The sequence below is a fragment of the Phoenix dactylifera genome, unplaced genomic scaffold (assembly GCF_009389715.1).
Source record: "Phoenix dactylifera cultivar Barhee BC4 unplaced genomic scaffold, palm_55x_up_171113_PBpolish2nd_filt_p 000728F, whole genome shotgun sequence".
NCBI lineage: Eukaryota > Viridiplantae > Streptophyta > Magnoliopsida > Arecales > Arecaceae > Phoenix > Phoenix dactylifera.
Window position 1 is genome coordinate 168297 of NW_024068105.1, and position 71225 is coordinate 239521.

Consider the following 71225-nt stretch of genomic DNA (forward strand, 5'->3'; position numbering starts at 1 on the left):
GAGATCAACTCAGCTTAATTGGGTTTGGACCCATTTCAATTTAACTTAATTTGGTTCGGATTTAACCCAATTTATAGTTTAGGCTCGTCCAGACTTAGCCCAATCTGATTGAGCTCGGGTTCAGGTTCAATTGGCTAATCCAATTTCTTATTATTGGGCTTAACGGGTTTTAGACCCGAACCCCGATCCATCTCGTTAGGCTGGACCCGTTAAGGGTCTCTTTTTTTTTTCTCTTCCTTTTCTTTTCTTCTTCTTTTCTTTTTCTTTTCTTTTTCCTTCTTTTCTTTTTCTTTCCTTTTTCTTTTGTTCTTCTCGAAGTTTCCTCTCCTCCTCCTCTCTCTCCTTCCTTCTCTCCCGATCCCTCTTTTCCTTTTCCCTTTCTTCTCCCGTGAAGGGAGGAAAGCGAGCTCAGGAGAGGTCGGGCCATGGCCGGCGGCGCCTGCGGCCGGGCTCGCGGCATCCTTGACCGAAGCTTTTTCTCCCTTCATCTCTTTCATCCCGATCTCCTCCCTTCTTTCTTCTTCTCTTCTTCCTCTCACCTTCCCCCTCTTCTCTTCACTCTTCCTCTACCTCTCTTCACCGACGAAGGGAGGACGGCGAGCGGAAAGGGGCCGGGCCACGACCGGCGGCGTCCGTAGCTAGGCCCGTGATGCCCTCGGCCGCGCCTGCAGCCGATGCCCGCGGTCGAGCCCTGCGGCGTTCCCGGTCGAGCCCGCGGCGCTCTCGGTCGCATCTACAGTCAACGCTCGTGCTGGCGATGCTCGCGGCCGAAGCCGGCGACCATCACACTTGACAACGAACGATGAGTCCCTTCTTCCTCCCTTGCTCTTTCTTCTTTTCTTTCTGTTTTCCTTTTTCTCCTCACTGAGGTCCTCTGCCCCACTGAAGGTAAGGAGGGAAACGGAACTCCGGCCTGACTGCCATCCCCGCCAGAGAGTCGATAATGGCTGCAGCCGAGATCCGTGGAGTCCCTCCTCTATTTTATTTTTAAAACAAGGAAGATGAAGGCAGGGATGGGGAAGTGGATGGATGTTACCTCACTGACCAAAGCAGCAGGTGCCGATGATGAAGCAGGGTGAGGAGAGGCTCTGGCGACCATCGGAGGTCAGCTACTACGGCGGGGATGTCGGTGTAGATGTCCGGCCGACGGGGGTGCCAAGATCTGGCAGCGTTCGGATTTGGGAGGGAGCGTATCGGGAGGAAGGAAGGTGTAGGGGGTTCTAAGCGACGTGTCGAGGGGTTTTTAAGCGATTGTCACTGCATTAACACATGGCAGCAACACCTCCCTTCTAGTGACAGCTGCCCCTCCCCCTAAGGACGAGGTGGCGGCCTCCAAATGGCTGGCTACATTGGGCTGGCCCACTAGCCCAATTGGATACGGGCCGGTAAATGGACCGGTCCTCACACTTAGTACCATCCTTTCAGTATGAATATCATGGATGATTACTTGGAGATCTTGAACTTGGCTTATGACATCCTTGGAGTCGATTATCTTGTAGTCTAGGAATTTGCCCACAATGAACTTTTTTGTTCCAGCATCTTCCATTTTGTACTTCTTGTCCAAGGATTCCCATAGTTCCTTTGCCGACTTGAGAGGACTATACACATTATATAATGTGTTGTAAAATCTATTGAGAATGTAGTTCTTACATAGAAAGTCAGAATGCTTCCATGCTTCTACGGCAGTCATAGTTTGAGCATTCTCTTCACCCTCGGTACGAATAGGAGCCTCTTCATGAAGAACCTTCATAAGATTCAACGTAGTGAGACAGAACAACATTTTTTGTTGCCATCTCTTGAAATCGTTCCCATTGAACTTTTCGGGCTTCTCTCTATGGCTCATATATGAGGCAATAGGAATGGCAGTAGCACTACAGGAAAAAGGACTTTACCCGACACTTTCGTTGAGCTTTGGCGACGCTAATTAGCGTCGGCTAAAATACCCCCGACGCAACGCCAAGCGTTGGCAAAGCGTCGGATATACGAGAGTGGCAAAAGTTTTTGCCGACGCTTTACTCAAGCGTCGGCAAAAACATGGCTTTACCGACGCTTATATAGCGTCAGCAAAAACTTGGCAGAAACATGGCTTTACCGCAAAAATAGCATTTTCCCCGACGCTTTTTGCGTCGGCAATTCCTGATTTACCGACGCTTTAAAGCGTCGTCGGAATTAGCTTTCCCCGACGCTTTTAAGCGTCGGCAATTGCTCAATTGCCGATGCTTTCGAAGCGTCGGCACAGGCGTGCCGGTGGTGCCACGACCTTTTTTACCGATGCTTAAAAGCGTCGGAAATTGTCTTTTTTATTAAAAAAGAATAAAACAATAATCCGTATTATAAAATACAAATTACAAAACATATATTATAACAATATGAACCTGTATTACATTGATACATTGACACAAATACTCAGATCATTCAAAATATGAATATTGATATATCTGATTAAAACTCCATGTTTTTGACTCATGTATCAGAAAAGCTGCCATACAGATTACAATGTACTCTAAAAAAGCAAATTACAATGTACTCTGAAAAAGCAAATTACAATGTACTCTGAAAAAGCAAATTACAATGTACTCTGAAAAAGCAGAAACATATACATATCAAACTCATAAAAGATAATCTAGAATGCATCAGGGACGGGATTCAGCTCCATCATCATCTCTACTAGCGTTTGAAGTATCAGGAATCTACAAAAAAAATAAAAAAAAAACTTTAGAAGTTAAGAATAATGTGATACATTAACTCATATATCATAATTGATAATATGTAAAATATTAAAATATATATAGTTATTTACCTGAGAAGGGAGAAACCGTTGTAACATGGAAGAAATATTCGTAAGCTGAGACTGCAAATTTGCTTGGTTTTGCTTCAACTCATCAATAGTTGCTTGAAGCCGACGAACTTCTGCAGTGTTACTAGATTCTCTGGCATTTCTTGTATATGTGCCCACTGAAGACAACTGAGTGGGGATAACTCCAACGCCGTAACCCCTCACTCGACCATAACGCTCTAGGCCCATCAATTCAGCGAGCACTTCAGCTTCAATATTATGGGTCGCGTCGGATGATGATGACCCCCCGACGCGCTCCGAAATAAGATTTGTTGCCCTATCCTATATCTCTCCAAAAAAAATTCAAATTAATGTATGCCAATAATAAAACCAAAAAAAATACAGCACAAGCCAAAGATGAATACATACAACTATATCTCTTGACTCCTCCCGGACAAAGCTGCCATCTCGGTGGGTGTGAGTCATCCTATAAAACTCCACCCTACCAGGCTCCCTCCCATTATCATCCATCTACAACAAAAAGTATATTTCAAGAGTATACATGCTATATGTAGAATAATTTAAATAAATTTAAATTATTTCAAGAAAGCTTACGAATTCAGCTCTACGCCTCGCATAACTCATGGAGCCTGAAGTGTGAGGAACAGTCTGTGATGCTCGAGCAGCTCTACCAATATTGGAATATGTCTTCCCCGAAAAACAATAAACAATGTAATGCATAAAATGTATAAATTTCTAATCTATAATAATAGTAAATACAATCTAAGGTATTGAAAAAATATACACAACCTGAGCTCTCTCGGAAAACCAGTAGTGGACAAGCTCCCTCCACTGATGAGAGATTACATCTGGAGGACAAACACGGGCCACCTCCTCTTCAGTCATGCCCTCGTGCTTCCAATCCGCCTTTAGCTTCGCCTTATATTCTTTCCATTTGCGGTTGACGGACTTCAGCACCCAATCATGGCTATTTGCAGGAAGGACAAATTTTGTCTACATCAAAGTCAAAAATGTTATATCAATGTTAAATCAAAAAATAATTGAAGATAGTAAGCAAATTCAATTCTTTACCTCAACAACTCTAAGAAGCTCAACCTTATACGAAGGAAGCATTTCGTTCCATTTCGTATAGTTGAGTGGACACAATTGTCCCTTCCGCGCAACCGATCCTAAAAAAGTTGATAAAATGCTTGCAGCATTCTTGATGGGCTGCCCCAGTTCGTTGCAATGGACGACAATCTTCTCATCCTCAGGTAGGCTCCATACGTCCCGTGCTCGAGTGGGCCCTCGTGTTCTCCTCACTCTCCCCAGTCCATCTATAAAATAACAAGTCCATTAAAGGTAAATGATTTAAAATAGTTAGAACTGGAATGAACATCTAGCCATTAAAAGCAAATGATTTAAAGCAAAATAGTTAGAACTGGAATGAACTCATAAGTCAAGGAGCAATTGATCAGAGCGAATGAAACATCCTTGACTTATAATTATAGCATTCAAAAAATCAACAAGCCAGAATAAAAATATGAACATATTCCTTTGAGCTTAAACTTACTTTTCTTGAAAATATAATCTCAGCTGTCTCACCTAGAACAGCAAACAGACCTCTACTATTGTGTTACTGATTGGTCATGGCAAAGAGGTCACCCAACCATCAGTGAACAAAATGGCTGGTTGCTGAGTGAGAAGAGTGAATGGACCACCTTTACAACTTCCCTTGAGGGGACCCACCAAAGGAAAGCACGAGATCATCAGAAACAGATGTCCCAATTGCAAAAACAGAAGCTATGTAAGCACCAATATCACTGAACCAAAAGTTTTGACTGCTGCTTCACCTGTTCATTTCTATCAAAATCTACCCCATTTCTATCAAAATCATCGTTACGTTATGCAGGAGCATGCTGCTATCTTCCAAGAGAACTTTCTTTCTCCGTAAGTTAATACTCATGCAAGAGAAACAAGAACATACCGGAACTGCCCAAAATGGCACAGTGTTGCTTTTTAGAGGGTATCTCAGATCTGTCAACATGTCCTCTCCCACAAAGCGGTGGAAAGGCTCTATGACATTCAATATGATATCTATGACCATAAGTAGCAGCAGTACAATCCAGTCATGCATATGGAATCTTGCTACTTTAGCTCCATGAGATCTTACAGTATGACCTCCTAACTGAATATCTGGCATTGCGTCCTTGGGAAAGAAAGATGCAGAAAGTTCAGAAATATAGCCAATCTATACTATCACAAATTTTGTTGCCATTCTTTCCCAGCAAAAAGAACCACACAGAAACAATCATGAGATTTTATAATAACAAGTGAAAAGTTCACTTTCAGCAAACATACATAATATATGATAAAATCAAAAATTTTGCCAAGGGTTCATCTGTCTATAAGATGCCATAAGAGTTCTGGGATGTTTAGTAGAAATTGACACTAGAAGAAGAGATTAACGAATTTAGTACTGTAGAGGTGTACAGACTTAGGCTTCAATTTTCTGATCTAGTTAGCAATTTATGATATTTCCTCTTCCTGGGCTCCATAATCTTCTCTATTTCATTGTCTTTTGCAATTAAGAATCATAATCAGTAGTGACCTCTTTTAAATTGTCCGCTTAGGCTTTCTAGCGTACACGAGGGAAGATTAAAATGCTTAGATCTCTAGGGAATAGAAAATAAACTGAAAGATTGGAAATAATAAGGAGCACAAATACAGGAGAAAGATTAGGGGATTATCCTAGATGGTTAGGTTGGTTTTGGAATCTGGAGAGATGACTACAAAAGAATATAGATAACAGGATTTCTACAACAGGATTTCTGTCTGTGTTACTAGATCCAATACTAGCAGTGTGTTCTATAACTAAGGGTTGGTTAGATGAAGACGACAATTTAGACTCTCCATGAAATATCCATTCTGTATAACCCTTCAGAAAACCATTCCATACCAAATGTTCTTCAACAATTTGTGGAGCGATAGCATAACAATTTACACATTTTTGACATGGACAAAAAATATTCCCATTCATTTCAGATTTCTCAGAAGCAAATTTAACGAAATTCTGAACTCCATTCAAATATTCGGCACTGGATCTCGACTTATTTATCCAACTTTTGTCCATTCTATTAAAATACTGATTGAACTGCAAGTAATATAAAAAAATAATAAACGAAATTAGGGTATGAATCACCAATACGAAATCATGGTACAAAAAGATCTTGGCAAATTGTATTAATACAAAATATAAGATTCCGAGAAGCATATGTTGTTCAGTAATTTGATGCAGATCGGTCGAACCCCAAGCTAGATCATGAAAGAATCCAGAGGTCAAGCAGCAGTAGTAGATTCACTCATAAGGGATACAAAGGCAGGAGGTATAAGGTTCCACACACAGAATTATCTCATCATCAGCTAACATGTGGCACATGAAGAGTACCAGTTCACAGAAGGTATGATTTTGTTTATACTGATGTTTACGTTGCGGCAGAGTTTATCTTCAAATGAACTGCCTTTGCAGGATACGAAACATCAGTAATCATATTATCTTACAAAAGTAATGTGTTTTAGGAATTCTATTTGCATGGTAGTGAGATTGTATGCACTTTAAGAGATTTGATCAGCGACCTAGAGCATTCCTTATTTGAAGTTATGGAAACTGTGTTTCATGCTATCTTCTAGGGACTCTTTTTAGGATTTAAGCCATGTTTCTGTATTGTTATAACTAACAACAAAGATAACTTAATTGTAAGATATCATCCCATATATGTTCAGTGATTGGAGACTTCAGTTATTTATGAAGTATAATTGGGTGCATCATGCTATCAATGTGGACCCAAATCAGACTCAAATCACTAACTTGAAGTCTGCTGCTGCCCCTCCATTATTCCCTCTTCCTCCACCTCCTCCTACTCTTCCTTTCATGTGTCCTCCTCCTCCTCCTCCTCCTCCTCCTCCTCCTCTCTATCTATCTATCTCTCTCTCTCGTTCCCTTAGTTTCCCTCTCTTTTGTTTGTGCTGTTTGGATGGCTACTCTGGCTCTGAGGAAAGGTTAGGGTGGTTTAAAATGGAGGAGTATGCCAGCTTTGCTTTCCTCCTTTGGTTCTTATTATAGTCTTTTTCACCACCTTTTCCCTCTCCGTCTCTCCTCCTTTTGCTTTGGGCTGTCGATCACGGGGGAGGGCTCCTTTGTGGGCCCTAGCTTTTTTGCATCTTGAAGTAAAGGTGGATCAGAGTTCAACTTAAGAGTAGCGGAAGAACTAGAAAGAGAGCTATGCTGAAGAATTGATTTATTTATAACCTCCACTCTCGAGGAATTCTAATATATGTTCTTGAGTTCACTTGGTAAGTAGAAGACTGCAAAGAAATCTTACGGTTTGGGGAATAGTTTTCTGGGGGTCTATGATGATAGGGAATCTCACCTTTCCTCTCTCTTTTGGAAGTACATATCTAAACAAATAGAGTGCGGCTAGGGTAACCTTGAAGTTAAAGTATGGTAGCCTTATAAACTTAAATCCTAATTTTAGATTTTTGCTAAATTCCATCTTCGTACAAAATACCTGCAATTTGAAAATTGAACTGACTAACCAAGAGAAAAAAGGAAGGGAATAGAAAAATGAGATTCTATAACAAATATATGCTTTTGCTGGAAAAAAAAGAGCACCAAACAGAAAAGAAATTCGGAAAAAAAAAATATATGAGGCAATTCAAATGCCAGAAGTCTCCAATCACTGAACATTGAGTCTCAAGTTAGTGAACATTGAAGTCTTCACTAACTTGAAGATATCAGACTCAAATCACTGAACATTGAAGTCTCAAATCACTGAACATTGATAACCTAAGTCTATTCTCCCACATATTTTAATTTTATGTCAGGACCCAAATCAGACTGTCAATGAAATAATTAGATAAAATAGACCACCTGATGCTAAGGAATGAAATAGACTCCATTATTATGACAGAATCATCGGAAATACCATACAAATAGCAATGAATTTCTGCTAGTAACATGAAAACTGGAATTATTTACCCGAAAATTTATTTACGGAGAGTATGAGGATCACTTACCTCAGACGACGGCGATGTCGACGGCGGCGGAGTAGCTACGGCTCGCTCGGGATGGAGGTGAGATGTCGGCGCTAGGGCATCGACCGGCAGAGGATGAGGAGACGGGGCCAGGCGAGAGTTAAAGACAAGAAGAAAACAAAGAGGAGGAGGAGGAGGAGGAGGAGGAGAAGGAAGAGAAGGAGGAGTAGGAGGCTTACCTCAGACGACGGCAAGTTCGACGGCGGCGGAGTAGCGGAGTCTTCGATCGCCGATCGGGGCTAGGGATGGAGGTGAGATTAGGGCTCAGAAGGAGAGGGGGCCGATCGAGCTAGGGATTACCTCAGAAGGAGAGCTCGACGGCAGCGGGGAAGTTGGCGCGCTCGCAGATAGGAAATGAGGAGAGGGGCTAGGGCTCGCAGACAGGAAATGAGGAGAGGGGGCCGATCGAGCGAGGTGTGGGGTTTTAAGTTTTCTAACGACGCTTATAAGCGTCGTTGTTTCTTGAACTTATAACGACGCTTTAGAGCGTCGTTGCAGATAGCAAATCAGGAGAGGGGGCCGATCGAGCGAGGTGTTGAGGTTTCTAACGACGCTTATAAGCGTCGTTGTTTCTTAAACTTATAACGACGCTTTAGAGCGTCGTTGTTTGTTTCGCTTTTCCAACGCTAACCCAAAGCGTCGGGAAAGGTTGGCTGTGAGCCAACCTTTACCGACGCTTTCCCCTAGCGTCGGAAAAAGTTAGTCGGCAAAACCAACATTTGTTGTAGTGTAGGCACCACATAGCTACAACTTGAAGCCATCTCAAATTACTAAATAAATCAACAATCTCTAATTGGAATGAGTAATATCAAAATTTAGTTTGTCAAGTAAATGCAAACCAACAACGAACAAATTTTGCTAACAGAATTATAAAGTGTATATATAAAACTATTTGGAAAAAAATAAATAAACACAAAATCACAATATATACAATATAAAAAATAGAAAACTGTCTTAAGATTGCTAGTTTGTGTATTATGAATTTGTAAAATAAAGTGGCATTTGTTTTTCGGCTGCATCGATTTCATGTGGGATGTGGCATTGCTGATAGTTGGACAGCCTATTCACAATTAAGTGGCATTTGATTTCATGTGACCTAGCTAACCGAACTACATGGAACAATCTAATTAAATGAGGCAACCAATCTAGATTCAGACAGCTCTCTCTACCCTGATTTCAGACAGCTCTTCAAATGCCTCGGCCTGTGGCGATCTAATCCGTGGACTGCCCGGCTCCATAGAGGACATTCCTTCATCTGGTGAGGCAAAGTTTATGTCGGAATGGTTGGAGATGCTTATGGGACTCTGTGAACCATCAAAACAAGGCAAGATTACAGCGCCCTGAGCATCCCCGTTTTGGTGGAGTTCCCCATTGTTTGGAATGACTTCATCTTTCTTCTTGAAAGTAGGGGAAGTGAGATCCTTGCTGTCGAAGTACTTGGCCAACGCTACTATTTTTCTCCAGAGGGAACTCTCAGATGTAGTGGTTCCTTTCCAGTTCTTGTAGAGGAACATGGCAAAGAAGACCAACAATGCAAGCAGCGAGACGGCTCCAGTGATGAGAAACAGGCCTCCAAAGCTCTGGAAGTCGAGACTCGCGGGGCTGACGCTACCGCTCTGGCTTGGGGAAGCTGACTGATCCCCAAACCACTTCTTTTCGATCCCTGTCATTATATCCCCTTCCGTCACACTCAAGACGGCCCTTGAGACATCAGGCACCAGAGGAGAATGTTTCGGAAAAACCTGCGAAACATAAAATTCAGATTTTTCATCTCAATTTCCAATGTTGGTGTTGGGGGAAAAACTCCAAGTCATACCGCCACGGAGGCGCTCGGCTAGAGAGCGCCGACCGAAAAGGCGCTCGGCCAAAGAGCGCCGACCAGAAAGCTGCTCGGCCAAAGGATGCCGACCAGGAAGGCGCTCGACTAGAAGGCGCCGACCAGAGTGCGCCCAACCAAAATAAGCTGCTCGGTTAGAAAGTGCCGACCAAAGACAGCGCCGAGGCGCTCTGCTAGAAGGTGCTCGCCTAAAGGGCGCCGACCAGGAGTACTCAAAGCAGCCCCGCCACAGGGCGCCCCATTGGGCGATCAGCTCGGCTCGGCACCCTCGCCGAGCCGATGCCTTGGCCAAATGATCAACCTCCGCCTAAAGTCCAAAGGACTTGACAACTCCTACGGCTTGCGACCTGCCACTATCTTCAAGCCATCAAGGCATAAGATCTCCTCAGGCGTTCGGCACGACCTGCCATTAATGCATGAGACTCCCTCAAGTCTCCGATGCACTCAGGCATTTAATGAACACGGCCCAAGACGATCTCCGGATCACTGAACCATCAGAACGTATGGCTCTCCCTGACCGCCGGTTCATTCGGTAATAAATGCACTTACCATCTACGGACCCCAGGCCCGCCGCAGCCGGCGGTTCAACCACTCCAACAGGTCCGATCGACCGTGACAACTCCCTGATTCCGGTCTGATCCGGTCCCGTTCTCCATTACGCCATTAATGGGCCACATGGTGCCCAATTATTACAAAACAGGACAAACCTCCTGTCACCTCCCAGGTAACAAAAATCCTCCTATAAAAGGAAACCTGGAGGGAAAAGGGGGAGAGGACCAAAAACAAGAGAAAAAACCCGGAGCTGGAGAGAACCCTCCTAGACCGGAGGAAAAAGGAAGAAAACAGCACAGACACAATTAAAAACAAGATTCTCTGTCTTCTCCACATACTCTCTCCCCTGCTCTCTCCACATACTTGCCCCCTCTGACTTAGGCATCGGAGGGCCGGCGCCGGGGAGCCCGGCCACCGGCTTTTTTGCAGGACAGGACAGGACTGGACGCACCACCCCTCTTCGGACGCTCCCACGCCCCCCGGCGGAGGACGCAGCCAGCCGGCGCACCACCGTCCGCCCCCTGCAGCAGCGGAGCTCCTCCTTCCCCGGCTTCACGGTGGCCCCCGGGTCCAATTTCCAGCAACAGTTGGCGCTAGAGGAAGGGCCCGAGTTCGCTACCATGAAGCTAAGAAGCAAAGGGGCTTCCAACGCCTCTCGACGTCCTCCACCAAGCCCAGAATGTTCCGTTCGGAACTCACCACCCCCGGTTGAGCCAGCACCTCAAGTTCAACCGGAACAATTTGATGCCCTGGTGCAGCAAGTGCAGGCGTTGGCTACCGCCGTCCAAAGTTTGCAACCCAGGGGCATCCCAGCAGCACCGCCTCCCCCGGCTCCAGTTCAACCGGAGCCCCCTACAAGCGGGCTTCCTCTTCGAGGTCAGGACTTTCAAGTCCAGGCCTCCCTCTGGAGAGAGCACCCAGTCAGAAATCACGGAGGCTGGCCACAGCCTTCAGAAGCTGAGTCGGTTCCAGGGCAACCTGCACCCGGAGGAACCGCTGTAGCGATCCTCCAGAATGATGAACTCGACAAGAAGGTCGAAAAGCTGGAGCGCCAAATCCAGGCACTCCACGGGAGAAAATCGGGACGTAACGGCGACTTCGAGTTCAATACGAAGTCGCCCTTCTCCCAGGAGATTGAAGATGAACCGGTTCCCCTCCGGTTCAAGATGCCCCAGGTGGAGCTTTACAATGGCAAGGCAGATCCCTTTGACCACCTGGAGAGTTACCGGATCTTAATGGCCCTACAAGGAGCCTCGGAAGCCATGATGTGCAAGGCTTTCCCGGCGACACTCCGAGGACCAGCCCGGCTTTGGTTTACCGGGCTGAAGCCGAGTACTGTCTCTTCCTTTGAGCAGCTCGGCAGACAATTTGCTGGCAACTTTGCCGCCAGCCAGCCCCAGCGGCGGACATCTGACTCCCTCCTTGATATCAAACAAAAGGAGGGAGAATCCTTCAAGGAATACTTGGACCGGTTCACCGCCGCAACATGGGAAGTCCGGGAGCTTGACCAGTCGGCCAAAGAGCGCCGACCAGAAAGCTGCTCGGCCAAAGGATGCCGACCAGGAAGGCGCTCGACTAGAAGGCGCCGACCAGAGTGCGCCCAACCAAAATAAGCTGCTCGGTTAGAAAGTGCCGACCAAAGACAGCGCCGAGGCGCTCTGCTAGAAGGTGCTCGCTTAAAGGGCGCCGACCAGGAGTACTCAAAGCAGCCCCGCCACAGGGCGCCCCATTGGGCGATCAGCTCGGCTCGGCACCCTCGCCGAGCCGATGCCTTGGCCAAATGATCAACCTCCGCCTAAAGTCCAAAGGACTTGACAACTCCTACGGCTTGCGACCTGCCACTATCTTCAAGCCATCAAGGCATAAGATCTCCTCAGGCGTTCGGCACGACCTGCCATTAATGCATGAGACTCCCTCAAGTCTCCGATGCACTCAGGCATTTAATGAACACGGCCCAAGACGATCTCCGGATCACTGAACCATCAGAACGTATGGCTCTCCCTGACCGCCGGTTCATTCGGTAATAAATGCACTTACCATCTACGGACCCCAGGCCCGCCGCAGCCGGCGGTTCAACCACTCCAACAGGTCCGATCGACCGTGACAACTCCCTGATTCCGGTCTGATCCGGTCCCGTTCTCCATTACGCCATTAATGGGCCACATGGTGCCCAATTATTACAAAACAGGACAAACCTCCTGTCACCTCCCAGGTAACAAAAATCCTCCTATAAAAGGAAACCTGGAGGGAAAAGGGGGAGAGGACCAAAAACAAGAGAAAAAACCCGGAGCTGGAGAGAACCCTCCTAGACCGGAGGAAAAAGGAAGAAAACAGCACAGACACAATTAAAAACAAGATTCTCTGTCTTCTCCACATACTCTCTCCCCTGCTCTCTCCACATACTTGCCCCCTCTGACTTAGGCATCGGAGGGCCGGCGCCGGGGAGCCCGGCCACCGGCTTTTTTGCAGGACAGGACAGGACTGGACGCACCACCCCTCTTCGGACGCTCCCACGCCCCCCGGCGGAGGACGCAGCCAGCCGGCGCACCACCGTCCGCCCCCTGCAGCAGCGGAGCTCCTCCTTCCCCGGCTTCACGGTGGCCCCCGGGTCCAATTTCCAGCAACAGTTGGCGCTAGAGGAAGGGCCCGAGTTCGCTACCATGAAGCTAAGAAGCAAAGGGGCTTCCAACGCCTCTCGACGTCCTCCACCAAGCCCAGAATGTTCCGTTCGGAACTCACCACCCCCGGTTGAGCCAGCACCTCAAGTTCAACCGGAACAATTTGATGCCCTGGTGCAGCAAGTGCAGGCGTTGGCTACCGCCGTCCAAAGTTTGCAACCCAGGGGCATCCCAGCAGCACCGCCTCCCCCGGCTCCAGTTCAACCGGAGCCCCCTACAAGCGGGCTTCCTCTTCGAGGTCAGGACTTTCAAGTCCAGGCCTCCCTCTGGAGAGAGCACCCAGTCAGAAATCACGGAGGCTGGCCACAGCCTTCAGAAGCTGAGTCGGTTCCAGGGCAACCTGCACCCGGAGGAACCGCTGTAGCGATCCTCCAGAATGATGAACTCGACAAGAAGGTCGAAAAGCTGGAGCGCCAAATCCAGGCACTCCACGGGAGAAAATCGGGACGTAACGGCGACTTCGAGTTCAATACGAAGTCGCCCTTCTCCCAGGAGATTGAAGATGAACCGGTTCCCCTCCGGTTCAAGATGCCCCAGGTGGAGCTTTACAACGGCAAGGCAGATCCCTTTGACCACCTGGAGAGTTACCGGATCTTAATGGCCCTACAAGGAGCCTCGGAAGCCATGATGTGCAAGGCTTTCCCGGCGACACTCCGAGGACCAGCCCGGCTTTGGTTTACCGGGCTGAAGCCGAGTACTGTCTCTTCCTTTGAGCAGCTCGGCAGACAATTTGCTGGCAACTTTGCCGCCAGCCAGCCCCAGCGGCGGACATCTGACTCCCTCCTTGATATCAAACAAAAGGAGGGAGAATCCTTCAAGGAATACTTGGACCGGTTCACCGCCGCAACATGGGAAGTCCGGGAGCTTGACCAGTCAATCGCCATGTCGGCGCTGAAGACTGGAGCCCGGTCCTACAGATTCCTCTTCTCGATTGAGAAGAATTTTCCAGCGGACCTTACAGAAATGTTCGCTCGAGCCCGGAAGTATGCCAAGGCTGAGGAAGCCGTGGCCGTCAGGCGGGGCGGGACCGAGCAGAACCCCAAGAAGAGGCGCCGTGAGGAACGCAGCCGACCCAGAAGCCCGTCTCCACGACGAGCTAAGAATCCGCCCCGCCCGAAAAGTCCACCCCGGTTGAGAGGACCGCCGCAGCAGAGGTCACTCCGCCCGAGGTTCCCACTGCAGGCCCGTGCACCTAAAGGGAGGTATGAAGAGTATACTCCCCTCAATGCTCCTCGGGCTGAAATCCTCATGGAGATTGAGATTTGGGATTGCATCCAGCTCCCCCCTCCAAAGCCAGACACCAGAATCCGGCGTGATCTCCGGAAGTATTCCGTTTTCACCGGGATCACGGCCATGATACCGAGGATTGTTATCAGCTCCGAAATGAGATCGAAGCACTCATTCGCCGAGGGGTGCTCGATCGGTTTGTACAAGGCCGGCGTGAAGGAAAGAAGCCAGCCGAAGGAGCAGCACAGCCTGAAGGTTATAATGCCAACAGGCCCATCGCCGGCGTCATCAACACTATCCGAGGAGGGACCTCGGCTGGGGAAGCCTCAGGGGAAGGAGCCTCCTCGAAGCGCCCGCGCACCTCTGAAGCCATCTCCTTCTCAGATGACGATCTAGAGGGAGTCGAAACTCCCCATGATGATGCCATGGTCATCTCCATGATCATAAATAAATTTGATGTAAAACGCATCCTGGTTGATAATGGAAGCTCGGCGAATGTTTTGTATTTTGATGCTTATTGTAAAATGGGGATGACAAAAGAACAGCTACGGAGGATGAATGCTCCGCTAGTTGGATTCACTGGGGATTCAGTCCCAGTAGAGGGCGAGATCGACCTTCTGGTCACAGCCGGGCTCGCCCCTCGTGAAAGTACCGTGGGTATGAGCTTCCTTGTGATACGCCTGCCCTCGGTTTACAACGCCATCCTTGGAAGGCCAGGACTCAACGCCCTCCGAGCAGCGGTCTTAACTCACCACCTGCTGATGCGATTCCCCACCAGCCAGGGAGTCGGTGAAGTCCGAGGGGACCAAATGGTGGCAAGGCGATGCTACCTAGCGACCCACGAGGCAAGACGACCAGCCGAGGTGCCCGCCCCAACGACTGACCAGCCCTCAACTGAAGTTATGGAGGCACGGGTCAACTCCCAGAAAGAGCGGGTAGAGCCTGGTGAGTTGTTAATTCAAGTTCCCTTACGAGAGAACTTTCCCGAGCTAACCGTGCAGATCGGCTCTGGCCTTGGCGAAAACGAGAGGAGTCGCCTCGTAGACTTCCTACGGGACAATATGGATGTCTTCGCCTGGTCGCCTGTAGATATGCTGGGGATAGACCCGGAGGTCATGGTCCACCGGCTTCAGGTGAAGCCGACCTGCAAGCCCGTGCGGCAAAAGAAGCGAGGCGCCGCCCCTGAACGACAACGAGCAGCAGCCGAGGAGGTCGGCAAGCTCCTTGAAGCCGGTTTCATCCGGGAGATATCCTACCCGGAATGGCTCGCCAATGTGGTCCTCGTCAAAAAAGCTAGCGGAAAGTGGCGTATGTGCGTGGACTACACCGACCTGAATAAAGCCTGCCCGAAGGACAGCTTTCCACTTCCCAGCATTGACCAGCTCGTGGACTCCACCTCGGGTCACGAGCTGCTGGCATTCATGGACGCCTTTTCCGGATATAACCAGATCCGCATGGCGCCAGAAGACGAGGAAAAAACAGCCTTCATCACCGACGGGGGAACCTACTGCTACAAAGTGATGCCATTCGGTCTAAAAAAATGCCGGGGCGACTTATCAAAGGCTGGTCAGCCGGATCTTCAAAGACCAAATAGGCCGAAACATGGAGGTCTACGTGGATGATATGCTGGTGAAAAGCAAGGCGGCGCAAGACCACATAGCCGACCTCAATGAAGCATTCTCCACACTCCGAAAGTACCAGATGAAGCTCAATCCAGCTAAATGTGCATTCGGGGTCACCTCCGGCAAATTCCTCGGCTTCATCATTACACAACGAGGAATCGAGGCCAATCCAGAGAAGATCCGAGCCCTCCAAAGGATGACGCCTCCCAGGACGGTCAAGGAGGTACAGCGGCTCACGGGCCGAGTGGCAGCCCTCGGGAGGTTTATCTCCCGCTCAGCCGAGCGCTGCCTTCCATTCTTTGCAGCCCTCAAGAAGCCGAAGAACTTTTTGTGGTCGGACGAGTGCCAGCAATCTTTTGAAGAGCTCAAGCACTTGCTGGCTTCCCCTCCCCTACTCACGAAGCCTCAACAGGGTGAGCTCCTCTACTTGTATTTAGCTGTCTCCCCTGTAGCAGTAAGCTCGGTCCTGGTCCGAGAGGAGGGGAAACTTCAGAAACCGGTGTACTACACCAGCCGGGTCTTAAGGGATGCTGAGACCCGATACTCCAAGCTTGAGAAGACCGCCTACGCTTTGGTCATCTCAGCTCGGAGGCTCCGACCCTACTTCCAAGCTCACACAGTGGCTGTGCTGACTGACCAGCCGATCAAGCAGATCCTGCAGAGATCAGATCGTGCGGGTCGGATCACTAAATGGGCCATTGAGCTTGGGAAATTCGACATTGAGTACCGGCCCAGACCGGCGATCAAAGCACAAGCACTCGCAGACTTTATAGCCGAGTGCACCATACCAGATGAGGTCGAGCCTGAACCTGAGCCACCGTTGGAACAGACCCCAAGTTTGACATGGACTCTACATGTCGATGGCTCTTCAAACTCGGGGGGTAGTGGAGCAGGATTTATTCTCACCAGCCCGGAGGGGGTGGTCGCCGAGCAGGCCCTGCGCCTCGAGTTTTCTGCTTCCAATAATATGGCGGAGTATGAAGCGCTCGTCGCCGGGCTTAAGCTAGCCAAAGAGCTAGGAGTGAAGGACTTGAAGGCCTTCAGTGATTCTCAGCTCGTCGTCAACCAAATTGTGGGTGACTTCGAAGCTAGAGACCCAACCATGCAGAAGTATCTCCAGAAGGTACGGGATCTCGCCTCGACCTTGGACTCTTTCCACATTCAACATATTGCCAGGTCGGAAAATCTCAGGGCCGACCAGCTATCAAAGCTGGCGTCCTCTCGCATGAGCGAGCTTCCCAAAGAGGCAGTCCTGGAATATCTCCAAAAGCCCAGCACAGACGAGTCCGAGCAGACCCTCTGCACCGAGCTCGAGCCAAGCTGGATGGATGAACTCATCAGTTATCTGCAAGACGAAACCCTCCCTGCTGATGTACGAGAGGCTCGCCGAATCAAGCGCCTCGCCACCCAATATATACTATACGAGGGAAAGCTCTATCGGAAATCCTTCACCTCTCCCCTTCTCAGATGCCTTCGCCCAACGGAAGCTAATTATGCCCTGCGCGAAGTCCACGAAGGAATTTGTGGAAACCATCTGGGAGGACGAGCCTTGGCCCATAAAATTCTGCGCCAAGGATATTATTGGCCGACACTCCAGAAGGATGCTATGGATTTCGTCCAAAGATGCGACCGGTGCCAAAGGAACGCCAATGTTCAGCGCCGGCCCTCGGCTCCTTTGACTTCTATCAGCTCCCCTTGGCCTTTTGCCCAGTGGGGAATTGACATCCTCGGGCCATTTCCTCTGGCCACCGGGCAAAGGAAGTTCCTGGTCGTCTCCATCGACTACTTCACTAAGTGGGTGGAAGCTGAGCCCCTCGCCCGGATCACCGAGCAGAAGATGCGGGATTTCGTTTGGAAATCCATCATTTGCAGATTTGGGCTCCCCCGCATCCTTATCTCTGACAACGGTCGCCAGTTCGACAACATCCATTTCAGAGAGTTCTGCTCCGAGCTTGGCATTGACCACCGCTTCACCTCGGTCGCGCATCCTCAGACGAACGGAGAAACCGAGGTAACAAATCGTACTATTTTGCAGGGTCTCAAAAACAGGCTCGACAAATCCAAAGGACAATGGGTCGAAGACCTATACAATGTCCTGTGGACTTACCGGACTACGTTCCGCGTCCCCACCGGCGAGACTCCCTTCAACCTGACATATGGGACGGAGGCCGTCATTCCACTAGAGATTGGGCTCCCCTCTCCAAGAGTCGAGCACCACGATGCTAGCTCCAACTCTTCGCAGCTCAGAGGCAACCTCGACCTGATCGAGGAAACAAGGGAGGTCGCCCGAGTGCGTTTGGCGAGGTACCAACAAAAGACAGCTCAGTACTACAACGCCAGGGTCAAAGTCAAATCTTTCAGACCAGGGGACCTTGTCCTAAGAAGAGCTGAAACCTCTCGACCAACTGAGCGAGGGAAGCTGGCCCCGAATTGGGAGGGACCATACCGAGTCACGCGCATTCGCCGACCCGGAACTTATCAATTGGAGTCTCTAAATGGGACTCCCATTCCGCGGAGCTGGAGCTCTGAAAATCTCCGCGTGTACCACCAGTAGAACCCTAAGGGGTCCCTCATTATTCAACCATTAAATTCCATTCTATGAATTTCACTCCATGAATTTCATTTCACGATAAACTGATGGTTTGCGGACTTATTCCGAGCTCACCAATTTTCTTGATTATCCCATGGTATCAGGTTTATTTTTCTTCCCTAACCACGGTTGGGATGCCCTGATACCTCGGGATGGAGTACCTGCGTGGACTCCCTGAAGATGTCCATGAGTTTATGGTGCGCTCTCCATCAGCGAGCTTGGCTCGTTCTCCTACCCTGGCCACGGTCAGGATGCCCCGAGGCGTCGGGACGCCCCGGTTACCGGGAAGCTCGAGGCGTCGAGACATGAGTAGCGGTCCTCTCTGACCGGACGAGCTCGGCTCGTGCTCCATCGACTATTGAGTAGCGGTCCTCTCTGACCGGATGAGCTCGGCTCGTGCTCCATCGACTATTGAGTAGCGGTCCTCTCTGACCGGACGAGCTCGGCTCGTGCTCCATCGATTGAGTAGCGGTCCTCTCTGACCGGACGAGCTCGGCTCGTGCTCCATCGACTGAGTAGCGGTCCTCTCTGACCGGACGAGCTCGGCTCGTGCTCCATCGACTATTGAGTAGCGGTCCTCTCTGACCGGACGAGCTCGGCTCGTGCTCCATCGATTGAGTAGCGGTCCTCTCTGACCGGACGAGCTCGGCTCGTGCTCCATCGACTGAGTAGCGGTCCTCTCTGACCGGACGAGCTCGGCTCGTGCTCCATCGATTGAGTAGCGGTCCTCTCTGACCGGACGAGCTCGGCTCGTGCTCCATCGATTGTTGAGCTCGGCTCGTGCTCCTACCCCGACCTCGGCCGGGATGCCTCGAGACGTCGAGACGCCCCGGTTCATCGGGATGCCCCGATATGTTGGGATGTTGTCTTTATTGGCCAAACGAGCACGGCTCATTCTTTACCAGCTTCAACCAATGAGCTCGGCTCGTCCCTTCATCGATGGATTTCTCTGCCGACGTCCTCGAAGAACGGAGTCCGAGCAGAGAAGCGTCTTCAGTCGCCTCGGCGCAAGGACGCATACGGTACAAGGTACCCATTTATTTAATGTTTTTACATTACGCATTATTGGATTTCTCTGCCGACGTCCTCGAAGAACGGAGTCCGAGCAGAGAAGCGTCTTCAGTCGCCTCGGCGCAAGGACGCATACGGTACAAGGTACCCATTTATTTAATGTTTTTACATTACGTATTATTGGATTTCTCTGCCGACGTCCTCGAAGAACGGAGTCCGAGCAGAGAAGCGTCTTCAGTCGCCTCGGCGCAAGGACGCATACGGTACAAGGTACCCATTTATTTAATGTTTTTACATTACGTATTATTGGATTTCTCTGCCGACGTCCTCGAAGAACGGAGTCCGAGCAGAGAAGCGTCTTCAGTCGCCTCGGCGCAAGGACGCATACGGTACAAGGTACCCATTTATTTAATGTTTTTACATTACGTATTATTGGATTTCTCTGCCGACGTCCTCGAAGAACGGAGTCCGAGCAGAGAAGCGTCTTCAGTCGCCTCGGCGCAAGGACGCATACGGTACAAGGTCCGGTGAATTCCCGTCACGGGCTGACGGGTATGCAGTCCATTTGTAAGAAAAGAATCCGGTTCGCCCCGGCAACCCGAGGCTCGGATTCGAAATTCGTCGCATTAAGAAGTCCTAAGTCCTAACGACCGCCCTAGGGCTTAGTCGAATTCTGGACTAGGCTCGGAAAAACGTTCCGAGCCCAAACCCTCGGTATAAGCACAAGCGTTGCTACACCATTAGTCGAAGAACCGAGCAATGGAGCTCGGCAAGCCAAACTCTAACTCAAAACCCTGTGGCGGGAAAAGCTCAGGCCCTAGAGCCCATATCCTCGGAACCTAAAACAGATCCGAGCAGAGAAACTTGTTTAAACTACAATAGACGAATTTCCACACAAATGAATATTCATTTCAAAAAGCCCGGAGGCCTAGTACAAGAGCTCGGACCCGGCCTTAACAAAGTATAGAGGCCGCTCCGGCTTACAAAAAAGAAAAAGAAGATAGGAAAAAGGGGAAAACTACACCAAGGGCTCAGGCCCGGCGACTTCAGGAATAGTTGGCTCTTCTGCGGCCGAGGCCCCCACGGTGGCTTTGGGAGCTGCCTCGGTGACCTCGAGAGCGATCTCGCCTTCTTCAGCTTGACCCTCCTGGTCGGTCCCGCCAGAAGTTGGAACCTCTACCTCCGCCTCCGCTTCTGGGTTTTCGACCCCAGCGCCTGGTTGAAGCAGGCTAAGGTCGAAATCTGGGAGAAGTCGCCGCAACTGATTGCGGAAGTCCTTAAAGCCCTGGATGAGACCATTGACGCCTTCCTCTTCCATCAAGTCGCGAAACTCTTCCGATTCGCGGAAGAGCTTGACGGCGTCCTGGGCCTGCTCCCGGGACTCCTTCTCTCGAGCCTCGTGGTAGGCGGCCTTCCGCTCCAAAATCTTTATTTCTCTCTCGCGATCCGCGAGCAGAGATTGCACGTCAAGTAGACGGATCTCGAGATCTCGGACCTTTATTCGAGCCTCCCCCACCTCCTGCTCGCGTATAGCGTGCGACGATTCGGCCTCCATCCGGCGGGCCTCCGCGGCGCGCACTTCAGACATAGTCAAAGAGTGCGCGCCCTTCTCCTCTTCAAGTTCGGCGACCAGAGTCCGAACCTCGTCTTCGGCCGCCCCTAGCTTCGCTTGAAGCACTTTCTGCTCGGCCTCAGACGCGAGGAACTTTGTTTCGGCCTCCTCGCGCCCCCTTTGATGCCTTCGGGCCCGGTCCCGATAGTCCTGGATGATGTGAATCATCGTCTCGGTCTCGTGGAGGCGCTGCAAGAGGGACATGTGAGACAGTTTTAAGCCGAAACACAAATTTGCACAGAGATAAAAGTTGACTTACTCGGATGGAAGAGCAAATAGCGGAGTCCATGAACTCGCCGTAGTTCATGGACCGAATTTTGGCCTGGTCGGCCGGGAGCAGCGCGACCCGAAGAACTTCGCGCGCCACTTGTGCATTATCGAGGGCCGAGTCGCCCTCGAAAACAGCCCATCCAGGAGCGTAAGGCACCCGCTCCTGAGGACCCGAAGAACCCGCCAGACCAGCCTCAGCTGGCCTGGGTGCGGCCAACCCCGTTGCTTCTTGGCTATTCCCCGGCTCAGAGCTGGGGAATTGGGGTCGAGTAGACGGCTGACCGGACCGCTGCGTGGTAGAGGTGGGGCGTGCGAGTGCCAGATCTGTTGAGGTCCTCCCTCCCTGGTCAGAATTTGGAGCTTCCCGCCGACCAGGGACTTGCGAAATCGGCACCGGACATGGAAGTGCCGTCGTGGCTCCACCAGAGCCCACGCCCTCTCCCCGACCAGCCTCAGGGCGCACGGGGCGAGAGGCGTGCGCCTCAACTGTTGTGGTCGTCGAGGTCTTCGTCGAGGTCTTAGCCGAGGTCTTTGCTTTCTTCCTCGGCTCGGTCGGTTCTCCTGAGAGTTCGGCCGCCCTCTTCTGGAAGCGGGCGAAAAGGACTTCGCTCTTGGTCACCATTTTTGCGATGTCTGCAAAGATAAGCAAAATTAGAACATTAGAACAATAAGGAAATAAGAAGTTGCTATAACTATCCTTACCCTGAGGACGTGCCGAGCTCAAGCCCACGTTCACCAGGGCGTCCTCGCTAATGAGGCCGTTCAGCCAAATCCCGTCCCCAAGGCTGCGGATGATATCGAAGATCTCCTGCTCACGCGGAGAAAGCTGGGGGAGCCTGTTGATGGATTTAAGTTGGGCCGGCCTCCACCTGGGGTCAAACCCCCAGGACCGTTCAGAACCCAGGAAGAAGAATTTCTCCTTCCAACCATGAATGGATGAGGGGGCACCATGAAAAAGTGGCCGACCCACCCGGAGGGCGATGTAGAGCCACTCCCCGTCTTCCGGGTTCGACTTGAAAATAAAAAGTCGCCGGAAGACGTTGATAGAGGTAGGAATCCCCTGTAGTAAACACAGTGACAGGAAACCCATCACTGCCCTCCAAGCGTTTGGAGTGAGTTGCGCCGGAACCAACTGGCATACCGCCAGCAACTCATTCACAAAGCCGTGAAGGGGAAATCGGAGGCCGGCCCAGAGTGACTCCGAGTGCACTCCGATCCAGCCTACCGGAGGATCGGTTACCCGATCCCTTCGCCTGGCGGGTTCCAAACGGAACCCGTGAAGAGGGAAAAACCACTCTTCGGTCATCTCGACCTCCAGGACACTCATGGTGGATACTACTTCGCTAGGCGACGAACCCATCACAAGAGAGGGAAATCAAAAAGAAGGGGGACCTGGGAAAGATGCCGGAGAAAAGGGACTTCGGTCTGAGGAAGACTGGAAGAATAGGAAGCTGGAAGCAGAAAGCAATAGAAAGAGGACAGGGGGCCGGGGGAGAGTTTATATAGACCTCCCCAACGGCCCGGATCAGCGAAGAAAACGCTGCGTCCCGGTTAGATGATAACACGTGTCGGTCTAAAAGACAGAACGACGCATTTAATTAGGGCTAGCGCTTCGAACATCGAAGCGCCCCATCGGATCGTGCGGAAAGGCGTCCGCAATCGAAGATCGTGCGGCCCCATCATGAGCCCACGACGCGAGGACGCTTCGCAAAAAGTGCCCCAATAATGAGACTCTTCGGGAAAAGAGAGACGCCGCCTATTAAAGGCACCTCAAAGCGCTCGATAATTCAAAACGCGCAACAAATTAAAATTTTCGGAATCCGTAGTGCCCCAACTAAAGCTACTTCCCACGCTCCAGCTGGTAGCCAACTGGAACTCGGAAGTCGGGGGGTAGTGTTGGGGGAAAAACCCCAAGTCATACCGCCACGGAGGCGCTCGGCTAGAGAGCGCCGACCGGAAAGGCGCTCGGCCAAAGAGCGCCGACCAGAAAGCTGCTCGGCCAAAGGATGCCGACCAGGAAGGCGCTCGACTAGAAGGCGCCGACCAGAGTGCGCCCAACCAAAATAAGCTGCTCGGTTAGAAAGTGCCGACCAAAGACAGCGCCGAGGCGCTCTGCTAGAAGGTGCTCGCCTAAAGGGCGCCGACCAGGAGTACTCAAAGCAGCCCCGCCACAGGGCGCCCCATTGGGCAATCAGCTCGGCTCGGCACCCTCGCCGAGCCGATGCCTTGGCCAAATGATCAACCTCCGCCTAAAGTCCAAAGGACTTGACAACTCCTACGGCTTGCGACCTGCCACTATCTCCAAGCCATCAAGGCATAAGATCTCCTCAGGCGTTCGGCACGACCTGCCATTAATGCATGAGACTCCCTCAAGTCTCCGATGCACTCAGGCATTTAATGAACACGGCCCAAGACGATCTCCGGATCACTGAACCATCAGAACGTATGGCTCTCCCTGACCGCCGGTTCATTCGGTAATAAATGCACTTACCATCTACGGACCCCAGGCCCGCCGTAGCCGGCGGTTCAACCACTCCAACAGGTCCGATCGACCGTGACAACTCCCTGATTCCGGTCTGATCCGGTCCCGTTCTCCATTACGCCATTAATGGGCCACATGGTGCCCAATTATTACAAAACAGGACAAACCTCCTGTCACCTCCCAGGTAACAAAAATCCTCCTATAAAAGGAAACCTGGAGGGAAAAGGGGGAGAGGACCAAAAACAAGAGAAAAAACCCGGAGCTGGAGAGAACCCTCCTAGACCGGGGGAAAAAGGAAGAAAACAGCACAGACACAATTAAAAACAAGATTCTCTGTCTTCTCCACATACTCTCTCCCCTGCTCTCTCCACATACTTGCCCCCTCTGACTTAGGCATCGGAGGGCCGGCGCCGGGGAGCCCGGCCACTGGCTTTTTTGCAGGACAGGACAGGACTGGACGCACCACTCCTCTTCGGACGCTCCCACGCCCCCCCGGCGGAGGACGCAGCCAGCCGGCGCACCACCGTCCGCCCCCTGCAGCAGCGGAGCTCCTCCTTCTCCGGCTTCACGGTGGCCCCCGGGTCCAATTTCCAGCAACAGTTGGAATCATGAAACATGTTTTTTCCTCTCAGGGTTGTAACATGTTTGTCATACTTTAGCTCAGAGAGCTACAGCTAATATCAGACCCTTTGCTCACATTTCTGTGAAGTATTTTGCGGAACAAGAATTATGAACGGTTTTAGAGGAGAAAGTATGGCAAATGATACAAGAAGGTGCGATGCATGGTAAGCCCTGCTCTGTGAGGAGCATGTCTCATCATGAAGATATGTGATGGTTATGTGATTATCTGATAGCAATGCGAATCCATGGAAAATGGTAGGAGAAATGGAACTTACGAAGCCAAACCCCTCAGCCTTGTAGGTTGGTCCAACCATAGTGTAGTCTGCGCCATGTTTTGATAGGAAAAGCTTCAGGCAGGGAATCTCATCAAAGATAGCTGCAACCCCTCCATGAGCACTCCCATTTCTCAAAGCCTGAGCATACTGGTCAACTGTACTGTAGTTCCTGAGCTTGTTCTCGCCGAAGTTCATTCCCTTCAGCATCTCCGACACGAACGATCCGTCTTGGTACCCAATATATTCTCCATTCTTTAGCAGCTCGTTCACGTCAGTTACCGTTGGCTGGAGCTGTTGCACGGTCAGCATCGAAGTCAGGCTCGCCGTGTAGCTCGATGTCAATATGAGCACCACAAACACCAAAATGATCACCGCGAACCTCGATAGATTGCTCTCCAGCTTCTCCTCTGGAAAATTTGTCCAAATCCAATGGAAGTTAGCCGAAGATCGATGTACGTACTAATAAGCTCCTACGATAGATAGAAGCATGAGAATCGATCACCGAACTGTGGGCGAAGACGAGGGTGGAGAAGGCGAAGTAGAAGATGAGTCCAAGCTGCTGGGTCGGCGTTCCCCGGAACTGCTTGTTGATCCGGTGCTCGATCACCCACACAACAAACCCGGTGAAGAAGAAGAAGGACAGGCTTCCGAGCCAGAGATCGGTGGTCAATGGCTTCAAGAAGATCCAAATGTTCTTGCTCTTGTCCTCCTTCACCGGCACGATCATCGACACCCCGGACTCGGTGTACGGCAGAGTGAAATCCACGTACAATGACCGGTTGAATAGGATCGTCACGTCCCCCACCACGGCATCAAATTTCTGCATCCCATTTATAGGATCAATGAAGAAACCCGAATATCAAATTAACGGTGTTACTTGAGATTTAAAGTGTTCTTCTGCTGACCTTATCGTAGACCTGGTACACGAAATTGTCGTAAGACTCGTAGTCGTAGGGTACGTACTCGTAGGGAACAGCATACGGCAGCGCTTGCATGACGGCCTCGAAGACGTCGATGCAGTATCCGGTGACGGTCACTTCGTTGGTGGACGGATTCCGAGACACGTTCACGAACTCGTTGAACCCCTGCTTCACGGGCACGCCAATTCGGAGCTTCTTTTCGTTTGTCGGAATCTGCCACCCTTTGGGCACCGTCGTCGAGTCCCCCGGCCAAATGACGGGCTTTAAACCCGTCCGATCCTTCGAACTTGCCGGTGACCGGGATATCCCGGACACCGGATTCCAGAATCCGATCTCCCTCCCCACTTTCCCGTTCACATTCACAATTTCGAACGCGGACGACTGCAATTGCCCGTTGCTTAGCCGGAATTCGCCGGATAGGCCGTGGAATCGGGTCTTGGAGATGGCCTCTAAAATTTTCGGCCCGGTCTGGGACTCGCCGAGCTTGCCCAAGTCGGAATAATACCCAATTTCAGATGGCCTCTGCTGGAATACGGGACTCGGGGCGCCCACTTTCTCCACCGCCATCGCCAGCGCCCAAGCGGCGTCGTAGGCCCACAACTGGAACACGGTCGGGTCCGTCGGTTCGGCGGTGGGATTCTCTCGACGGAATCTCGCCTTAAATCTGGCCGTGAAATTGATGATATCCTTCGATCTGGGAATGTACGGCCGCACCCCGATCACGCCCTGCATCGAATCGATGACCGTCGGGTCGAGCAGATCCAGGAGATTGGTGATCCCGTCGGTGGTGATCCAGGCGTAGTCGTCGGTCATCATGCCGAGTTTCTTGGCCCGTTGGAACAGTCGGGAGCCGAGGCCCGGCGTCATGTGGACCACGAAGACGCGGGTCTGCATGGTCATGAGCTTGTAGAGCTCTTTGTCGAGCTGGTCGTCGGAGGCGGAGGGGGAGATGACGCTGCGGTAGGGGACGCGGGCCTCGACGTCTTGGAGGGCGTCGGTGAGGGAGGGGATGATGCCGGCGCCGTAGTCGGAGTCCTTGTAGATGGGGACCGACTCCCGCCATCCGAAGTGTTGTACGATGGCGGCGATGGCGCCCGCCTGGGAGGAGTCATTGAAGGTGGCGCGCACGAAATAAGGGGTCCGGGCGGAGGAGAGGGAAGGGCTGGTGGCGGAGAAGGAGAGGATGGGGATCTGCGTCTTGTTGCCGAGGTCGGCGACGAATTCTGCCTGCGATGAGGTCTGGGGGCCGATGATCGCTTGGACTTGGACGTTCTTCAGCAGGTCCACCGCTGCAGCGATGAAAAGGACAATGAGTTAATTTTCTCTTTTCCTATCTTCTTGTTCGTTTCTTTTCTTGGGTTAGACCAAGTTGCAGCGTTTGTGGCGTGTGGGCTAGGTTTGATCTCAGACTAAGACTGGACCATGAATACTACTTATTAGTCTCACCAGTTCTGTTCTAATACTCTAGATTCCGAGACGACGTTTTTGTTTCTAGAGCTCCGACTTTTCATGTTGATTTCTTCGTACCTAGCACTTGCTTCTCCTTCCTGTACTTTGACAAGTCAAAGCTACAAAATACCTATAGAGATCCATTTTCGTAATTGAATCCATCAAGATATTGATAGAAATTTAAGCATTCGGTTAATATCCGTATCTATATCTATATTCGTTAAAAAAAAATAGATATAAATATTGATTGATAACTTTTCGGTATATATCCGAATATTTGATTCTATTTATAATCTTATTTAATTTTATATATCACTCATATAATTTTTTAAAAAAATTTATAACCACATTAACACGTTGTTAACTTGATTTATTATCTACTTAATAATATTTTTGATTTTATGATTATAAACTTAATCATCCGACTTATATCTATATTTATATTGATACTTCTAAAATTCAATTTCTATTTATATTTGTTTAAAACAAATATGAATATGAATTCTTGCTTCGACTAGTATTTGTATCCATATTCATATTTGCCAAACAATATGCTGGTATGCAATCCGTATTTAATTTGGTTTCAGGCCTAACCTAGATGCGTGCCCATGTCAGTAGGCATTTAAATAAGTCCAACCAGTTGGACTGGCCTGAAAGTATTGACTTCGCTCCATGCCAACCTTTCTTTGTCATATTTTAGAGGCTCAATATTTTGGGAAGAACGTGAGGAAGAAATGTGGAACATCCTAGCCAATGGAAGAAATCGTAGCGGCAGAATTTAGAAATTATCTTCTCAAAATATATAAAGAGAGGATACCTGCAGAGGCCGCCCCAACGTCATCTTGGTTTGAGTCTCTGGTATGCAGAATTATCCTGGTTCTGTAGTTACGATGGGCAGCATAGAAATCATCGATCGCCATGGAGATGCTGGTCCGGGACCTCTTCCCCTCTATACTCCCAAGATCAAGAATTACACCAACATCAACCGATATCGTCAGATTCTGAGCCAAAACCACCCCGGCTCGGTCGCTCACAAAGATAGAGAAGATAACCAAAAAGGAAGATGCAGCGAGAAGAAGGTGGGCCTCTCCATCTAGACCTGAAGCCTCTCCAATCTAACTCATGAATAATCCTTCCTCGTTGTAGCAGGTTTAAAGGACCAGAGACTAGGAGAAGAAAGAAACGAAGGCATAGCTTGAGATGGAATCACACGGGCCTTGGAATCTTATAGCATGATAACGTTCAGAGACTGGATGGGAGCTGGCGGTTTGTCTCTCTGGAAATTATGTAAGACTACGCCAGAAACTAATGTTTTAATAAAGGGATTTCCCACCCTCCCAAAGGACTCTACTATTAAAAAACTTCTTGTTGACTAGTTTCACAAGAACCAGTCCAATAACTTCAGCAAGTTATTGAAGGGGATTTCCTAGCTCCTTCGTCGCCTGGCATTCCAAAATTTTTCTTTGAACTTCTACGGAAGACATTCACTCTCCTTTGTATTCATTACTTTCTTATGATTTGGCAGGATATACTCACTTTAGAACTATATAAATTATCATTTTTATCCCAAAAAAAAACAAATTTGAAGCAACACTACACCCAGCTTTATTTGTTTATTTGTAAATAATTGACTTTCACTCCAGAGGGCCTACGTGGATGGTTGTTGCCTCCACTTCTTCTAGTGTGGAGACTTCACCATCCGATAACTGAAGCTGTGTTAAGTGGAAGCTCTATTGGTACAAGATACATACTTTTCTTTTTTTTTAGTTGACTGATTTTCTTATTTAAAGGACAGATTGCTATTATTGTTAAAAATTTAGTTTATTATGTTATAAACCTTCGATTCTTATTTTCTTTAAGTACTGAAATTTATTTTTATATTTTTTTATTTATTCGATTTGTATGAAAAAAAAGGTAGCTTATCCATTCTGACTTATCCCAACCTGCATCGTCTAACTTCACCCACCATGTTCCACTCTGAGGTACGTATGGATATATGATTACCAACTACGTAGCGAGTATGATATTAGTTTACTCAACCCATAGCTGCCTCATTGTCATCTCTAACAACCATCTAATGAAGCCTTGATTCAAGAAAGAGATAAAGTTGAAAGCCAATATACACACATAAATCATAGACATAATTGTGGGGGAAAAGAAAGGAATACGGTGATTGATAAAGAAAATTCCATGCTGCACTAAGTTCCAGGCTTACATATATAGATAGCATACAACAATTTTGAATTTTTCAAATTCAAAGTGAACTAGAACGTTGGGGAATTGTAAAAGCTGAATTTATCAATGATAGTGATGCCATCTTATCTATTCATTAAGAACTCGGCCTAAAGTAACCAGCCCTCAATTATGCGAAGTATACCTAGCTCAGTGCGCACATTCTCATAAGCACTTAGTTATGACAGGATGGCCAACTATCCAGCTATTTTCTTCGCCCGAGCCGAAAAGCGACTCGACCTCGGAAGTTGGGGGGCAAATGATGGGGGGCAAAATGGATTGTCCTGCTCGCAACATGGAACCACCCAATTTCAGCAAATAGACATCAGCACCGCGCAGGCCAGACCTCAGTCTCGTTGAGCACCAGTCCGACCTCGAGCGGGCATCCTGCAGGATCGACCAAGAGCCGAAGAGGTCCCGTCGACCGTAGGTATCTATAATGATGCCTTTCAAGCCGGGCTCGGGGTGCCCTGCAGGATTGACCAAGAGCCGAAGAGGCTCCGTCGACCGCAGGTATCCACAATGACACCCCAGCTCGAGCTCGGGGCCCCTTACCGAGCTGACTTCAGAGCCGAGGAGGTTGTGCTGACCTCAAAGTCTGCCGAGCCAACCTCACCAAATGTATGTCACGGCCCCCCAAATCGGCCCGACCTCAGTGCTCATTAAGCTGACTTCACAAAGTAAAGGCTATGGCATCCAAGCGAGCCCGATCTCGCCTTCGGCTGCATACATGTGCACGCCTATGCGCGCCCCTATGCCTGCATATGTGGCCGTATATTACAACCTCACCACGTCATGTTTTGCTTGCTGACCACTCTACAACATGATGACCAAGGGCCATTCTTACTGCCAAGGGCTATACCCTGTTAATGCATGCAACGCCATACCGTGCATAGGAACAGCTCGAAACCTGTGCCCCAAGCAAGCCGTGGACATATGCCACCTGAGCACCTCTGCGGGGACTATAAATAGCCCCATCAAGTAATGCCTAAGGACTTTTGGCTGGACCACCTAAGATCTACTCTAACTTAATCATCGGAGGGCTCTCATCGGAATCCTACCAGTGAGACTTTGTGCAGATCCGCGGGTGCGTAGGAAGCGGCGTCCCGACTCCATCCCGACCGGTAGCTCCTGCGACTCCTCCGGTGTGGTCACCCTCGGGCCGAATTTGAACCACAACAGAGATGATACTCCAAGGATCCAGGCATCGTTTGCATCACGTTTCCGTTTTTTTTTTTTTTTGCTAAGCGTTTGCATCACGATTCTTTGGTTATGACGTTTTGTTGCAATGCAGGGATGTATAGGTTTTTGGCCAATACGACATAAGATGTCACTAATTAATGAATTGATTATTACGAGCTAGTTGCTAGGAAAGTGCAAGGAGAAATACTGCGATCATTACAGGGCTCTAGAGGTTAAAGAAGTAACGAAGTATCTTGAAGTCGTTTTCAGCAGAGTCATGGAAAATTATCATCTGTCATCAGCCTGCAGCTTCTTATAACAAGCAAACGTAAGAGGGCCGTTTTCTGTCATACATCTTGTTCATTTAAGCTTAGATAGAAAAATCAGCACATCACTTTTAATCAACTCTCTCGGAAAGCCCCCATCTCAGTAGATTAGTCTGCTCCTTTTGGGCTTTTATCGGCCATCGCAATCTGCAAGTAAGGCTGCAAATGAGTCGGGTTGACCCGAGACCCGACCCGGCCTGACCCGCGTAGACCTAACCCGACTCCAAATTTTAGGACCCGTGGGTCCGGGTCGGGTCTTAAAATTGGACCCGAATCATTTTATGGGTTGGGTCTGGGTTTACCGAACGGATCCGATCCGACCTGAATGGACCCGAAGAGAGAAAGAGAGAGGGGAAAAAAGCAAAAGAGAGTTTGTTTTTTTTTTCTTTTTTTTGTGTGGGTCGTGGCACTATTGATCCGTCAGGATCCTCTCTCGGTCTATTACACTGTTGATACCTCTGGGTCGTGTCTCGGTAGCTGGCTTTCCTTTTTTTTTTTCCTTCGGTTTTTTGGTTTCTATTTTTTTTAACTTTTACAGGGAGGAAGTGAGGGAACACCGAACTGAATATGGGTCATGTGCCAGTTTTCTGCAATGGAATTGGATTTTGGAAGAAGGTCTGGGATTTTTTTTGTCCTCGTGAGAGGGGGAGCTGCAAGACACCAAGTTCCGTCCAATCAGCCACATGGACAAAAAATAGTGTGATATGAAATTTGGCTTGTAGACCGACTTAGTTAGTAAGTCGGGGTCATCTGTTCTGACTGGAGATCAATTGCAAGTCTTTCAAGTCATGGGTCACCCAGCACCTCATAATTATGATATGACCAAATTAGATTTTCCCAAATTCTTTTCCAAAAATAAAAAAAATTGGACCCGATTCGGATCCGAACCCGATCCGACTCGGACCCGGCCCGACCCGGACCCAACTCGGACCCGACCCGACCCGGCCCGATCTTCAACCAGGTCGGGTTTGGGTCCAAAATTAGGACCCGAATAAAAAACCGGATCGAATCGGGGTCACCCAAGACCCGACTCGACCCGACCCATTTCCACCCCTATCTGCAAGCAAGCCGTTGCCATTCCTCAGCACATGGTTGATCCTAACTTCCTGAAATCCATATAGCTGGTCCAGGACATATCACTGGACAAACTATATGCATTGAACCTGTTACTATATCAGGAATCAGCCGGCAGGTGCAGTGCTGGATATTGATAACTGCCGCACCTCAAACCCATCCTGGGTCGGCCACACGGCCGCATGAACCCTAGAGCAATGCTTTAGAGATCATGCAAAGTCTAGGATGAACAAATATCCAATAACTTAATAGTTAATAGCCAAATAATCCAACTAGATAAATCTATCATAATCAAACTAGTTCAATTATAGAATCTTCAAATGGTCAGTCCAGGTGGTGACAAGGGCTTTCTTCTTCTTGTATTTGTTGCTCTTTTTCAGCAAGGGACAGTCAGCTTTGAAATAGCCCGGCTTCTTGCATTCATAACATCTGATTCCCTCTCCTTTCCTTTTCTTACCTTTATCCTTGTTAAAGGAATTCGATGGAACTCTTTTCCTATGGAGAGGCTTCTTCCTGTTGATGAATCTTCTAAATTTCCTCACAAGAAAGGCTTCTTCATCATCTTCCTGATAAGTGCTAAATAATACATAAATTAATATCTTATTCACAGCACTTATCATTATTTTAATTCATATATTTTATGAATTTAACTAAAAAAATGTGTTACCTTCATTATTGCATTTTAATAAATTATTAAAGGTAATTCGAGTTTTACTTATTTATTTACTGATTGAGTCTAATTTATACAGGTCGAGTCAAACTCATTTGGGATGATCCCTGAACCCAAATCGCATGCACCCTGCGATTCAAATCCTCTCAGATTTTCGATTCAGCCGTTCATCCCAACTCTATTGTTTCTTTCACATCTAACTAAGCTCGACTTTTCATGTTCTAACATTTTGTCCCAAAACTTTCCACGTTGCACTGTTTAAACCCGTATCACATTCATTAGATTTTATCCCGATTGAAACCAGCCATTCCAGTCATTCCATCGTCCACGAATTAATTCCCCTGCTTTACATCTCGTGCATGATCTTCCCTTCCACATTTTTCTTATCCTCTCCTATCTCCCACGTGTTCCAACCGTATCATCCTATCCTCCCATATCCCACGTTCGGCCGACTGCATTAGATCTCCCGTTCAAAGACCATAGCCATAACGCTTTCCAGATTAATCCCAGCAAACTTCCCACGCTTGTCCTCGCAAGTCTTCCACGAACCAAACCAAGCCATCCGAGTCCCAACTTCCTCCCATCCTCTCGGCTTCATGGATTGTATTCCATCTCTCAGCCGAGATCTCCACGTCCGCAGCCTCCTTCCCCTGTTCCACGTCAGAGCTGTGTCTCCTCCACGTCCTTCCCGAGCTTCACGGATCGGAGGATGAGTTCCCCTTCTTCCGGACCAAATCCCAGCCATCTTTCGGACTGATTCCATGATTCAAACTTCCATAGCCTTTATCCCGTATCCATCGTTCACAGCCTCCTCTGCTTCCTTCCCATCCGCATACGTTGCTTCACATCACAGCCGTATCCCTCTTCTCAGTCAAATAACTTCTTCCAAATCTCCAGCAGAACTCATCTTCTCCGAAAATCAAGCATCCTGTGAGCCATATCCTCCCATTCGGATTTATTCCATCGACCACGGAAGAATCCTTTGCTCCGCGTCACCAGATCGTATCATCCTTCCTCCCGAACCAATCCAGCATTTCTCCGGATGGATCCCAGCCTCCAAGATCCTCTCAAACGCCCGCATCTTGCATCACTCCCCTGTTCCGAGATCCATCTTTATCCAAGCAACCTCACACAACCAATCTCAAGCCGTCAGCCGAATCCAACCTTTCATTATCCACGGAACAGAGCAGCTCCATCTCAGCGGGATAAGCTCCAATCCAGTTGCAGATGCATCCATTCCGGGATATGACCGAGTTCAATCCTCCACATGCGTCCAAGCTTCTCCTCTGCTTCCGGATCACTTCCTCCCAACGACATCTCAGCAGTCCGGGATGATTCTTCCAACATTCACAACGTCTGCAGCTTCTCAAGCTTCTCCGTATCAAAATCCAAACCACCGCAGCCCAGCGAATCCCTGCATTCAGCCAACGGCAAAGGTCCATCCTTATCCGTGAGTTCCTCCTAGAGCCTCCGAGATCCAGCTCCAACTTCTCTCGCATCCGGATCTCCCGCGGCCAACAAATCTCAGCTCCATCCAGCCGCTTCCATCCTTATCCCACATTCAAGCTTATCCTCCGCACAAAACAGGGGGGCTGGGAGGCTATAAAAGGAGGAGAGCTTTCTTTAGGCATTCATTCCTTCTTCCCCCACCGGTTATGTCACGCCCCGGATCCGGATCCGTGACACGGCCGTGCTATTGCCGACTACTGCCCCCAATAGCACGCAGCCTCGTACATGGTCAACAGGTAGTCAAAAGTAGTCAAACTTGCATATATCAAAAGAAGGTATTACAACACACTGGTTCATATAAAGTACAGAGCTTCTACATAGTTTATATACACAAAAGTTTATTCACATCATCCCAAAAATACGGAAGCCCTGTTGCAAAAGAAAAATGCTTCTAGCAGCTGTCACTGGTGGTGATCTGAAAAAAAAACGTAAATGAACAGGCATGAGCTACACGGCTCAGTAAGTAATCCTGCATAATCTTGTCGAATCAACTAAAAATGCTAACCATGCTTATCAGGGTTTGAGAAGCTGACATGTATGCTATCTAATGAATCATCATAATAAAATATCCATGCTGAGTGAATAAAACAGTATCCTACAATATCAAGAAATCATGTAACATGCACACGTAGGAAAAATCGTGCCACCGGCATGCCGTGGTCATACTCTCAGATACTACTGCGAAGTCATTCTCGGCCACTGGCGGGGCCGGCTCAGTTATTAGGCGGCCACTGGCGGGGCTGGCTCAGTCATTCTCGGCCACTGGCAAGGCCGGCTCAGTTGCATTCGATCAGTAGCTCTTAAGAGTTCGTGAACAATATTTCTTATAGGTGGTACCTCATGGATGCTACGGCGAATTCGTTATCGGTCACTGGCGGGGCCTGCTCAGTTATTAGTCGGCCACTGGCGGGGCTGGCTCAGTCATTATCGGCCACTGGCAAGGCCGGCTCAGTTGCATTCGGCCCGTAGCATCAAGAACCCTTAGGTACCCCTTGCAAGATGTGCAAACAACTAGAGGCAATTCATCATCATGCTTTATGCTCATGCTAATGAAAATTAAGACTTGCAATTCTATTCACCTTACATGCATCATGAAATCTACATAAGCATAATTTATGCATAATCACCAATTATATGGCTAACACATGCCACTCATACACATGATTCATAATCTATATCTTAGGATATAATGTAATCTACTTATTTCGTAGGCACAATGGAAATCATAAAGCACATATAATCATAACTTGTATAACTAAAGCATGCCATATACATTCACCATTCACAGCTTATAATTTAGGGTACATGACCTACAATACAAGTATAACGGGTTAAATGTCATGCATGATCCATAAAAGATTAGGACAGGTTACTTACATACATGATTCACAACAAGATTAAAACAAGTTACAGTGATTCGCTTTCTTCCAAGTTTTTCATGTCCTGGTGACGGATCCTGAGCCACTGATAGTCAACTTTAAAGACCACGCAATAGCACGTATCTGGTAGGATAGTGATTACGGGTATCGATCCACAGGGATTGGGGTATAGTTGTTTTCTTAAAAATAAAAATATTTAAAAGAAAGAGTTTGTGAAGATAATTAAACTAAGGAATTTAAAAAAAAATGCAATTAAAGGGATATCAGTTTAGAAGAACCTAGGGCATGGAATTCACCACTAACATCGGAACAAGGGTTATTTATATTTTATTTCGTTCTTGGATTAACATGCAAATTGGCTACAAGCCTAATAAGCATTTAAATAAAAATTCACAAAAGTAATTTGGGCATAATCCATCTTCAGTTGGCATGAAATGTCTACCCTAATCTAAGGTGGCAGCACATCGCATCTTCCCTAAGCATGAATTATCTTATATTTACCTAGTGATCATGAAGAACAGTTGTACGAACATCATACTTAAAATCACAGAAATTAAATATGATTCAAAAGAAGATATCCATTAAAAACATTAAGTTCATACAACCCCAAGAATATAAAATCAAATATAAAACCCTAATTCCTTTGTTAGGGCTGCATCCAGCCCTGGAGAAGAAATCAACCCTGCATATAGTTGTGGACGATAGCAACAGTGCGAAGAGCTTCCATCTTCTTCCTCCCTCCCTTTCCTGATTCCTTCCTCCCTTCCTCCTCTGCTTATTTTTTTATTTCTCTGGTATTCCCTCCTGAGAAGAGAATGCCTCTAGCCTTCATCATCGACTCCCTTTTATAGCCTTCACAGCCGCTGTTATCTCATCACGTCGTGGGAAGATAAAGATGACAGGAAGTAGGATAAGGCTCACGAGTGGTTAATCGTTGGGAGATAATCCGTGATGAAGCTGTTATTCTGATCCGTGATGAAGAAGATATGAGCTGCAACTGCTGCGGAGAAGATCTCGGATGCGGAAGGAGCTGGAACGGTGAAGCTTTGTTTTGAAGAAGAGGATCAGGATGATCCTCTGTTCCGTTTCCGAAACAGGGGATGATAATGTTCGGATAATGTTCACGGCTGGGAGATGAAGCTCAATCGCAAAGGATTCGGGAAGATGAGGAGAACATGATGAAGTTCAAAGCTGTTAATCCAAGGGATGAAGTTGTTTGGGATACAATCATCTCGGGAGGTAGATTTGAAGTGATCCAGTTAGATGAAGAACTGATCGGTTTGGGATGCAGGAGCTTCGGAAGACATGGGAAGCTGATTTACTTGGGATTCCTTTTGACGTGGATGAAGGGAAGGGATCACGAAAGTATGGGATCATGGGAGGATAAGATTAAGATGCCGTTGGGAAAGATATGAGTTAGTTCACGGAAGGAAATGGTTGGGATTCATTCGGGAAGATGCAAATGGGATACTCGTAACAGGGGAACTGCTGGCAGTGGTTGGAATCGAATTCATGGATGGATGCTGCTGGTTTGGATTTAGTTTAACAGAGCCCTGTTCGTTGGAAGCGGGAGATCACCCATGGTTGGCTGGTTTTGCTGAGATTTGGAGCTCTCCATGGAGGGTAGACAGATCCGTGGGTGGTTGGATCGATGAAGACTCGGACTCTGTTCCGAAGCAGGGGTTGCGGAAGGAATGAAGATCTTGGATGACCGAAGCATGGAGGAAGTCGACGAGATAAGCTTAGATGCTGGATGCGAAGATCATGGGATATGGCCTGATCTGTTCAATGCGAAGGAGAAGCTTGGACGATGGCTGGAAACGGTTGGTTTGGATGCTGGGACTTGGCTGGGAGGAGCTGGATCTTATCGTGGGTCACGGGAGGATGAAGCTGAGGAAGCTGGGGAGCAGGGGATCTTTGGATAAGGCTTGGGATTTGTTGATAAATACTGAACGGTAATGAAGGGGATATGAGAAGTTAAGTTGTTTTGTCAACGGAGAGGAGCTGGGGGTTGTGTTTAGAGATGGAATAAGGATGGGTTGAGGCTTTGAGATCCGTGCAATTAGATAATATACTTTGAGATATAAGAAACAAATAATTGAAGAGATTTTATTAAAATCAGATCATGTGGAAAAAGAGTTGGGTGACTGAATCAGAGGGTCTTGATTTGTGGGGTGCATATGATTTGGATTCAGGGATCATCCCAAATAAGTTTGACTTGACCTGCATTCATTAGGCTTAATCATTAAATAATTAAATCAACTCGAATTACCTCTGATAATTATTAAAATGCAATGATGATGGTAACACATATTTTATGGTTAAATTTACGAAATATGTGAATTAAAATAATGATAAATGCTATGAATAAAAGGTTAATTTATGCATTATTTAGCACTTATCAGCCACCTAAAATCACATCATAATAGGCATATTATTTCCTTTTTACTTGTTTGGATCCTACCCGAACTATAGCCCAAGTCTAATGCATCCGTATTGGAGCTTTAATTGGGTCCATATGGGTTAATTGGCCTGCTAATTGGTCAATAAGCTTAATCCCCAACTTAATTGGGTTTAATTCCGGGTTTAGGGTCACCGTGGTTTATTTGGGCCTGAGTCAGGATTAATCCGGGGTTAATTTGGCCCCAAATTAGTCACATTGGGCTTGAAGTAGACCTATTTCCACTAGTTTGGTCTGTTAGGACCAATTTCAGCCGAATTGGGTTTGGGCCTCATCCAATTTGGGCTTAATTTTGATTAAATTCATAGTCTGGGCTCGTCCAGACTTAGCCCAATTTACTTGGGCTCGGGTTCAGGTTTAATTGTATTCAGATTTCCCTCCATCCCTCACCCGGGTTCACCCAAATAGACTGGGTCTGGTTTTATTGGGTTCGCCTAACCCATTTAATTATATATTTAAGCTTAACGGGTTGCGGGTTCGGATCCGACCCGCAAACCCGATACCATGTTTTCTTTCTCCCCCTTCCAGAGGCTTCCGCCTCTTCACCTTCCCGACTCACCTCTCTCTCTTCCGGCTCTCTTTCTCCCTCTTCTCTCCTTCGTTCTCACCGGAAGCCACGCCTCCGATCGGTCCTCCGGCCAGATCTGTGGCCTTCTCCCTCTCGGTCACTCCCTCTCCTTCTCTCTCTCTTTCTCTTTCCTTCTTCTTTGTTTTCGCCGAGACCCTAGCCTCCGGCCGAGCCCTCAGCTTTCCCCGGCTCCGGTCTTTCTTCCCTTCTTTCCCTCTCTCCTTCTCCTTCGCTTTTGCAGGCGGCCGGGGAGGTGAGGCTCCCCCCGATCCACCGATCGAGGCGGGGGTTTCCCCCCAGTGCACCGGCGGAAGGGAAGGCCAGCCCTTCCTCCCTCCGAAGTGATGCCGGAGAGGGGAAGGGCTCGGAGATGGGTCGGGATCCGGCTATAACCGAGAGCCTCCACCCGCTCCGTCCACGGCAAGGCATGGCCGGAGGGGATGAAGCCTCAAGGTCCGGTGAGTTCATCATTTTTTTTTCTTTCTTTCTTTCTTTCTTTCTTTCTTCTTTTTCTTTTCTTCGGTCCTTCCCTCCGGCACCACCACCTCTTGCCGGAGAGGGGGCGGTGGTCCGGCCGGGGCTGGCGGCCTTGTGGCCACGCCGGTTGCCGGCTCGGCCTGACCGGCGGCCCGGAGCTGCCCCCCGAGCCCTAGGGTAGCCGCAGCCGAGGCTGGGTGCCCTGCAGGCGGCTCGGCCCGAGTGGTCATCGGGCCTGGTCTTGGGCCGCGGCCATTCTCAGGCCGGTCCAGGGTCTATGGGTCCGGCCCGTGACCCTTCTCCCTTCTGCCGGTCTCCTCCTCTCTGTTTCATGGTTGAAACAGAGGGGAGAATCCTCCACAGAGGGTTTCTCCATGCTTTAGAATTTTATTAACAGGGGTCCATACCTGGTTTTAGTCGGTTTCGGTCGGGCAGTACCTCCCCCCTTGTAGTCCCTCTTTCCTCTTGGAGCTTCAGGGCTCCTTCGCCTTCGGCTCCCGGGTTTCGGCTCTCTCTCTCGTTCAGTGTTCTAGGGGGTCTGTGACTTGGGATTCCCCGGCAGAGGCTTAAATAATTTGTTTAAGGGATGAGACCCCCCCTCTGAGAGGTCCCATCCTCTCCTTTCCTCCTTGCTCCGGGACTGTCAGCCGCCCCCGTGTCTCAGGCGCGCCGGAATCGGCTGCCAGCAGGGGGTGAGGTCACCGTCCCAGGGTTTGCATGGCTGGGGATTTCCTTCTGTGAAGTCCCATCCCTCCTACCCTCTGGCTCCGGGACTAACAGCTACCCCCTGCTCTGCCATGGTGTCTGGCTTACCACTTGGGGCGTGAGGTGATGTTCTGCCATGGTGCCTGGCTTACCACTTGGGGCGTGAGGTGACCCTAGCTACCTCTCCCCTGTCGGTCTTATCCTTTCGTTTCTTAGCAGGAGGTGGCAACCTCTTCCTGGTTGCCATTATAATAATACTGCCCACAGTAAAAATTTGGGCCCAAACCCCTGACTGGGCCTATTTCTTATTGGGCCTAGTAGGTTGTGGGCCCGGACATTACATCCTACCCCCCTTAAAATAAATTTCATCCGCGAAATTATACATACCTCTACCTTCGAAGAGCTGGGGGTAACTTTGGCGCATCTCCTCTTCAAGTTCCCAGGTGGCTTCCCGTTCAGTGTGGTTGGTCCACTGAATTTTGACATAAGGGATGGTACGCCTCCGAAGAATTTGCTCCTTCTTATCGACGATGCGCAGAGGAGCTTCCTCATAGGTCAGGTCTTCATTTATCTGCAAGGGTTCATACTGTAATACATGGTTGGGATCTGGGATGTACCTGCGTAGGAGGGAGACGTGAAAGACGTCGTGTACTCCTGATAACTCTGGAGGTAGGGCCAGCTTGTAGGCGACCTTGCCCACTTTAGCGAGAACTTCGAATGGGCCGATGTAGCGGGGACTTAGTTTACCGTGCCGCCCAAATCGGGTAACACCCCTTGACGGAGAAATTTTTAGGAAGACAAAGTTTCCCTCCAAAAATTCCAATTCCCTCCTGCCTTTGTCAGCCCATGTTTCTGTCTGTCCTGAGCGGCTTGTAGTCTTCGCGTTATTAGCAGTACCTTATCTCTAGCACTCTGGACCAATTCAGGACCGAGTAGTTTTCGCTCTCCGACCTCATCCCAATGCAGCGGAGATCGGCACTTCCTTCCATATAGAGCTTCATATGGTGCCATTTGGATGATGGAATGGTAACTGTTGTTGTAGGCAAACTCTACCAGAGGTATGTGGTCGTCTCAGCCTCCACCTAGGTCCATGGTACAAGCTCTCAACATGTCTTCCAGGGTCTGTATTGTTCGTTCTGACTGACCGTCGGTCTGGGGGTGGTATGTGGTACTGAGCCTCAATTCGGTACCCATGGCCTTCTGAAAGCTTTTCCAGAATCTGGATACAAATCGGGGGTCGCGATCAGAGACGATGCTCACTGGCACTCCATGTAGGCGCACAATTTCATTAATGTACATTTGGGCCAGCCTGTCCAATGAGGTTCCAACCCTAAAGGGTAGGAAGTGAGCTGACTTTGTGAGGCGGTCGACAATCACCCACACTGCATCATTCCTTTTTACTGTTCTTGGAAGCCCTGTAACAAAGTCCATAGTGATATGCTCCCATTTCCATTCTGGAATCCCTAATGGCTCTAGTAACCCTGCCGGCCTCTGGTGTTCTGCTTTTATCAGCTGACAGGTCATGCATCGGGCAACATACTCAGCTATTTCTCTTTTCATACCCTTCCACCAGTAATGCTCTCGGAGGTCCCTGTACATCTTGGTACTGCCCGGGTGAACGGAGAAGCGGGATTGGTGGGCTTCTCCTAGGATTTCTTTCTTTAATTCCACATCAGCTGGGACATATAATCGATGGCCGAACCTCAGGGTACCATCTGAGTGAATCTGGAGTTCGGGTCGTAACCCTTTTTCTACTTCATCCTTGAGTTGGCCTGTGCGTGCGTCAGACTGCTGAGCGATCTTTATTCTGTCGATCAGTGTCGGTTGTATCCTTAGAGTGGCCAGTAAACTTTTCGTAGCTTGTACAATTACTTCTACCTGCAGGTTATCAAGGTCCTTCTGAACCTGTGGCTGGGTGGTGAGTAGTGCAGATGAACTTACTGCTGACTTTCTGCTTAGAGCGTCAGCCACCACATTAGCTTTGCCTGGATGATACTTGATATCCAAATCATAGTCTTTCAGGAGTTCCAACCATCTTCTTTGCCGCATATTCAATTCTTTCTGAGTGAATATGTACTTTAAACTCTTATGGTCAGTGTACACTTCACAATGCTCTCCATAAAGATAGTGCCTCCAGATTTTCAGGGCAAAGACCACTGCAGCTAACTCTAGGTCGTGGGTTGGATAATTCTGCTCATAGGGCTTTAGCTGTCTCGAGGCATAGGCTACTACCTTGCCATTTTGCATTAATACACAGCCTAGCCCGGTTTTGGAAGCATCACTATAAATAGTAAATTCTCCATTTGTGGATGGCAGAGTTAAAATTGGAGCAGATACTAACCTCTGTTTTAACTCCTGGAAGCTCTTCTCACAACTGCTGTCCCAGATAAACTTGGCCCATTTTTTGGTTAATCGGGTCAAGGGAGTGGCTATTTTGGAAAATCCTTCCACAAACCGTCGGTAATACCCGGCCAGTCCCAAAAAGCTTCTAATTTCTTTGACATTGGTGGGATGAGGCCAATCTACCACTGCTTCTATTTTCTTAGGGTCTACTGACACCCCATCCCCGGAGATCACGTGACCGAGGAATGCCACGCTGCTCAACCAGAACTCGCATTTGCTCAGCTTGGCATATAACTTTTTCTTCTGAAGGGTCTGTGGTACCATTCTTAAATGAACTTCGTGCTCTTCCCTGCTCCTTGAGTAAATCAGTATATCATCAATAAAGACTATCACAAACTGATCTAAATTCTGCTTGAAGACTCTGTTCATTAAGTCCATAAAAGCAGCTGGGGCATTGGACAGTCCGAATGGCATAACCAGAAATTCATAATGCCCATACCTGGTTCGGAATGCAGTCTTTGGCACGTCATCAGGCTTGATTTTTAACTGATGGTAACCGGACCGCAAATCTATCTTGGAGAAGACTTGGGCACCTTGCAGCTGGTCAAACAGGTCGTCGATCCGGGGCAGAGGATATTTGTTCTTTATAGTTATCTTGTTCAATTCCCGGTAATCGATGCACAGCCGCATGCTCCCATCCTTCTTTTTTACAAACAGTACTGGAGCTCCCCATGGAGACACACTGGGTTGAATAAACTTTTTATCCAAAAGTTCTTGTAATTGTGTCTTTAATTCTCTGAGCTCAGCAGGGGCCATTCGATAAGGAGCCTTGGAGATAGGTCCTGCTCCAGGGGTGAGGTCTATAGTAAATTCGACCTCTCGATCAGGGGTAGTCCCGGTAACTCTTTAGGAAAAACATCTGGATATTCTTTGACTACCGGAATATCTTCTTGTTTGATTTCCTTTTGGGTATCCGTGACATATGTCAGGTAAGCCGTGCACCCCTTTCTGAGTGCTCTAATGGCTCGCAAGGAAGAAATGAAATGCAGTGTCGGCTTACATTGAGGGGGCGTATTGTTATTCTGAAAGAAGAATTCTGGTTCCCCTGGCATCCAGAATACCACTTTCTTATGGTAACAATCAAGTGGGCATGATACTGGGACATCCAGTCCATCCCCAAAATGATGTCAAAATCATGCATGTCCAGCTGTAGAAGATTTGCTTCTAATTCTTTTCCTCCCAACTGAATTATGCAGTTCTTGTATTTAGTGTCAACTATCACTGTCTCTTGAAGGGGTGTGGCAACATGCAATGGTTCTATTTTCTCAGATGTGCAGTGTAACTGTTTGGAAAAACTAACTGATATGAAGGAATGTGTGGAACCAGAATCAAATAGAATAGAGGCATCAATCAAATTAACTGGCAGTGTACCTGTCACCACTTGGTCGCTCGCACTGGCGTCCTGGCGGGTCAGTGCGAATACTCGGGGGGTGTTCCTTGGCTTCTGGCCCTCGGTTGCAGGAGGTCTGGGTGCCCTCGTTGGGCAGTCACGTGCCATATGTCCGAGCTGCCCGCATGTAAAACAGGCCCCAATTTTCTTCAGACAGGGCCCACTATGATGCTTGCCGCAGCTAGGGCAACCTCGGTTCTGTCTCTTCTTAATCATAGACCCCTTGATGCCCTTGGGCCTACTGCTCTGTCCTCCTGCTGGCCTGGCCTTCATCAGATCACTTCTTTCTAAGTCAGGCCTCATCAAGTCGGCCTCAACCTTCAAGGCCCGGTCCAGCACGTCTCTGTAGCAGGTGAATAGGTGAGAAGATATCCGAGATCTGATCCTGTACCTCAGCCCCCGCTCAAACCGGCTTGCCTTACTCCTTTCATTTTCCATGAACTGGGGGCAGAACCGGCCCAGTTCGTTGAATTTGCTGGCATACTGTAGGACAGACATATGCTCGGACTGCGTCAGTGTCAAAAATTCATCTTGTTTCATCTGGCTCACCGAGTCCGGGAAATACTCTGCATAGAACAGCCTCGTGAAGTCCCTCCAAGTTATCCTGCTAGTGGGGTATGCGGGCTCCATGGTCGTCCACCAAAACTCGGCGCTCCCCTTCAGCTGGGGAATGGCTAATCGGACCTTCGTTTCTTTGGGGAACTGGAGTGCTTGGAACATCTTCTCCATATCCCGAATCCATGTCTCGGCCGCTATCGGGTCCGGTCCGCCATCAAATACTGGTGGGTTCAATCGTCGGAACCTCTCATAATAAGAGCTGGTTGGTTGTATGGTAGCTAGCTGTATCTGCTGCTACTGCTGGAGGAGCTGCGCCATCAGCTGGTACACTCCAGCTAGATCCGCGCTACCTGCCCCAGAGCGTGGTGTATCTGGGGACTCGGAGCAGTAGCTAGGATCCGGGGACGGTGGCCTCCTATCATCCTCCATATCTTATAGTGTTTACTGCAACCAAAATTCAAAGTAAGAACAATATACCCTAATAAGTCTCAACACCCTTAACTACCCGTTAACCCCAATTTTATTGTTATGTTCTTGTTAGTCCTAAAGCTCTGATACCACGAAATGTCACGCCCCGGATCCGGATTCGTGACACGGCCGTGCTATTGCCGACTACTGCCCACAATAGCACGCAGCCTCGTACATGGTCAACAGGTAGTCAAAAGTAGTCAAACTTGCATATATCAAAAGAAGGTATTACAACACACTGGTTCATATAAAGTACAGAGCTTCTACATAGTTTATATACACAAAAGTTTATTCACATCATCCCAAAAATACGGAAGCCCTGTTGCAAAAGAAAAATGCTTCTAGCAGCTGTCACTGGTGGTGATCTGAAAAAAAAAACATAAATGAACAGGCATGAGCTACACGGCTCAGTAAGTAATCCTGCATAATCTTGTCGAATCAACTAAAAATGCTAACCATGCTTATCAGGGTTTGAGAAGCTGACATGTATGCTATCTAATGAATCATCATAATAAAATATCCATGCTGAGTGAATAAAACAGTATCCTACAATATCAAGAAATCACGTAACATGCACACGTAGGAAAAATCGTGCCACCGGCATGCCGTGGTCATACTCTCAGATACTACTGCGAAGTCATTCTCGGCCACTGGCGGGGCCGGCTCAGTTATTAGGCGGCCACTGGCGGGGCTGGCTCAGTCATTCTCGGCCACTGGCAAGGCCGGCTCAGTTGCATTCGATCAGTAGCTCTTAAGAGTTCGTGGACAATATTTCTTATAGGTGGTACCTCATGGATGCTACAGCGAATTCGTTATCGGTCACTGGCGGGGCCTGCTCAGTTATTAGTCGGCCACTGGCGGGGCTGGCTCAGTCATTATCGGCCACTGGCAAGGCCGGCTCAGTTGCATTCGGCCCGTAGCATCAAGAACCCTTAGGTACCCCTTGCAAGATGTGCAAACAACTAGAGGCAATTCATCATCATGCTTTATGCTCATGCTAATGAAAATTAAGACATGCAATTCTATTCACCTTACATGCATCATGAAATCTACATAAGCATAATTTATGCATAATCACCAATTATATGGCTAACACATGCCACTCATACACATGATTCATAATCCATATCTTAGGATATAATGTAATCTACTTATTTCGTAGGCACAATGGAAATCATAAAGCACATATAATCATAACTTATATAACTAAAGCATGCCATATACATTCACCATTCACAGCTTATAATTTAGGGTACATGACCTACAATACAAGTATAACGGGTTAAATGTCATGCATGATCCATAAAAGATTAGGACAGGTTACTTACATACATGATTCACAACAAGATTAAAACAAGTTACTTACAGTGATTCGCTTTCTCCCAAGTTTCTCACGTCCTGGTGACGGATCCTGAGCCACCTAAAATCACATCATAATAGGCATATTATTTCCTTTTTACTTGTTTGGATCCTACCCGAACTATAGCCCAAGTCTAATGCATCCGTATTGGAGCTTTAATTGGGTCCATATGGGTTAATTGGCCTGCTAATTGGTCAATAAGCTTAATCCCCAACTTAATTGGGTTTAATTCCGGGTTTAGGGTCACCGTGGTTTATTTGGGCCTGAGTCAGGATTAATCCGGGGTTAATTTGGCCCCAAATTAGTCACATTGGGCTTGAAGTAGACCTATTTCCACTAGTTTGGTCTGTTAGGACCAATTTCAGCCGAATTGGGTTTGGGCCTCATCCAATTTGGGCTTAATTTTGGTTAAATTCATAGTCTGGGCTCGTCCAGACTTAGCCCAATTTACTTGGGCTCGGGTTCAGGTTTAATTGTATTCAGATTTCCCTCCATCCCTCACCCGGGTTCACCCAAATAGACTGGGTCTGGTTTTATTGGGTTCGCCTAACCCATTTAATTATATATTTAAGCTTAACGGGTTGCGGGTTCGGATCCGACCTGCAAACCCGTTACCATGTTTTCTTTCTCCCCCTTCTAGAGGCTTCCGCCTCTTCACCTTCCCGACTCACCTCTCTCTCTTCCGGCTCTCTTTCTCCCTCTTCTCTCCTTCGTTCTCACCGGAAGCCACGCCTCCGATCGGTCCTCCGGCCAGATCTGTGGCCTTCTCCCTCTCGGTCACTCCCTCTCCTTCTCTCTCTCTTTCTCTTTCCTTCTTCTTTGTTTTCGCCGAGACCCTAGCCTCCGGCTGAGCCCTTGGCTTTCCCCGGCTTCGGTCTTTCTTCCCTTCTTTCCCTCTCTCCTTCTCCTTCGCTTTTGCAGGCGGCCGGGGAGGTGAGGCTCCCCTCGATCCACCGATCGAGGCGGGGGTTTCCCCCCGGTGCACCGGCGGAAGGGAAGGCCAGCCCTTCCTCCCTCCGAAGTGATGCCGGAGAGGGGAAGGGCTCGGAGATGGGTCGGGATCTGGCTATAACCGAGAGCCTCCACCCGCTCCGTCCACGGCAAGGCATGGCCGGAGGGGATGAAGACTCAAGGTCCGGTGAGTTCATCATTTTCTTTTCCTTTCTTTCTTTCTTTCTTCTTTTTCTTTTCTTCGGTCCTTCCCTCCGGCACCACCACCTCTTGTCGGAGAGGGGGCGGTGGTCCGGCCGGGGCTGGCGGCCTTGTGGCCACGCCGGTTGCCGGCTCGGCCTGACCGGCGGCCCGGGGCTGCCCCCCGAGCCCTAGGGTAGCCGCAGCCGAGGCTGCGGTGCCCTGCAGGTGGCTCGGCCCGAGTGGTCATCGGGCCTGGTCTTGGGCCGCGGCCATTCTCAGGCCGGTCCAGGGTCTATGGGTCCGGCCCGTGACCCTTCTCCCTTCTGCCGGTCTCGTCCTCTCTGTTTCATGGTTGAAACAGAGGGGAGAATCCTCCACAGAGGGTTTCTCCATGCTTTAGAATTTTATTAACAGGGGTCCATACCTGGTTTTAGTCGGTTTCGGTCGGGCAGTACCTCCCCCCTTGTAGTCCCTCTTTCCTCTTGGAGCTTCAGGGCTCCTTCGCCTTCGGCTTCCGGGTTTCGGCTCTCTCTCTCGTTCAGTGTTCTAGGGGGTCTGTGACTTGGGGTTCCCCGGCAGAGGCTTAAATAATTTGTTTAAGGGATGAGACCCCCCCTCTGAGAGGTCCCATCCTCTCCTTTCCTCCTTGCTCCGGGACTGTCAGCCGCCCCCCTGTCTCAGGCGCGCCGGAATCGGCTGCCAGCAGGGGGTGAGGTCACCGTCCCAGGGTTTGCATGGCTGGAGATTTCCTTCTGTGAAGTCCCATCCCTCCTACCCTCTGGCTCCGGGACTAACAGCTGCCCCCTGCTCTGCCATGGTGTCTGGCTTACCACTTGGGGCGTGAGGTGATGTTCTGCCATGGTGCCTGGCTTACCACTTGGGGCGTGAGGTGACCCTAGCTACCTCTCCCCTGTCGGTCTTATCCTTTCGTTTCTTAGCAAGAGGTGGCAACCTCTTCCTGGTCGCCATTATAATAATACTGCCCACAGTAAAAATTTGGGCCCAAACCCCTGACTGGGCCTATTTCTTATTGGGCCTAGTAGGTTGTGGGCCCGGACATTACAGGTTAGGCATTCAGTCCTTCTTCCCCCACCGGGGGCTGCTCCCATCTTCTCTCAGGCGGAATCCCACAGAAATAAAAGAAGGGAGAGAAACATTTTGGACATTTTGGGAATGATTTTCCAAAGGAAGGAATCGATCTCAGGGGAATCACAAGAGGAAGAGAAGAAAGAGATGGGAGCCCGCTGCTGTGCTGCTACTATCGTCCACCACTGCATGGAAGCCTAAGCTCTTCACTAGGGCTGGATGCAACCCTGACAAAGGGACACGGGTTTTATATTTTATTTTATATTCCTGGAGTTGTATGAACTTATTATTTTTAATAAATATCTTCTTTTATTTCATGTTTAATTTCTGTGATTTTAAATGTGAAGTTTATACAACTGTTCTTTATGATCACTAAGTAAATATAAGATAGTCCATACTTAAGGAAGATGCTGTGTGCTACCACCTTAGATTAGGATAGACATTTCATGCCAACTGAAGATGGATTATTCCCAAATTGCTTTTGTGAATTTCTATTTAAATGCTTATTAGGCTTGTAGCCAATTTGCATGTTAATCCAAGAATAAATTAAAATACAATTAATCCTTGTTCCGATGTTAGTGGTGAATTCCTTGCCCTAGGTTTTCCTCAAACTGATAATATTTTAATTGCATTTTTAATTAAATTCCTTAGTTAAATTTTCTTCACAAACTCTTCTTTTTAAATATTTTTATTTTTTAAGAAAACAACTGTACCCCAATCCCTGTGGATCGATATCCGTAATCACTATCCTACCAGATACGTGCTATTACGTGGTCTTTAAAGTTGACTATCACTTCCTCATTGTCTTCTTCTTCATCACTGCTGCTACTGCAAGAGGGATCCTTGTTAGAAGAAGTAGACTTAAGGGCAATTACCCTTTTTCTTGTGGGAGGACTCTTCTTCACTGTGTTGCTTTATTGTGAGCTCATGTGTCATCAAAGATCCAAGAAGCTTCTCGAGTGGTAGCTTGTTCAAGTCTTTAGCTTCTTGGATCGCCGTTACCTTGGCTTCCCATGACCTTGGTAAAGATCGAAGAATTTTTCTGACAAGGTCACTGTTAGTACATAAACTTTCCTGGATTGTTAGCCTAGATGCACAATTATAATTGATAAATTAAATATTTCTAATATTCAAAAATAGTAAATAAGAAGAATAAACTAGCAAATAATTAACTTGACAATATAATAATAAAATGAAGAAAGAGAGAGAAGATGGCCTGTGGATTGAAGCACGCTGATGCGTTGTCCTAGAAAAGTTTATGCCCCCCACGCACGGGTCTGCTGGCACAGATCTCCTAGAGATACGACAACCTAATACAGAACCACATCTTGCCCGTCAGTGCGCCTCCAGGGAAGAAAGAAGAACATGTTCATGCTTGCAGATACCTCAAAAGAAACTTAGAAAAATTATGAGGGGAAAAAAAATTTTCTTTATTTCTTTTTTTCCCAATGATCCCTAGAGTCCTTTTTATCTAGACTCTTGGAATAGGGAGAAGAGAAAATTTTGATTGTATTTGAAATGATCCCTAAAGCCCTTTATATAGACTCAGGCGTGTCAAAAGAAGCAAACTCTTCTCCCGTGGATTGATGACGTGTCTTCTTGTGCTCCTTTGATCATGCGGCTTATTGCATCTTGGCCGTCCATGCTTCTTTCCTTCTTCGAGGGGCCTTTTCATGTTTGCTCTTGCGCTGGATGCATGACACTTGTCATGGTTTGCTTTCTTTGTGAATTTTTCCATATTTGCTCCTGCGCTGGATGCATGATACTTGTTATAGTTTGCTTTCTTTGAAAATTTTTCCATGTTTGCTCCCTTGCTTGTGCGCGGATGCTTGCTACTTGGCCGTTTACTAATTTGGTTTTCAAAATTTTAAAATATTTAATTTAATTCAACATAAACAAGGATTTTAAGAACCTAAAAAATTTAAATTTTGAGGTTTCAAATATCTATTTTGAGTTATGGAGAGAGGTGTTAGAATAAGTGGCTCATATTAAGTGGTATTCTTATTTGAGTGGTATACTGGTATTCTAACGGAGCGGAGCGAAGCGACCAGATATATTTATCTTTGGGATAATTATGTAATGTTTTATTTTACCAGAGATGCTGATAGGGATTAGAACTCTAGGGTTAGGATTTTTAATAAATATCTTGTAATCCTTGCTATTTAGAGATAGTTGAAAGTTACGGCCGTTTCGCTCCCGTGGACGTAGGCACATTGCCGAACCATGTAAATTCCTGTGTTCAATTCCTCTTCCTCTTCCTCTCACAATTTTGTATGTTGTTTTGTTCGCCGTTTGGATCCTGTATTTTCCGCAACAATTGGTATCAGAGCAGCTAGGTTACAAATTGATTTTCCATACGGTGGGTTTTGGATAGCTCTCTTCCCAAGGTGAGAAACACCTTTTCTTCCGTGGGTTCTGTCTTGAAGGCAGCAAAGAAGAAGTCCTTTCATGGGAGGCTTCACGTGGGGGAAGGGGCTCTTGGTGCTTTCTCTTCCGAAGTGCTTCACGTGGAGGGAATTTTGTTTTGGGGTTTGTGTGTTCTCTTCCCAAAACGAGAAGAAGAACAGAGGAAGGAGCGTGAGGGAAGGAACGACGGCCGTAGGTGCTGTTTCTCTTCTCACAGAGTTTTTTGGGCGTTGTCTTCCTCCAAACCAAAATCCCCATCGCCGGCGGCTTCCAAGCTAAGAAGAGGAGAGGAGATCCCCCCGGCCGGCCGGATGCGAGAGAGGAGGAGAGGCTGCGCGTTCTGCCGCGACGCCTCCCGTGCTCCCCTGATTTTCTCACCGGCTTCCACATGGAAGGAAGGGAAAAACTCCCTGTTGCAGTCCACAAGCGAGGAAGAAGAAGCCCCTGTGCGCCTGTGTCTACCCACATCCTCCTGTTGCTCCGCCGTCTGCGCCGTCGTGCACCCGTGCTTGTGACCGCACCGCCTCTACCGCGTCTCCAACGCCGCGCGTGACAGATCCGAAAGAGGAGTCTCTCCCGTGCGCGCGTTCTGACCTAAGAAGAGGGACGTTTCTGATATTTTTTATTTTTCATCGGATCCTATTTTTCTCTATTTTATTTTGCAAAAGGATAAGATTGCAGGGATGTCTTCTGCGAAGTTCGATGTAATAAAGTTCGATGGAACTGGAAATTTCGGGCTATGGCAGAGGAGGATGAAGGATCTGTTAGTATCACAGGGTATGGTGAAGGCCCTGTATGGAAAGAAACCAGATGACATGGGTAATGCAGAGTGGAAGAAATTGGAGGCTAAGGCTGTTTCAAATATACGACTTTGTCTGGCTGATGATGTGATGTATCATGTCATGGACGAGGAATCTCCGACGGTAATCTGGTCGAAATTGGAGAGTCGGTATATGTCCAAGTCGTTAACGAACAAGCTCTATCTTAAGAAGAAACTGTATGGTCTTAAGATGGCGGAGGGTGCTGATTTAAGCCAACATATCAATGTATTCAATCAGATTATCAGTGATCTGCAGCGAGTTGATGTGAAGTTCGAAGACGAAGACAAAGCGTTGATGTTATTGCATTCTTTACCTGCTTCTCCTACGTATGAAAATTTGGCTACAACTCTGACATGGAGAAAGCAGACCCTAGAATTAGAGGACGTCATTGGAGCCTTATTAGGTTTTCATCAGAGAAAAAAAGCCAGTGCTGACAGTTCTCAAGGAGAAGGCTTAGTGGTGAAGGATAACCAGGAGCTTGGAAGAAGCAACACAAGGAATGGATCACATCGCAGTAAATTCCGGTCTAAATCCAATAAAAAGAAGAACATAACGTGCTACAAATGTGGAAACCAGGGTCACATAAAGCGGAATTGTCCTGAGAAAAAGAAGGATAAAGATGATGACAGATCTGAAGGGTCCAAGTCTGCAAATATAGTGAAAGAAGACACAGAGAGCAGTGATGGTGATATACTTTCAGTCTCGTCCAGTTCAGATCATCTTGCGAATTCTTGGATTCTGGATTCAGTATATTCCTATCACATGACGCCCAATAAAGATTGGTTTGACACCTATAGGTTAGTTAATTCTGATTCTATTTTGATGGGTAATGATGCATCTTGCAAAGTCATTGGAATAGGGAATATCAGAATTACTATGTTTGATGGTGTGGTTAGAACGTTGTGTGATGTTAGACATGTTCCAGATTTGAGAAAGAATCTGATTTCATTAGGTACCTTAGACTCTAACGGATTTTGTTACAAGTCTCAAGATCGAGTAATGAAGGTTAGTAGAGGTGCTATGACAGTGATGAAGGGACAGAAAGTAGCAGGGAACATCTACAGGTTGATAGGAACTACTATTGTAGGTGGAGTTGCTGCCGTAGAGTCTGATTCTGATAATACAGTCTTGTGGCACATGCATTTGGGTCATATGAGTGAACGTGGTATGCTGGAACTGCATAAAAGAAATCTCTTGAAGGGTGTTAAAACTTGCAAATTGGATTTCTGCAAGTATTGTGTTCTTGGAAAACAGAATAGGGTTCAATTCAGGACTACCACGCACAAGACAGAGGGTATTCTTGACTATGTTCATACGGATGTTTGGGGACCAGTCAGAGTAGCATCACGGGGCGGCATACATATTTCGTAACTTTCATTGATGATTTTTCGAGAAAGGTCTGGGTGTACTTCATGCAGCACAAGTCAGAAACGTTTGCCAAGTTTAAGTTGTAGAAAGCTGAAGTAGAGAATCAGACAGGGAGAAAGGTCAAATGCCTCAGGTCAGACAATGGGACTAAGTACACAGATTCAAAGTTCATTGAGTTTTGTGAGCAACATGGGATTAAGAGACACTTCACAGTACATAAGACACCTCAGCAGAACGGTGTGGCAGAAAGGACGAACAGGACTATAGCTGAAAGAGCACGGTGTCTTAGGTTAAATGCAGGGTTTGCAAAAAACTTCTAAGCAGAGGTGGTGAATATGGCATGCTTCTTGATTAACAGGTCACCGAGGGCATCACTAGATGGTAAGGTTGCAGAGGATGTATGGACAGGTAATGAGGTAGACTACTCAGGTTTGAGAGTGTTTGGATGTCCAGCCTACATGCATATTCCTAGTGAGGAGACGTCAAAGCTAGACCCGAAGTCTAGACAGTGTATCTTTCTGGGGTATCAGAAAGGGGTGAAAGGGTACAAGTTTTGGGACCCGAAGGTAAACAAGGTGGTAATCAGTAGAGATATAGTTTTTGATGAGAAAGCCATATTGAAAAGTACTCAAGAAGAAGAGAAGCAGATGCCAGAAAGTTGCAGCAGCAATAAGCAGTTGGTGCAGGTGGAGCTAGAGAGTTCTGTCAAGGAGAATAATGTTCAGGGTACAGAGACTTCCACCTCAGCCGATCAAGAGCAGCATAATATAACCACAGAGAGACCCAAGCGTACTATCAAACCACCAACTAGGTATGGTTTCGAAGATTTGGTTTTCTATGCATTAATCACTAGCAGTGGAGATCCTACTACTTTTCAGGAGGCAGTTCACAGCCAGGAGAAGAGTAGATGGATGGGTGCTATGATGGAGGAGATGGAATCTTTGATTAAAAATCAGACATGGGAGTTGGTGGAGCTTCCGGAGGGGAAGAGAGCGATAGGATGCAAGTGGGTGTTCAAGAAAAAGGAAACAGTATCAAAAAAAGAAGGAGAAAAGTTCAAAGCACGTCCGGTAGCAAAGGGATACTCACAGAGAGCTGAGATTGACTATGATGAGATTTTTTCCCCAGTGGTCAGACACACTTCCATCAGGGTAGTGTTGGCATTGGTAGCACATTAAGATATGGAGTTAGAGCAGATGGATGTAAAGACAGCTTTTCTTCATGGTGAGTTGGAGGAGCAGATTTACATGCAGCAGCCAGAAGGGTTTTCAGAACATGGACATGAGCTCTTAGTCTGTAAATTAAGGAAGTCACTTTATGGGCTAAAGCAGTCTCCGAAGCAGTGGTACAAGCATTTTGACTCCTACATGATTCGGATTGGCTACAGGAGATGTGAGTATGACTGTTGTATTTATGTGAGGAGCCTTGATGATGGTTCTTTTATTTTTCTGTTACTATATATGGATGATATGCTGATTGCTGCAAAGAATATGAATGAAGTCAATAAGTTGAAGACTTTGTTGAGTAGAGAGTTTGACATGAAAGATTTGGGCGCGGCCAAGAAAATTCTTGGGATGGAGATTCGCAGAGACAAAGATTCCAGAAAATTATGGTTATCTCAGGGTAGTTATATACTGAAGGTGTTGGAGAGGTTCAGCATGGGTAATGCGAAGCCAGTGAACACACCTTTAGCGATTCATTTCAGATTGTCTACCTCACAGTGCCTAAAGACAGAGAAAGAATTGAAGACATGTCAAAGGTTCTATATGCTAGTGCAGTGGGATGTCTGATGTATGCTATGGTTTGTACTAGGCTGGATTTGGCGCATGCAGTTAGCGCAGTGAGCAAGTTTATGGCTAATCTAGGGAGACAGTATTGGGATGCAGTCAAGTGGATTTTCAGATACTTGAGGAGTACTACAGACCATGGTATCATGTTTGTCAGACAGCAAGATGATCCTTCAGTCGTGGGGTATGTTGATGCAGATTATGCAGGGGACCTGGATGACAGAAAGTCGACTACAGGCTATGTATTCACTCTTGCAAGAGGGCCTATCAGTTGGAGGTCCATGGTTCAGTCTCTAGTTGCACTATCTACGACTGAGTCCGAGTATATGGCAGTGGCTGAGACTGCCAAGGAAGCATTGTGGTTGACGGGTTTAGTCAAGGAGCTGGGTGTTCAGCAAGGTGGAGTTCAGTTGCATTGTGACAGTCAGAGTGCAATCTATTTGCCAAAGAACCAAGTGTATCATGCGAGAACCAAGCACATAGATGTGAGGTATCACAAGATTAGGAAGTTGGTTTCTTCCGGTGATATATTGTTTTAGAAAGTTCACACTTCTGAAAATGCAGTAGACATGTTGACAAAATCCGTTACTGCAGACAAGTTCAAGCATTGCTTGGACTTGGTTAACATCTCTAGGTGCTAGAGAGGATGTGTTCCAACTTATCAGCGTCAGGTGGTGTCCCAGGTTATCTTTTCTTCTAAGGGGTGAATATTCGCCAAGGTGGAGATTGTTAGAATAAGTGGCTCATATTAAGTGGTATTCTTATTTGAGTGGTATACTGGTATTCCAACGGAGCGGAGCGAAGCGACCAGATATATTTATCTTTGGGATAATTATGTAATGTTTATTTTACCAGAGATGCTGATAGGGATTGGAACTCTAGGGTTAGGATTTTTAATAAATATCTTGTAATCCTTGCTATTTGGAGATAGTTGAAAGTTACGGCCGTTTCGCTCCCGTGGACGTAGGCACATTGCCGAACCATGTAAATTGCTGTGTTCAATTCCTCTTCCTCTTCCTCTCACAATTTTGTATGTTGTTTTGTTCGCCGTTTGGATCCTGTATTTTTTGCAACAATTGGTATCAGAGCAGCTAGGTTACAAATTGATTTTCCATACGGTGGGTTTTGGATGGCTCTCTTCCCAAGGTGAGAAACACCTTTTCTTCCGTGGGTTCTGTCTTGAAGGCAGCGAAGAAGAAGTTCTTTCGTGGGAGGCTTCACGTGGGGGAAGGGGCTCTTGGTGCTTTCTCTTCCGAAGTGCTTCACGTGGAGGGAATTTTGTTTTGGGGTTTGTGTGTTCTCTTCCCAAAACGAGAAGAAGAACAGAGGAAGGAGCGTGAGGGAAGGAACGACGGCCGTAGGTGTTGTTTCTCTTCTCACAAAGTTTCGGGAAGGGAGACAACTTACAAATCCAAACCCAGCAGTCTTGTAGGCTGGTCCAACCATTGTTTATCTACTACAGTGGTCTGCAAGGAAGCTATTGACATATGGGATCTCATGGAAGATGGCAGATACACCATTATTGTGGCTGCCCTTGGAGAGTGCCTCTGCATATTCATCAGAACTTCCCAAGTCTCTAAGCTTGGACTCATCAAAGTGGAGCTGCATCAGTAGCTCTTTTACAAAGGAACCCCGTTGATGGCCAACGTAGTCACCATTTTTATACGCTGTTTTATGCCCGTAACAGTTGGCTGGAGCTGTTCAACAGTCAACATGGAGGTCAAACTAGCTGTGTAACTCGATGTGAGGATCATTACGACAAATACCCATATGATCACTGCGATCTTTGATAAGTTGCTCTCCAGTTTTTCTCCAGAAACCATAGTAAAAATATTACTCTTTCTCGATCATGGCTGTGATTGCCTGGCCTTGTCATTAGATAGCTAGGGGGTAATTACTTAACCATGACCAAAGACAAGTGTTGAGAAAGCAAAATAGAAGATGGTTCCGAGTTGTTTGGACGTATGGCCCCTAAATTCTTCGTTGATTCGATGCTCCACCACCCACACCACGAATCCTATAAAGAAAAAGAAGGCCAAGGTCCTGAGCCAGAGGTCCACTGTGAGTGGCTTCAAGAAGATCCATGCATTCTTTCTTGCATCCTCTTTGACTGGAACAATCATAACTCCTGATTTTGTGGATGGCAACGTAAAGGAAGCCAAGGAAGCTAAGGAGCGATGAGCTCAATTAGCCACCCAATGTATTAAAGAATAATATTTACGTCAGCATAACGCAAAGAGCAAAAGAAAGGGAAAACAAAAGTCAGGGGAAAAAAATAAATAAAAGACACAGTCAGAAAGAAGATTAGCGTAAAAGCTGAAGATGTAGTGACGGGCAGAGGTGAAGGCTCGGATCGGGCTGCATGAAGCTCAGCATCGAAGAGCACAGAATTCATCACAGCAGAAGCCTATTGAGAGCTGATTCCATCATAGCCAAATGCAGCCGAATAGGAGGCAGCATCGATTTCATGTGGCATTGCTGAAAGTTGGACAGCCCATTCACAATTAAGTAGCATTTGATTTCATGTGAACAATCCAATTAAATGAGACAACCAATCTAGATTCAGACAGCTCTCTCTACCCTGATTTCAGACAGCTCTTCAAATGCCTCGGCCCGTGGAAATCTAATCCGTGGACTGCCCGGGTCCATAGAGGACATTCCTTCATCTGGTGAGGCAAAGTTTATGTCGGAATGGTTGGAGATGCTCATGGGACTCTGTGAACCATCAAAATAAGGCAAGATTACAGCGCCCTGAGCATGCCCGTTTTGGTTGAGTTCCCCATTGTTTGGAATGACTTCATCTTTCTTCTTGAAAGTAGGGGAAGTGAGATCCTTGCTGTCGTAGTACTTGGCCAACGCTACTATTTTTCTCCAGAGGGAACTCTCAGATGTAGTGGCTCCTTTCCAGTTCTTGTAGAGGAACATGGCAAAGAAAACCAACAATGCAAGCAGCGAGACAACTCCAGTGATGAGAAACAGGCCTCCAAAGCTCTGGAAGTTGAGACTCGCGGAGCTGACGCTATCGCTCTGGCTTGGGGAAGCTGACTGATCTCCAAACCACTTCTTTTCGATCCCTGTCATTATATCCCCTTCCGTCACACTCAAGACGGCCCTTGAGACATCAGGCACCAGAGGAGAATCTCTCGGAAAAACCTGCGAAACATAAAATTCAGATTTTTCAGCTCAAATTCTAATGTTGGAATCATGAAACATAACTTTTCATGTGGGCATGGAAGAAAGCTGCCAATGCCCTTTCAGGGTATCTTTTTTCCTGCCTGGGTTGCAACCTGTTTGTCATGCTTTAGCTCAGAGAGCTAAAGCTAAAATCAGACCATTTGCCCACATTTCAGTGAAGTATTTTGCGGAACAAGAAATTATGAATGCTTTTAGAGGAGAAAGTATGGCAAATGATAAAAGAAGGTGCGATGCATGGTAAGCCCGGTTCTGTGAGGAGCATGTCTCATCATGAAGATATGTGATGGTTATGTGATTATCTGATAGCAATGCGAATCCATGAAAAAGGCAGGAGAAATGGAACTTACGAAGCCAAAACCGTCAGTCTTGTAGGTTGGTCCAACCATAGTGTAGTCTGCGCCATGTTCTGATAGGAAAAGCTTGAGGTAGGGAATCTCATCAAAGATAGCTGCAACCCCTCCATGAGCACTCCCATTTCTCAAAGCCTGAGCATACTGGTCAACTGCAGTGTAGGTCCTGAGCTTGTTCTCGCCGAAGTTCATTCTCTTCAGCATCCCTAACACGAACGATCCGTCTTGGTACCCAATATATTCTCCATTCTTTAGCAGCTCGTTCACGTCGGTTACCGTTGGCTGGAGCTGTTGCACGGTCAGCATCGAAGTCAGGCTCGCCGTGTAGCTCGATGTCAATATGAGCACCACAAACACCCAAATGATCACCGCGAACCTCGATAGATTGCTCTCCAGCTTCTCCCCTGGAAATTTGTCCAAATCCAATGGAAGTTAGCCGAAGATCGATGTACGTACTAATAATCTCCTACGATAGATAGAAGCATGAGAAACGATCACCGAACTGTGGGCGAAGACGAGGGTGGAGAAGGCGAAGTAGAAGATGAGTCCAAGCTGCTGGCTCGGCGTTCCCCGGAACTGCTTGTTGATCCGGTGCTCGATCACCCACACAACACACCCGGTGAAGAAGAAGAAGGACAGGCTTCCGAGCCAGAGATCGGTGGTCAATGGCTTCAAGAAGATCCAAATGTTCTTGCTCTTGTCCTCCTTCACCGGCACGATCATCGACACCCCGGACTCGGTGTACGGCAGAGTGAAATCCACGTACAATGACCGGTTGAATATGATCGTCACGTCCCCCACCACGGCATCAAATTTCTGCATCCCATTTATAGGATCAATGAAGAAACCCGAATATCAAATTAACGGTGTTACTTGAGATTTAAAGTGTTCTTCTGCTGACCTTATCGTAGACCTGGTACACGAAATTGTCGTAAGACTCGACGTTGTCGTAGGGTACGTACTCATAGGGAAGAGCATACGGCAGCGCTTGCATGACGGCCTCGAAGACGTCGATGCAGTATCCGGTGACGGTCACTTCGTTGGTGGACGGATTCCGAGACACGTTCACGAACTCGTTGAACCCCTGCTTCACGGGCACGCCAATTTGGAGCTTCTTTCCGTTCGTCGGAATCTGCCACCCTTTGGGCACCATCGTCGAGTCCCCCGGCCAGATGACGGGCTTTAACCCCGTCCGATCCTTCGAACTTACCGGTGACCGGGATATCCTGGACACCGGATTCCAGAATCCGATCTCCCTCCCCGCTTTCCCGTTCACATTCACAATTTCGAACGCGGACGACTGCAATTGCCCGTCGCTTAGCCGGAATTCGCCGGCTAGGCCGTGGAATCGGGTCTTGGAGATGGCCTGTAAAAGTTTCGGCCCGGTCTGGGACTCGCCGAGCTTGCCCAGGTCGGAATAATTCCCAATTTGCGATGGCCTCTGCTGGAATACAGGACTCGGGGCGCCCACTTTCTCCACCGCCATCGCCAGCGCCCAAGCGGCGTCGTAGGCCCACAACTGGAACACGGTCGGGTCCGTCGGTTCGACGGTGGGATTCTCTCGACGGAATCTCGCCTTAAATCTGGCCGTGAAATTGATGATCTCCTTCGATCTGGGAACGTACGGCCGCACCCCGATCACGCCCTGCATCGAATCGATGACCGTCGGGTCAAGCAGATCCAGGAGATCGGTGATCCCGTCGGTGGTGATCCAGGCGTAGTCATCGGTCATCATGCCGAGTTGCTCGGCCCGTTGGAAGAGTCGAGAGCCGAGGCTCCGCGTCATGTGGACCACGAAGACGCGGGTCTGCATGGTCATGAGCTTGTAGAGCTCTTTGTCGAGCTGGTCGTCGGAGGCGGAGGGGGAGATGACGCTGCGGTAGGGGACGCGGGCCTCGACGTCTTGGAGGGCGTCGGTGAGGGAGGGGATGATGCCGGCGCCGTAGTCGGAGTCCTTGTAGATGGGGACCAACTCCCGCCATCCGAAGTGTTCGACGATGGCGGCAATGGCGCCCGCCTGGGAGGAGTCGTTGAAGGTGGCGCGCACGAAATAAGGGGTCCGGGCGGAGGAGAGGGATGGGCTGGTGGCGGAGAAGGAGAGGATGGGGATCTGCGTCTTGCTGCCGAGGTCGGCGACGAATTCTGCCTGCGATGAGGTCTGGGGGCCGATGATCGCTTGGACTTGGACGTTCTTCAGCAGGTCCACCGCTGCAGCAATGAAAAGGGGAATGAGTTAATTTTCTATCTTTTCCTGTCTTCTTGTTCGTTTCTTTTCTTGGGTTAGACCAAGTTGCAGAGTTTGTGACAAGTGGGCTAGGTTTGATCTTAGACTAAGACTGGCCATGAATACTACTGATTAGCTCACAAAGTTGTTCTAATACTCTAGATTCCGAGCCGACGTTTTTGTTTCTAGAGCTACGACTTTTCATGTTGATTGCTTCTTTTTTTTTTTTTGCTTCATACCTAGCAATTGCTTCTCCTGCCAGTACTTTGACGAGTCAAAGCTCCAAAATAGGTTCTTGGTTTACAAGAATCAAACTGGTTTTCCGATCACCGGTTATCAAAATATTTGAAAACTTTGAGAAAAAGGATAGATTGGTGCTTCAAATTTGTTTCTAGTGTCATTGAATAGTAAGCGGGTTGGAGGTTTGCTTTAAGGAAGCAATTTGTATTGCACCCAGATTAAAGGTAAAAGTGGGCCGAATAATATCCATAGAGATCCATTTTCGTAATCGAATTCATCAAGATATTGATTGGAATTTAAGCATCCAATTAATGTCCATATCTATACCTATATTTGTTAAAGAAAAATAGATATAAATATTGATTGATAACTATCCGAATATTGAATTCTATTTATAATCTTATTTAATTTTATATATCACTCATATAATTTTAAAGAAAATATATAACTACATTAATATGCTATTAACTTGATTTATCATCTATTTAATAATATTTTTGATTTTATGATTATAAAACTAAATCATTTAACTTATATCTATATTTATATTTATACTTCTAAAATTCAGATTTGTATTTATATTTGTTTAAAATAGATATGAATATGAATTCTTGCATTCGACTAGTATCCGTATCCGTATTCATATTTGCCAAACAATATACTGGTATGCAATCTATATTCAATTTGCTTTCAGGTCTAACCTAGATCATGCCCATGCTAGGAGGCATTTGAATAGGCCCAACCAATTGGCCTAGCCTGAAAGTATTGACTTAGCTCTATGCCTACCTTTCTTTAGTCATATTTTATAGGCTCAATATTTTGGGAAGAATGTGGAAGAAATGTGGAACATCCAAGCCAATGGAAGAAAAGGTTGTTGTACATTAATAGAGCATATGAAAATCCATATTTCAAAACTAGAAGATTTTGATTTTTAAAGATGGGAAAAAGATGGGACTCTTATTTTAAATTTATGCACTCCCTGGTACGCCCACTTTCCTCTAAACCTGAACCTGCACCCCCTTGTGAACATGTATGACCAAAGGAGGTGGCACCAGCACCCATGGGTCTTCGAGCAGGTTCAAAGTTAGAGCTGCGTTTGGTTCGTGAATAAAACAGGAATAACTTTATTCCGAGAGAAAAGCCCTTTTTTTTTGTACTCTTTAGCAATGGAGCAACAAAAAAAAAAAAAAATTGTTGCCTATGGTTTCTCAGAAAGTTTAGCCTGACAAGAAACAGGAATAAGCAACGGAATAACTGTTCCAAAGGGTATAATTATTCCTAATCCACATTTATGATTCAGAACCGTACGAAATATAGGGTTTTTTCAAGAATTGGGAGCGCCAATTTAATTTTGAGAGGCAGGCTCGGATTTGTCCAATCTCTACAATGGAAGAAATAGGAGCGGCAGAATTTAGAAATTATCTTCTCAAAATATATAAAGAGAGGATACCTGCAGAGGCCGCCCCAACGTCATCTTGGTTTGAGTCTCTGGTATGCAGAATTATCCTGGTTCTGTAGTTACGATGGGCAGCATAGAAATCATCGATCGCCATGGAGATGCTGGTCCGGCACCTCTTCCCCTCCATACTCCCAAGATCAAGAATTACTCCAACATCAACCGATATCGTCGCATTCTGAGCCAAAACCACCCCGGCTCGGTCGCTCATAAAGGAAGAGAAGATCACCAAGAAGGAAGATGCAGAGAGAAGAAGGTGGGTTGGCCTCTCCATCTAGACCTGAAGCCTCTCCAATCCAACTCATGAACAATCCTTCCTCTTTGTAGCAGGTTTAAAGGACCAGAGACTAGGAGAAGAAAGAAATGAAGGCATAGCTTGAGATGGAACCACACGGGCCTTGGAATCTTATAGCATGATAACGTGCAGAGACTAGATGGGAGCTGTCGGTTTGTCTCTCTGTGGAAATTAGAAAAGACTAGGTTTTAATAAAATTGAAGGGGATTCGGATTTGAAGCAACACTACACGCGGCTTTATTTGTTTATTTGTAAATAATTGACTTTGACTCTAGAGGGCCTACGTGGATGGTTGTTGCCTCTGCTGGAGTACTCAACTGAAGCGGTGTTACGACTTACGTGGAAGCTCTATTGGTGCTCAATGTTCAGTCTCACCGGGCGGTCTCATGACTAGGGCTTCTGCGAAGTGGGTAGGTTTCGCGGTCGGCTTGTGGACCAAGAAATAACTCCTTTCCCAATCCCCGAAGCATTCTATAAAGAAGTCTATGGGCCGTCGGGACTCATTTCCGGTATTCACGGAGATCGACACGAGTAGAAATGAAATAATGAATCGAGTTAACAATTACAATACCATCGAGAATAAAACCATTGACACCAGGACATTGGAGATTTATTTTTTTATTTTTTTAAGCATTTTTTTGGCATAGATATTCTTTTAAAAATTTAAATTTATGTGAATACTTTCTTAAAATTTATATTTATTTTTATATCTTCATAAAATACTGTTTTTTAACAAATGCCCCCCGATATTTAACGATTCTTCTAACACCGTTAATAAAAATAATATTTATTTTAATTAAAAATAAAATAAAATTTTAAAATTATTTTTTTGCCTTCTATTGCGATTACTTTATAAATGTTTCTTTTTATATAGCTACCCATTAAGGATATTTTAGCCAATTTAATTTGAAACTGTTAATTTTTTGACGACGTTAGATGGCATGGGTATACATGCAAAAACAAGGTAAAAAAAGGATAAAATAGCAAAACAAGTGTTTTACCAATGTATACATGTAAATAGTAATTTTGTAAGGATATTCATGCAAAAATTGATATTTAGGAGGATATTTATGCCAAAAAAAGATTTTTTTTAATGAATAATTTACAAGTTTGATGTGATTTTAAACATGTTGAGGAGCAGGACCACATTAAAACAAATAGAGGATAAACAATTTAAAATGATAACAAGAAAAACAAATGTCTCAAGAAAGTATGATATTCTAATCATGAATTGACTCGAAAAACAAAGGCCATAATCATCTTCGTCATTAAACGTTTCTTACTTCAACATCGGAAAGAAAATAATATAAATTATTTGAGGTGCTATATATGAACGGTTGTGCTTGAAACTTAATATGGATAGTTAGCATTATAAAATATCAAGTAAGGGATGAATGAAGTCTTTTGCTTCTGACCTTTTCCTATTTTTAAATATGGGATGTGTGTTTTTCACTACTGAATGGAAATACCTTTGGCTCTTGTCATAGTATCGTTCCTACCATGCTCTTGACCATCCTTGAATTCAAGACAATGAATATGTTCAAAGTATGGACTGTATTTAAGGACTATGAAATAATGATAAATGGTTGTTTATTATTGGTTGGTTTCTTTTACTCGCCGCTTTGATGCGTTTTATAACATGGATTATAATGTTAAAAATAGAGTTCGTCATTGGCCAACACACGGTAGTATAAAAGGAGGCCAATCAAGTTTGGGAGTAAGAGGCTCAGGTTGCTGATAATATTTATGTCCATCCACCCCGAGGTCATAACATACTTAAAACATTTGTAGAAAACATTTTATCAATCTAATAATATAGTTAAACATTTGTTGGAAATATTTTATCAATCTTTGAGTTGCTTCAACGCTTGATTGAGATCCCAACTTGGCTATATGGGTCAAGTCAAGGGTTTCAATCAAATAAAATAAAAGCAAAGTAAAAGTTCTAAAACCATTGCATGATCTCAGCTAGCACATTTCAAAATAGTTTCCAACTAGTTTAACCATAATAGTCAGAAAATCTAGAACTAATACCAAACCTACTAAGAAATTGTTAAAGCAAATTAAGCCATAACCTAGACGTTGCACCAGCCTCCAATCAGGTCTCGCAGTGAGTGAACTCTCTTGGGGGAAGTTGATGGGGTTCTTACCATGAGCAAGAATATTGTCATGTCAAATGAAGCTTCTCGGCAATTTCTCCTGACCTGAAACTGATTTGACATTTGTACAATTGACTGTAATCCAATAGAATCTGATGATGTCAAAAATTTATTAAGTCAATTCAATTAATGTCATCTATTTGTTTAGTATTGCGGACTTTTATTACGACAGTGAAATTAGATAAGAAACTTCCCCGCAGCATACTAAGTAAATACATACAAGCTTCGCTCGCCTGGTTGAGCATACTTGAAGTTGAGGCCTGCAGAAATCATGAGATAGCGATGCACAAACTTGATACCCCGTCGTTTAGTTGGCCACTATTTTATATCCAATTCTTATATACTTAGTATTTAATATCTAGTTCAGGATGCACATCAAGATTTTGTACATACTTATATCGGTACTACTCACACTTAAAAACTTATTTTTGTACGCAATTATATTTGTCCGATTCACACTAAAATTTGCACAAAGCCATACTAGTATTGTTTAGTATTATGCTGACTTGCATCCATGGTGTGCAGGGCTGTGGACTAAACATTAAACAATTATATAAATTATAGGCAATATTAATGACACAATCCAAATGCTATGTGCGAATTACTTTCATATTTTATTTGAGAACTACCCCCCCCCCCCCCCCCCCCCCCTGCTTTCTTTCTTTTCTTCTTCGTCTTCTTCTTTTCTTTTTTTCTTTTTTTTTTTTTCCTCACTGTAGTGGATGGCTCATATGTTTCTATGGATATATTAAAAAAAATCAAAAAAAGCAAGTCACTCTAGATAACTTTTTTTTTCCATCCACGGAACTTCCGAGTGATCAGTCACATACGAGACCGCCCAATCCGCAACCCCAATAGCCTCTTTGTAAACATACTTGGTCTGAAAAAGCAACATCGCCACTAACCATGATCCGAATGTTCCGAAGCAGGAGTGGCACTCACCCACGCCACCCATGTCCTCTCGGCCCTTCACAAGCGGTAACAATGATTGTTATTTTAATTATTCAATCTAATCCATTCGTTATTGTTTTCATAGATTTAATGTTGTGGACCCAGCATAACCTTTCCACATCTCACACCTTTCCACCTCTGGAAACCGAAGGTTTATTGCCACTGAGATGGTAGTTCAGTGGAACTGGAACTTACTTCCAACCAAGTGGTTCCGAGTTTGAAACACGCGGACGTTGATTAAATTATGGAGACCGGATGCTCCCTGCTTGGATGCATGATTTGGGAGGCCCCTCGGTCCGCTGGTAGCCTCGGTCGTACTAGGTGTGATGTACTCACACGAAAGGTAACCGTGCCAGAGCCCAAAGAAGTAAAGAGCCGAGCCCACGGGTGGGAAGAATATGAGTAAAACCGGCCAGCGTGCTCAACACACGGTTATTTCTACCCGCATCGAACACTATTCTGGCGGGGTGAGGGCCTAGTGGGGGCTGCTACACGGGGGTGGGCTTGTCTCTTCCTCCCCCCTTCCCATTTTGGTTTAGCAAAAAGAAAAAAAGGAAAAAAAGAAAAAAAACCGAAGGTTTATTTATTATACCATATAAATACTATTAAAAAGCTTTAATTGCATCAAAAAATCACAGCCGTCTGTATTTCTGTTCACGTGTATCACGCACATGAATTCCTTCCTCTGATTCCCACCATAAAGTAGAGGACCATTCGTTTGCCGGTGTGGGTGCCCATCTGCTTCTGGTGAACCAAAAGTTCATATCGAATTCATCTCCGGGCATATTTTTAATATATTTACTATTTTGTAACTCGGTGCGCATGCATGTAGTGAATTTTGGATGTTTATGTCTTCCTCTATCTTGTCATATTTATGACCATCTTAGTGAGTATATACTCTTTATCTATGTGACTAAACTTTGTGCTTTAGTCTCACTTTTTATTTGTAATATTGTTTCCAAAAATATTGATTGATGCTAGATTGCATTATGATGACTAAGTACTTCAAAGATCATTCAATTATGAAAAACTATGTAACATAAATAATTAAATCAAACATTACATTATTGTAGAGGCTAGATAGTTAATGGTCCTAAATATATGATGTTCTTTTTATCTTTACTATGAATCATATATATGCAATAATTCGGTAAGAGGTTTTTAACTATAGGCATCCTTTTCTCCACCTAGGCATCCAGATAATTAATAATCTTGATATCTTATTATATTAATAGCATGTCAGTCCTGAACATCTAATTTCAAATTACAAAATTGTGCTCATTTATTTTTAAAATTTAAAGATATCAAACTGAACTAATTAAGTATCTGCATGTAAAAAGTATAATTCCTAAATTCTTCCAGAAATTAAACCATTACAATGAAAATCCAACAAAACATTGAGAAAATCATGAAGAGAGCATGTTTGGTGTTATTTTTGCAGTGTGGTGGGTAAGGAACATGGGTTGCTTCTTTTGGAGAACCAGTTTCGCATGATGCTTGCATCTTACATTGAGGCTTTTCTCACTCTGATTGGCCCTCCAAAAAAGGACTCAGATTCCATGCTTGAGGTTCAACAGACAACTGAGACAAGGGCGTCTAGCTTAAATTCCCATGCACGAGCCCAGCTTCAGTTCTTTTGAAAATGGGCCGAAGCCACCATGCTTTGGTCTGATATTGCATTAATTTCAACGTTGTTTCCACAATGGTCACGATTCCTGGCTCCAGTGAGAGGTCTAGGCTCACCACCCCGGCCAGCTCCACCATGGCAGCAATATTCTCCACACTCTCCTTCGGAGAATACACCGGGGTCAGGGGCGAGGCCGAGAAGGCCAGCAATGCAGAAGGCAACACAGCTATGAACAACAACAATTAGACCACTGGAGATTTGAATTGAGACTTTGTTGCAAAAGGGAGCTGAGGAAGGTGAGGGGCCTAATCACCATTGAGGGTGGCAATTTATTCTGCCATAATGGATATCCGACTCGGCTCGACCCTAATGAGATAAGTTTTACCTAATCTGTTAAGAATTAGTGGCGAGGATGGGTTTTCATTCTAAAATCAGCAGCGGATCCGAGGTAGTTGTAGATAATGACAATATCCACCTCTGAATCGGACCTAATTATATATAAACCTTGATGATTATGATGATAATGGAGAAAAAGGTATTGTGATTGATTATGAACAATATTAATCATGTCAAAGGTACAAGATACATATTTTTCTTCTTTTTTTTTATTCGGTTGACTGGTTTTCTTAGTTTAAGGAACATTTGACTTTCTAAAGATTGCTATTATTGTTGAAAATTTAGTTTATTATGTTACAAACCTTCGATTCTTATTTTCTTTAAGTACTGAGATTTATTTTTATATTTTTTTATTTATTCGATTTGTATGAAAAAAAATTGTAGCTTCTCCATTCTGACTTATCCCAACCTGCATCATCTAATTTCACCCGCCACGTTCCGCTCTGGGGCGGTTATAGGATAGGTATCAATATATGATTACCAACTATGGAGCGGGTATGGTAATAGTCTACTCAACCCATAGCTGCCTCATTGTCATCTCTAATAACCATTTGATGAAGCCTTGATTCAAGAAAGAGATAAAGTAGAAAGCCAATAAACGCATGTAAATCATAGACATAATTGTGGGGGAAAAGAAAGGAATACGGTGATTGATAAAAAAAATTCCATGCTGCACTAAGCTCCAAGCTTACATATATAGATAGCATACAACAATTCTGAATTTTCCAAATTCAAAGTGAACTAGCTCGTTGGGGAATTATAAAAGCTGAATTTATCAATGATAGTGGTGACATCTTACCTATTCACTAAGAACTCGTTTGGTTCACCAAAAAAAGAAGAGAAAAAGTATGGTCAATCGAAAAATAAATAAATGCTTTTATATTTGGTTGAAGTTTTTAAAGAAAAAAATAATAAAGCAACTTTCTCATGGAAATAAGATTCTCACATTTATGAAAAAAAAATACATGTAAAATATGGTAAGGTCACTTTCCCACCAGCTCAAAATTGGAGTAATATTTTATCAAAAATATCCTTAAACTTTTAGATAGAATAAAATAATATTTTTTCTTTATTAAAGGCATAACAAATATTTTATATAATTTTTTTTTAAAAAGTAGATGCTTAACCAAAGATAAACCACTTTGAAATGTGACACTTTTCTATGATATACCAAACATACAAAAACTACTTTTCCGGACATTATATACTTAGGTATTAGCTTTTCAGAAAAAATATTTCAGCAAAAAAAATATATTTTTGCCAATCAAACGAGTCTCAAAAGATAATAATTTGCATGCGACGAAAAATCCCAACCAACTAATTAAGTCTCATGCATCCCAACAGATAAAAATCAACTGTAAGATGCGGCGGATAACACATATAAAAAATATATTAAAAAATATGTTATAACCTCTTTTTTGGTGGGGGTTTGTAAATGTTTTTATGCTACCCCTTTTGAGAGGTTTCAAAACATCACAGCCCAACCAGTGCCCTCCGCATTTCTTCCCCTCTCTTCCTGTTTTTTTTTTCCCCTTCCTTTTTTGGGTCCCGAATATTAATTTTATTTATCATAGCCTCGATTTGCGCAATCCTAGTGTAGAAGATTGAACAGGAGTGGCCATAGTTTTACGTTTGGATCCTCTCCGATTGGAACGAATCCTAACTTGAAGCGGTTAAATAAAACCTTTTTTAAAAGTACGGGGAATTTATATGCAACATGGACAATTTGAGAGGGTCAAAAAAATAATTTTCCTTTTCTCTTTTTTTCCCAGAAAAACTACAGAGGATTTCTGGGCCGCCCAACTTAATTATTTAAGTGAAAAAGAAAAGGAAAATACTTTGTAATACACACACGAAAAATTTACCAGTCTCTTATCTGCCATTTACCAATTTAATAATAAACCAGTCCCTTGCTTCACAACAAATAGCTGGAGTTCTACCCATGCCTCTCGCCACTTCGCAAGAGAACTTTTTCTGTATAGCCTCCAAGCATTGCACAAAACAAAGGATGGGACATGGTGGATACTCTCCTGGTTATTTTAGCAACTGAACCAGTTAGCATCCATTTGTTCTCGTGAGCCGACCAGGAGTGGCCAGGCCCAGCCACATAGCGCCTAACCCAGCCCTTGGGCTTGTGGGCCTGCCCTGAAGAGGCTAGGGCTAAGGCAAATCGTGCCTATGGCACGATGCAGAGAAGAGGCTTTGATTGGAGTCTTCTTCTTCCCCGATTTCTGGCAAAAATTAAAGTTATCTAAGCAATCCGAGTTTGACTAGAACTCTTAGGATTCAGCCAATTTAATCCTCCTTCCTCCTCCTGGCTCCATCAATGAAGACCGAGATCTAGCCGCTTATTTTGAGTTCCAATTCCGAGTTTTTTCCTTGGATTTTCATCAGAAAGAGTCGCCAGGAAGCCTCGCAGGGTTGGGGTATGAGTTCTCCATCTTCTCTTCGTTCTTCTTTAATGTTTTGGGCCTCCATTTCCTTTAGTTTGAGCCGGCAATCGCTAGAACTTCTTCCGAAACAGGGCACCCCTGTTTCGGTCTTCCTTCCACCAAATTCAGCTGGCCAGCCACCGCCATCGGCTGCCCTCCGGCCGTCATCTCGCCGGACCACCATGACCTCAGCCACTGGCCACCCCTTTCTCTTTTGTGTTGCCAAGAAAGAAGAAAGAAGAAAAGAAGAGAAAGAAAGAAGAAAAGAAAAAGATGAGAGAGAGAGCCATCCCTCTCTTTCTCTCTTGTTTCGTCTCTCTCCTCTCTCTACTTTTTCTCTCCTCTCTCCTTTCTCTCTCTAAAAGATCTATGGAACCCAGTATCGGATTCTGTCAACCTGATTTATGAGCCTAAGTTAACCCCTGTAAAGGGCCCTGATCCTCCCTGATGCTCGGGCTGCTTACTAGACCAATCACCCCGGCCCTATTGAATATACTTAAAACCTTCATTGATGAACCATGTTAATTAATCTTGACTCTAATCGAGCCCATGCCTATGATTTATTTATCGAATCACTCAGGTCTGACCTACTCAGAATTGTCAAATCGCTTACATATCTCTATTTTTCTCTCTCTCTCTCTTTCTCTCCAGACGAATAAGATTGATAGGAATGAAGAATGATACAGACTTGAAGTTCGCACTTGCAAGCTTGGCAATCTATATAGCGGAGCAGAACTTTAGTTGGCAATCTATATAGCGGAGCAGAACTTTAGTTGGCAATCTATATAGCGGAGCAGAACTTTAGTTCTTCAGTTGATTATGAATTTGTAGTTAGTGATTTCTGAATAGTAAGGATTATGGTTTTGGTATTTATGTTTGGAATTAGACGCTCTGAACTAGTATTGGTTGTATTTCCTGATAATGAAATTGGATTCCTATTTATTCTATTTTGTTTGAAATTGATTTGGAAGCTAAATGTAACATTGGCTTCGTGTTATCGTGGATTGTACCCTCCGATAGCATGACCATATCATGCTCCAGATTTGGGGCATGATAAAAATGTTTCCGCGTGCAACCCTAGGTACGAACTTTCATCTACCTTGCTGGTTTAGTGCAATTCATGAAGGGTTGATGGTATAATGCACCGCCATAGTGTTCTCTTAATAAGGAACCATATTAAATGCTTTATGCTCAGTCAAGTGAGCCCCACAAAAATTTCCAATCAATAATAGCAGCCAGACATTACGTAAGAAGAAGCATGTACAAAAAGAGGGCGGGCTAAATCATTCTAAGCCGACAGAATAAATTTATGACATAGACCTAGTTTGGTATTGAAGTGGGATAGTATAACTTTTACTAATCGAGCTTTAAATAAAATTATTTACTGCTCAACGAACTTTAATATCTATTTGATAAATCAACTCGAAAAAATACTTTTAGTATCAGAAAATGATAATAACAAACACTACACAATGCTTTCAGCAATCTAACTATTTATACTTTCAAAAACTATTACTATA

At 46.3% G+C, this 71225-nt stretch overlaps 3 protein-coding genes and 1 long non-coding RNA gene across 4 annotated transcripts; all 4 read right to left on the bottom strand.

Annotated features, from left to right (window-relative positions):
* Positions 1 to 3404: 3404 nt before the first annotated feature.
* On the bottom strand, positions 3405 to 4551 carry LOC120107022. The gene is made up of 3 exons (XR_005508996.1): positions 4350 to 4551; positions 3869 to 4113; positions 3405 to 3790 (listed from the first exon to the last, which is right to left on the bottom strand). It is a non-coding gene; the product is annotated as an uncharacterized LOC120107022 (long non-coding RNA).
* A 4470-nt stretch (positions 4552 to 9021) lies between these two features.
* Positions 9022 to 40610, bottom strand: LOC120107020 (glutamate receptor 2.7-like). Its single transcript, XM_039120170.1, has 7 exons — positions 40497 to 40610; positions 39987 to 40170; positions 27834 to 28115; positions 25553 to 26856; positions 25155 to 25467; positions 24648 to 25054; positions 9022 to 9612 (listed from the first exon to the last, which is right to left on the bottom strand). Exons 1-7 carry the CDS (start codon positions 40608 to 40610, stop codon positions 9022 to 9024), a joined length of 3195 nt encoding a protein of 1064 aa, XP_038976098.1.
* A 2317-nt stretch (positions 40611 to 42927) lies between these two features.
* On the bottom strand, positions 42928 to 44121 carry LOC120107021. Its single transcript, XM_039120171.1, has 2 exons — positions 43374 to 44121; positions 42928 to 43301 (listed from the first exon to the last, which is right to left on the bottom strand). The coding sequence occupies exons 1-2, from the start codon at positions 44119 to 44121 to the stop codon at positions 42928 to 42930; spliced, it is 1122 nt and encodes a 373-aa protein (XP_038976099.1).
* Positions 44122 to 56529: 12408 nt separating this feature from the next.
* Positions 56530 to 62298, bottom strand: LOC120104015 (glutamate receptor 2.9-like). Its single transcript, XM_039120172.1, has 5 exons — positions 61840 to 62298; positions 58827 to 60133; positions 58429 to 58741; positions 57923 to 58329; positions 56530 to 57533 (listed from the first exon to the last, which is right to left on the bottom strand). The coding sequence occupies exons 1-5, from the start codon at positions 62117 to 62119 to the stop codon at positions 56943 to 56945; spliced, it is 2898 nt and encodes a 965-aa protein (XP_038976100.1). The 5' UTR covers positions 62120 to 62298; the 3' UTR covers positions 56530 to 56942.
* Positions 62299 to 71225: the final 8927 nt, after the last annotated feature.

What these genes read in the sequence shown, in the direction of transcription:
- LOC120107020 (XM_039120170.1), bottom strand. Translation starts at nt 40,610, where the DNA reads ATGGCACCATATGAAGCTCTATATGGAAGGAAGTGCCGATCTCCGCTG. An exon ending in TGTACCAGGTCTACGATAAG is followed by an intron (nt 25,468 to 25,552) that starts GTCAGCAGAAGA and finishes AATGGGATGCAG; the next exon opens with AAATTTGATGCCGTGGTGGG. An exon ending in AGGCTGAGGGGTTTGGCTTC is followed by an intron (nt 9,613 to 24,647) that starts GTAAGTTCCATT and finishes TATGTTTCGCAG; the next exon opens with GTTTTTCCGAAACATTCTCC.
- LOC120107021 (XM_039120171.1), bottom strand. Translation starts at nt 44,121, where the DNA reads ATGGAGAAGATGTTCCAAGCACTCCAGTTCCCCAAAGAAACGAAGGTC. An exon ending in GAGCGACCAAGTGGTGACAG is followed by an intron (nt 43,302 to 43,373) that starts GTACACTGCCAG and finishes CCTTCATATCAG; the next exon opens with TTAGTTTTTCCAAACAGTTA.
- LOC120104015 (XM_039120172.1), bottom strand. Translation starts at nt 62,119, where the DNA reads ATGGAGAGGCCAACCCACCTTCTTCTCTCTGCATCTTCCTTCTTGGTG. An exon ending in CGTTGGGGCGGCCTCTGCAG is followed by an intron (nt 60,134 to 61,839) that starts GTATCCTCTCTT and finishes TCATTGCTGCAG; the next exon opens with CGGTGGACCTGCTGAAGAAC. An exon ending in CACCCTCGTCTTCGCCCACA is followed by an intron (nt 58,330 to 58,428) that starts GTTCGGTGATCG and finishes ACAAATTTCCAG; the next exon opens with GGGAGAAGCTGGAGAGCAAT.